Source organism: Apteryx rowi, unplaced genomic scaffold (genome assembly GCF_003343035.1).
Source record: "Apteryx rowi isolate R43461 unplaced genomic scaffold, aptRow1 scaffold_43, whole genome shotgun sequence".
Taxonomy (NCBI): domain Eukaryota; kingdom Metazoa; phylum Chordata; class Aves; order Apterygiformes; family Apterygidae; genus Apteryx; species Apteryx rowi.
In genome coordinates, this window is record NW_020450683.1 from 1387713 (window position 1) to 1459551 (window position 71839).

Consider the following 71839-nt stretch of genomic DNA (forward strand, 5'->3'; position numbering starts at 1 on the left):
GCTTGTATCTTTGTTATGCATGACCAGAAGCAGGCATGAAACTCAACAGTTCAGATTCAGTCATGAATCAAGATTCACAGATTAAACTAACAGAATATGACCCAGTCTCCTGTTCTTCAGCTAGTGGCACTAATAATGAAACACTATAATACAGCAAAGACCAGCGCTGTTTTAGTTCTGTGAACTGGTGAGAGAGAATACAATAGAGAGATGCAGGACCATGCAAGTCCTAGTTAATCTCTACAACCCCATAGTTAGACATGAATATCCACTGTAAAAATAAATGGTATAAACAGAAATCATTAGCAAAATTTTTTTTAGCATTTTCATGCTGTTTTCCATCCTAATTTTCAACTGTGGCAAAACATAAAAAGGACTGATATTTTTTATGATTTTTTAAATGAATTGTCCCATTTCCCCCACTAGATCTATTGCATTCTGTTCTTTTATTTTTTTCTATCATTTAGCCTGTCTCTGTGGGGGTATCAAGTGCTCTGTTAATATTTGACTTCCACATGAAGGAACAATATAGGTTATATCATAAAGGAGATTTCTGCAGACAGATTTTTAAATGTGAGCTTTTTGGCCAACAAATCTGTTCCAAATTATGACATAAATATTATCGCTGGTCCTCAGTGTGAAATCTAATGGAGCTTTCAGTCTTTCAGACACACGAAAATAAATACCCTGTGATATATCCATAAAGAATATAATCAGGTTCGTTTCCTGAGAGACACTAATGCTGAATCTGTTTCTGGCTTCCAGACAAGGTTTCTCTAAATGATGCTGTGTGTAGAAGGGAAGCAGACGGTAGTTACTGTGTCAGATGCTCAAGTTTCCACTAAAATGCAGTATAACCTTTTCCCGTAGGGGTAACTTTCTCTTTGCCACCATAATTCATTGCAGGGGAAGGAAAAAACTCAGCTGACAGTCCATCGTATACAACGTTGCAAGCCCTTTTAGCAGGGGTTGGTTATACCCATTTTACGGGTGGGAAATGAAGATATAGAGAAAGGCTGAAGGTCTTGCAATCAGTTCCTCCAGAAATAAAGCACAGATTTGCCTTTGCTACTGCAGCTAATGAATCAAATTTGGTTTTAGTGACAAATCAAGGAAGAAAAGTTAGAATGTTCCCCTAGGAACAGTTGGATCCAATAGAAATTTTGAAGTGTATTTTCCTGTTTCATAGAAGCTCTGTGATTTTGCCCTAAGTAACATTTTTAATCTCTTTTTATAAGACTGCAATATATTTAAGGGAAATGAAGAGGAAAAAAAAGATATAAGATGGGAGCTTTGGGATTTGTCTGCCTAGTCACAGCCACTGCACACGCATGAGGGTCTGCAGGATGGGCCTTCGTTATCTCTGTGAGTGACATTCAAGCACACTTGCTCTGAGTGACATCTTGACTCGGCATAGTTTAGTTTAAAGCTGAATTATACCAGGACTAAAACCCTCCTCTATTTTCAAAAGTCTCCACACCGGAAGTTATTCAGGAATAGCTGAACTTCATGCAGGCTTTAATATAAAAAAATCTCTTAGGACACTGTTGCCAAATTAATTAAAAGAACAGGAAACCTGCCTAGTGATTCAGGCTTAAAAGATGTTCTAGAAACAGTGATTGTTCACAGTAGAGCTGGGTTGGATGTCCGGGCTGTTTAGTTCCTTTATTCAGTGGTATCTCATGCTTAGCAATTCTGCTGCAAAGATAATTCTCTTCCAAACCACCAAGGAGAAACTGGCCAGTATATCAGAAAACTCTCCTTCATAAGCTGCAGCTAACGTTGTAGTCACTATCACACCTGTTTTACAACTGTCATGATCTGCTCAGATACATATATTATTTATTGTCATAAGATCTTTCAATCATTTTTAAAATCCAGGAGTAAACTTTGCCTCGGCCACCTCCTGCTGCGGTGAGTTTCCCAGGTTGGCTAGAGCCCGTAGCAGCATCCCGCCCACGGCAAAGGACAGACACTTTCTAAGTAGGAGAGCCTCAAACCCTTCTCTTTGGTATCCAGGACTTGCTGACACTAATTACAAACTGAGATTTAGAGATGCTGAAACTAAACTGCGCAACCTCAAAGAGCAGGCAGCTCATCTCCTATCTTCCTACTTTATATCCCACCTGAAAAGACAAATAGAGCTGGATTTTGCTCAAGAACGGGTTAAGTAAAGCCTAGGTAAGGCCCAGCCTCAGGAACCTGGCCCAGACTTTCCTACTCAGTGAGGTTAACCAGAGCTCGGGATGTCCGGCCAACTCCCTCCCCGAGCACCAGCAAAACCAGCCCTCTGCAGAGCTGCGAAGAGGAAGGGAAGTTTCTGAAGACATGGGAGAGGTCCTTTCCTGACTGGGCATCCTCCAGCCAAAACCTGACACTATGCTGTGGGCTAGGGCTGACCTAGTGCCACCTTTGGTTGCTGTGAGTCCATACAGAGCTCTCAGTATTGCTCTAAAGCAATGAAACAGGCAGAAGCAAACAGATCTCCGGGTTTTGCTGCCTTGAAAAAGCACTTGAGAAAACTTCCTTGCTTCCCTGGCAGATGCTGGTTATCTTTCTCACTTCTTCATCTTCTTTGCCATCCCTGCTCGGGCCGGGAGGTGCAGGGCAGCCCCCCATAGTCCCCCGTGCCGAGCTCTCCACTTACCTCGTGGCTGCGGAGGTGCCCCGTGAACTCCACAGCTCTGGAGGAGGAGCAGCAAAGAGAGCAGAAAGCCAGAGAAAATCCTGTCCATGGCTGCGGAGGAGCTGGAGGCTGAAAGCGGAGTGGCAAGCGGGAGCCTTGGCCCCCAGGTATTAACCTGCCCTTCCTCGGGGAGGCGCAGGGCCGGCCCCCGACACGTGCGAAGCGCCTGGGGGGCGCCGAAGGGAGAGGGGCAGGCAACGACGCCTGGGAGAAGATGTGGCACAAAGGTGAGGAGAGAGAGGGGGGAAGATTATCGACGGGGAGGGACGTCCAGCGCCGCCGGCCCCCCGGCCCCTCCACAACGGCCTCATTGCTCGGCGAAGGGGACGGGGAGCTATAAAGAGACCAGCGACGGCCTGGTATGTGGGGAATCTGGGGCCCTAACAGTGGGACCAGTGAAGCCAGCCCTGGGGAACTGGGGTTAACCTGTCAATCACCAGCCCCCATCTGCATATCCTGGGCTTTGCCGCCATAGGTAAACGGTCTGCGGTGCGTCAGGCTCGTGTCCTTCCTGCGGCGGCGAAAGCCGGGAAGGGGGAGGTGGCGGCAGGGGGCAGGAACAGAGTCGCACAAATCAATGTCTCGGTCCGCGCGTTTGCCAAGCGCGGGGCTGGAAATTGGCCGCTGGGACCGGGGGGCTTCGCTGCTTTTGCTTAATTTGCGGGCAAATACTCTGGCACAGGAGGAGGCGAGAGGAAGACGAGAGCAAGGCTTGGGGAGACACCAGCAAACGAGTAGGATACAGAGCGAATTTCTTCCTGAGGGAAACAGTTACTTCTCTGTGAGGCTGTGCCGCCGTTGCAGGAGTGCAGGGAAAGGGAAAGAAGAGAGAGAGAGAGAGAGAGAGAGAAAGAACTCAGTCACCTAAACCAGATAAATAGACAAAAAACGCAGGAAAAACAGACGGATTATAATTTAGATTTATTTTTTACAGCAGAGCGGTCAGACCTGCACACATGAGGGCGAGACAGCTCCTGCCACAAAAAGCCAATAATCTAAATCAACAAATAAGACTGATGGTGCTGCAAGTGAGCAGAAAGCCAATATCTTCTATGAAGAAGAGCAGCAGGGAGATTTTGGTGCTAGAGTAAGATGGACTTAATGATGGTTTCATCACAAAGCAGTGCATCTATTTTCTTTTTTTTCTTTAGCTACTCTAATGCTACACTATTGTTGGTTGATTAAAGCCCTCCCGCTGTGACTGATTAGTCTTTGCTCACCTTTCTAACTGCGCACCCTTGGAGCGCTCATCCATTTCGTCTGCATTGTGTTAGTGCAGTACCATGATAAACTACCTTTAATTCAAAGGCCAGTTCCTCTTTCCTTGTTCTGAGTCACTCTTTACTCCAAAAGGGCTTCAACAGAGACCGAGAGCTCCTGTAGAACAAGGCTCTTTGATCAGGGAGAAAAGGACCTGTCCTCAGTGAAGTTGCCGGACTATCTGTAACAATTTTAACATTAAACATGTTCATTAAGGTGTTAAAAGATGAATATGTTCTCGTGCAAAATCAGCATGGATTTGTCCCACTACTATCCTGTCTCTTCCCAGGTGTACACAAACACAACCACAGGCTTTCCCCCAWCTCCAGAGCTACTTGGAAATTTTTAACCAGAAGGAGCAAATGCTTCCACTGAGCTTGTTTTGCTCCCATTTCACCTCTTTCTGTCACTGAGGCTCAGACTCACCTTCCCTTTTCCAAACTTGGTGGCATCTTATTTCGTTTACTTCTTACTTCAGAGCCCCCTGGGATTAAAAGGGCTACCATGCAGGACGTGAAAATTGCAGAATCAGTGCAGAAAACACACACAGACATTTGTAGATGCRTATGCACACACAGAGAGCCCTATATAAAATCTCTMTATATRTGTGTGTGCCTGTGAATGYATGCATAAATATATATGCACATGAACATRCATGCATATAAACATGAMTGYGTATGTGTGCACATATATATACACATGTATATGTGGACATGTATGTAGACACATAACTCTCCTCCATGCATGCTTTTCATGAATGTGTTTGCATATGTGTGAATTTAAATGAGTGCAAATATGTATAAATACTATGCACAGGTATCTGTCTGCTTAAATGCACACAGGTACATAACGCCCTCCATGTATGTAGCACAGACACACACATACATTTACAATTATTAGGGAACAAAGTGAAATAAAAGTGTAAAATCCTGGAGATTTTACCTCCAGCTCTGTCTACGATGGGGTTTCTCCTGTTACTCTGCCATGCATACAAGGACCTATTGGTGCAGACAGTACTTGCTTGCCATGAATAGGGATCATTCAGAGCCCTCCATAAATGAAGTCTCTATGGCTGTTCTTGCTGAGGAAAATATAAAGTTTCTCTGTGTCATTTTGCTGCTAATTAGCAAAGAAAGATAAATACATTTCAGGTGAATATTTTCGCTAGCGGAGGTTGGGGCACACAAGCAACATTAAAGCTTTGAAAATAAGGCGAGAGGCAAAGGTGTGCTGGATACTATAGGTCTGCATTTATACCTCTGTAAAAGCAGTGTTTATTTTTAAAATATGAAACATAATTTTTCCCCAGGCCTCAGAAAATGAAAACACTGGATTCAATATTTCAAGAGGAAAATATGCATTTACAGCTCTTCCCAAGCCCACTCGCAACATAAACAGACAAACCATTAATGGCTCACGCTGGCCCCAGAGCAGCCCTGCCATTCTGCAGAGCCACTATTGTGGGCTTCCCGTGTCCCGGAGCAAGGAAGATCTGTCTCTCCCTCCAACACATCAACACATATGTCCCTTTACTAAAGAAGCGCTTGTTTTAAATACCAGACCCATTCCTTCCTCCCACTACTGGAAGTTCAGCAGAAGATCCTGGGCCCATCTTGTTCCCACCAAAGTCAAATGCTTCAGACAGATAGTAAATTCTTGTGCAAAGCCAGAGAGCTTTTCTCCCTAACTATGGTCCTGTTGTGTTATCTGAGCGCACATGGAGARAAAAGGCTAAGCAAGACAGCACCCAAACACTTTTTGTCATGGCAAAGAAAGTGGGAAGCAAGAGTGAAAGACAAATCTATATGGGTTTTCTAGCCTGGGTTTGCACCCTGGCCTGTGGCTCTCTGCTTCTKGTYCAGATTATGACTCTCTCTGGCCTGTTCTCAGCAGRAWGGTGGCAAAYATCAGTTTTTTGGAGAAATCTCCARTGGTTCTCAGCAGAAAGTGATGTCTGCTTGCACAAAGTTCCATTCCATAAAAGCACTCAGCGCTGATGGCTGCAGCCTCCCTGCTCCAACCTGCACTGGCAGTGGCAGAGAAGCTGGAGCTGCTGGTGGAGCAGGGCTGTCCTGGGGTCGCCGGTACGGGGCCGCGGTTGCTGGTGTCTGCCATCGGCCAGTGTGGAGGCGATGAGCGTGGCTGCAGTGAGCTTGGCTGCCCCGTCTGGATGTCGCAGCACGGATGAAACATTTAATGACACAGCAGCGTGCGGCTCACCATCAGAGTGCTTAAACTGCTGGGACACTTCAGCTGGAAAATCATAATATTAGAAGTGCTTTGCAGGGCTGGAAAGACTTTGTACTTCCGTAAGTACTGACACAACCTAACTGCGGCCAAGGTTTCTGCCTGAATTGAAATGAATGGCTGTTCAGAGGCAGTTGGGTTTGACAGAAGACTCCAGCCTGGATCGCCCTCCCCAGCATGACTGATCAGGGAAGTTGGCGTCACCCTCTGCGTCCCGGCAAGGTTTTCCTTCGGTGGCAGGTGCTGCGAAGCTCTGCGTGATGCGCCAGAGTGCTGCAAACGTATTCACGGTTTGTTTGCTGTGCTGAGTTCTCCTTCCGATCCCCTCTTGTTTTCCCARTCACCTTTTCTGATTCCTGAAACCGAGACTGGTAAAGCAGGAGACATCACACCTGCCTGCWGGATGCCTTCATTACTTGCATTCCCAAATTTGCCAGCCCTGGGATGTGCAGGAAAAAGTAAGGCCCAGTTTAAGAATAAGAAATATAAGGAAGCGAGCATAGACTAAAAAGGACTGGGAAAGGTGGTGGCTTTCTCATCTGACATTTTTCAACAACAAGCAAGTCTGATGGTGTAAACTATATAAATGCAGATTCATTCTCTATCACTGTATGCATAACATTTYGCAAGAATGTAGATTAGATGGAAAAAGCCAAAAAAAAATGACATTTTAGTTTGCTTCTATAATGCGGAAATGCTTTGTTTTTATTTGGCATTTTAGTCTTCCAATTTGTTTTGTTCAGGTTTTATTTTAAAACAGTATTTTAGTTTTATATTTACATATTTCCAATAAACATAGCACTATTACATTTAATATCTTAGTATAAATTTCACAGTGTAACAAACCAAAACGATAAAATCAAAATGAATCAGTCACTAAGTCGCTTCCACATAAATGAACCAGAACAATGGGCTGATCTGCTGTGGGAGAAAGGAAATCAGACTTCTGCTTCTCAGGACATTTCCAAACTTTCATTACAGTTTGAACAGAAGGTATTGGATTTTTCTTAAAAAGAAAAAAAAAAATCCAAAACAATTAATCAGTTTGTAGTCAGTTATTGCAAATAACACTTTGCAGTCAGGCTTCCCAGTGGGCAGGGGGCAGCTCACTGGTCATATGCAAGGTGCGTTGAAGAGGTGTGTGACTGTTGGCCCAACAACTCAACAACTCCACATCATCTCCTGAGCTGCAGGATTCGCCAYCCCTAATGATACGACCAGAAGCCTGGGGACCCCTGAGCCAACGCATGAAAAACCTCCCACCTCCAGCTATTGCAAGAGCAAGTATTTTCTGTCACTCATGCTCCCCACACAGACACATCTGTATAAATGATGTGGGCTTGGCTGAAATATTATTGTTGTTACCAGTGCATTTTTTTTTTTAACTCTTAAATATCAAATGGAAGATCCTCACAAACAAGATATTACTGCTAAACACTGTAGCTTTTGGATCCAAACTCCCTTAAAATTTCAGGCCCATCAGACCTAAACTGTCCACATTGCTGCATGTGTTTCTAGCCCTGGACTATAAATACTTCCTAGGAGGAATCTGGAGGTGCAGCTCGTTGGCCATGGAGACAGCAGAGAAAGGAGAGGACTTGGGAAGGGACAAGCAGCCAAATACTGAGTAGTTTATTGTTGATTTTTATTTCATTCTAAACAAACRTGGTAGTTGTAGTAAACATAGCTTTCTTGCCCTCCAGCCACCAGAAAACTCAGAGGTTTAGTAAAATAGTAATTTTTTTGCCTTTTTTCAGGCTTCCTCTGAGGTTCTCATGTAAGTGTTTCTGAGCTGGATTCACAGCCACCATTTTTCAAATATTCGGAGAAACTGTGATGGACGCTGCCATTTAGTCAAAGCTCCAATTCTCATGTTTTATCCCCGCGGCGTTTCTATTTCACTGCTTGTTACTAGGAGTGGAGGAGTCCCCCTCAGCCTGCGTCTTTATCAGAAAGGATATTTACTGCAACACCACTTTACTGCAGAAGTGATATTTACAGCAGTGGGATCAGTGTAAGGCAAAACAAATGATGTAAAGGGTGAAAGACTGTGGAGAAATGAATTGCTTTAAATACGACCCTTTCGACAACTTAAGATCAAAAGAACTACTGTTTATCCTTTAAGCTGCAAATGGCTGGCAAATATCCTTGTGCTCTTATGCTGTAAACAGTAAATGCTGTTTATGGCTAGTCAATGTTTATGTATTTTATAGGTCACATTTATTTTAGAGGGATCTTTTTTTATTTGCCACATTAACCTTGCCCACATCCCGTCCCGGGAGCTAAGAACGGAGTTGTCTCCTGGGCACTATTCCCGGCTCTCCTGCTGACCACCTGCAAAACTTTGGGTTACTCATAGTCTCCCTCCATGCCTTGACTTCTCCACCCACGCAGTGGCACCAGCAACGCTGGCCTGGCCCAGAAGTCTCTAAAGTTAGCTCTGTCCTAGTAAATTAAACAGTGTCGGAGAGGATCAGTCTTCAGCACAGCTGTGAGAAGACCCCACCAGCCCTCACAAAAACAAGGTTTACAGGGTGGCAGGATGGTTATATTTACACTTGCTTTAATGAACCAGCAATATAAGGTTTATCATTTGTAAAGATTAGGGTCACTGTGGGCATCTTTTTTTCTATAAGGTGAATAACATACCAGCTGGATCAAGGCAAACCTTACAAAAGGAGCAGGATAGGAAGATGTGGTAATAAAGAGCATAGAGTCATCCAAGAAGAGGAGCAGCCTTGTAAAATAACTTTCACTAGCAGAAGTGTTACAGAGATCCTATGGGCAGACACGTGGATGGGAGAGATCCTCAGCTAGAGTCCCTGGGGGTGGCYGGACAGATGGATGAGCGCACAGAGAGAAAGCAAAAGATTTTGGCTGGTACATAACCACACTTGTCAACTTTTGTCATTCTGGGCCCAGCACTAGGGACAGCAGTTGCAATGACTTCATTCTACTAATGTGAGTGAATTATCTTAGTTAATTGTCAGCAGGAAAGCTGAAGTAAAGCCTGTTGTTTTATGATGTTCAATTTATACAATAATAATGGTCATGTCCCAGACTCTATGGTCCGAATCCTGAAAAGTTTGTAGGYGCCATTCAAATCAGCAGGAATCAAGGCAGCAAGAATACTGAGAAGGGCAGCACAGTCCACCTTTGGTGAAGGATTATCTGCAGTGAAGGACTTCTGGAGAAACACCACACATCCATCACCCAGGATTCCCTCAGCTGCTCCAGTGAGCTAGCCAGCAAATGGGTTTACGTCAGCTTGAGGAGATGCCAGGGAATGCTGCCAAGTTGCTGTCTTTGTCCTCTTCAAGAGCTRTTTATACTCTCTTTTGGACATCAGAATGCCCTTGGGATAAAAGAGACCTTTCCGTCACAGTGGACACCATGACTTGATCTGCCTGGTTTTGAGCACTACCCTTTCTATTGCATTATATGCTATTTTTGCCAAGTTGCTAGGAGCTCGATCATGTTTCTGGACACCATTTCTAAGTCTGATAGAAGCTGGCACCAGAAAAATGCTTCCATTCCTCCCCAAACTTTACAAATGCACTATTTTCTGCTAGCTTTGGCACTGTTTACCCGCCAAGATGATTTGTAGAATCAGAACTTTCACTGAGTTTCTAAACAGATGATGTTGAAGACTGTCTTGCAAAATTGTGTGGCCTGGATTGCTGGAGCAACCCATGCTAGTTACCTTCACCAAYGAACATTTCCATCCTTTGAACTGTTTTATCTAACACTGGACAAGGAGGCAGTGAGTGATGCATGGGACCACTTCCAGCATGGAGCTTGGGTATGCAGCAYTGTCTCACTGGCATCAGGCCAAGGCTGAGGGTGGGAGCCTGGAGAAGGGCTAGCCTGTGTCAGTAAAATGGACTACTGCAATGGCAGTGAGCACAGCTCCATCTCCCCCCCACCATGAGGACAATCCGCAGGCAGCCTGTAGGGATTTGCTCAGACCTTTAGAGGCCTTTCTTGCAGTCTCAGGTACTGAGCCTAGTTTTGAGAGCAGCTCAAGGTCATGCTCACCCATTCTGCAGTTTCTTTCCCAACTCATGACTGGTTCCATGATATCGCATGAGCTGTTTCTTTTTCCTTTATCCCTCATTTTCCCTTTCTATGAAATGGGGAGACCAGTGAAGTATATGTGACTTTGCTATTGCAAGTGGATTCAGCCTTGGCTCAGGTGATTTATTTATTTTTTTTCATTTTCAGAGCAGATGGAGAGGCAAATCTCCAAACAAAGGCAAAGGCACCAGAAATGCTTAGAGAAGATCAATAAATTAAACAAAGCAGAGGCACTGAAAGCAATGAGAAAGACAAAAAATAGACTCTCAAAGTAAAGCCAAAAGCCATGTTTCCACTCATAACACAATCATATTTCCAGCCAARTTTCCCAATTTTCACTTTGTTAAAGGGGAAGTGGGACAGAAAAAAAAAGTATTTACTCCAGATCACACTGGGGAAAAACACAGTCTGTCAGGGAACCTAACTGAGTTTTGGGGCATCTCCACCTCCATGAGATGCTGCTGCTTCTAAACTGGTCATATCCCTCTGTTGAGCTTACGTAGCTCTGTGTCCTATTAATACTGAGTTCATCATCTCAATCCACTATCTGCATCAAAGAATTCCTGCTCATTTCTCCTTTGCATTGGAAACAAAAGTGAGTGTGGAACAACGTTAAACATCTCTGTGTGAATTGGTTCTCAAACCCTAGTGGAGCAATTCAAATCAGTAAATCAGTTTAGAGAAGGAAAAAAGTATAACAGTAGCACATTAAAAGGCTCCTTTTATCAGTCTCAAAACCAGCATTGATAGCGCCACCGTCTGACTTATTAGCAAGCTTGTGACAGCTCATGTTTGGTTTGTGTTGGCCAAATCATCTAACATTTCAGAAAACCAAAACCATTTCCCGTCTAGAACTCAGCCCCTGACCTGGCTGGAAACTCACAATAAATCTATACATTTTATCAGATTTCAGGGCTTTTTGAGCCAGGCTTTCATGAGGAACTATTCTGAGCCCTGGAGAGAAAATATAGAGCGATCGTCTGGCTTGCTAAGACCTGCAAAACATCAGGTTCATTTAGAAGATCAGGTGTGCACCCAAAGGCTTGAATCCTTGTAGACATTGCAACATAAACCCATCTCTGTGAGAGATGTGTTGAACTTATTTTAACAGCTTTAGCTGTATTATCAAAGTCAATTAAACCAAGAGGCTTAGGGAATGTTTAACCCTGCTACAGTAACTAAATAGCCAAGAGCATTATTAATGGGAATTTAATTAGAGGCAGAATTTGAACTATTTAAAGACACAGAAAATGATTTTAAACCCAATTTAGTTGGATTATACAGAGGAACTCTCTTCTTCTAGCTTAGAAACCAAGTGAATTGCCAGCATTTCCCTTAATGAGATCTTTGGCAGACCTGCTTACAGACTACCTGTCAATCCTGGCTGGAGGAAGGCAGTCTGGTGAAGATGTCCCAAGGCTGTGATGGTTGTCACACCCCATCTCAGCATCTACTGACTCCAGCAAGGAGTCTTAAGGGAGGGACTGTGCTTTCAAGTACTTCCCTAAACTAACAAGCAGAGCAGCTCCATGCAGGTTTGTCCCTCAGAGAGAATCAACCAGGCCCCAGCTCTCCACACGTGGCTTTGAGGACTACAACCAAGGGGAGCAAGTAGCAGATAAGAGATGAGAAGCAGCCAGTCTCAGCAATGATCCTGGGCTGTAGGACTATAACCAAGAGCGCTGGCAGGTGAGGGACAGAGGGTATTGTAACCTATTGATTATTCATATTTTCAAAGGTGAGATTTTCTCTTTTCACCTAAAAAAAGCRAGAGACTGGACTATACCTTGGGGCAAGAAGCCAGGATGAATATTATGGTCCTGGGAGGTTTCCTGGTTTTGGGTTGGTGTCTCACTCACTGGTTCTGCAATTACTGGATTTAGGACCAGAAAGAGATTCTTTTCTGCTTGCTTGTTCCCTTGTTTGGAGAATTGTTGAGGGTTTTGTTCTTTTTCAAGTGATTTTAAGTGTTTTAGAACACTAGGGAGYTTTTGATATATGGTTGGGACATGAAGATGATTTTTTTGGTACATTCTTTCTGACTTCCTGCCTGTTGAGTATCCTTGTCTCCAAAGCTGGGGAGATGAAGCACAGAGTGATCAGTTATAAGATGAGGAAACTAGCTCAAAAGCACCTAGTCAAAGTCAACACCTTCATCACCATATACCTAAATACATATCCAGTGAGAACTAAATACATATCCAGTGAGAAGAGCAGGAAACAGCACTGATGTTTCTTATTTTTCCTTTAGCAAGGTCTTTCCCTGAACTTTTGTCTGTATCTGAGCAGAACAAGGAGCCTAGGATGTGGCTCACTTGTGGATGACGCTGGATTAGTTACTGTTGAGCAAATTATACTTTCATACTGAATGATTTTAACGATCAGCAAACCCTCACACCCAAAAAAGGTGAATGGACGCCAAATTCCACCTCCCTCTCATTTATCATCAGCAACATTATTCACTAGAATCTACCCAGACTGACCTGTGCAATCAGACTCAGTTTTGAATGTGTCACAGAAAGCGTGCCTGGGGCAGAATCTTTATCGCCGGTGACAATGTGCAAGAGGAAGAAACAAGCCAGATTCTCAGATGAAACTGCAGGGTTGGCTGTTAGAAATAGCATGTTTTTCTTTGCAAACAGCATGCATGATCTGATGCCTGTGAGATATCATCAGCTGAAACCTCAAAACATCATTTTTACTAATTGCTTCAAGGGAAAAAAAACAAACTATTGCTTCCTTTTGACATACTTCAGACAGCAAGGACAGCACCATTCAGAAAACAGACAGCAGAGGATTGAAGCCATTAATTTTTTTTTTATTGAAACTCATCTTTCAAGTCACACACTAAAAGCAAAAAAAAAAAAAATGCAAACGCTCAGGTATAAAATAGCAGAGCAATACTGTGACAATTCCAGCATGCTGTATATTCTGGAGCACACACCATTAATCATTATCGTAAGCAGACAGGTTGAGAGCTGCACTGTAGTTCATTCGGGATCTTCAGCCTTTTGCCGATTCCCTTCCCTTAGGTCTTCATTAGATGTTGCTGGTTAACATAGCATATTTCAGAGTTAGGCTATCTCAGCAAAAAGGTTTTTGCTCGTTCTCCCCCCTCCCCATTCCACTTACTAAATGCCTGATGCTCCCCTCAGCTGCTGAGTTAAAGATATAAAACAGATGAGAACCCATGTCCTGCTGGGATAAAGTGAGCCTGACGAGAGATTCAGGCCAATGCCTGTACTTTCACATTAGCCAAATGTCAGAGGCCAGTGATGGGAACTTTTGTGTTGCCTGGTGTCAAGTTTATCAAAATAGCACTGCAGCTCAGTCATTGGTACCAGCTCAGGTCTGCTAGTGCAGAACGAGGCACCAGCTCCAGCAGTTCACCATCGCTCTTTAGAGGCTCCTACAAGTGAGTTGGATTGTAATAAGCATGATACTGCTATGAAGCAAGGGCTTCTCAGTGAGGCTGAGTATCGGACACAAGGGGTAAGAGGCACCAACAGCAATACATATGTCTTCTCTTCCCTGTGAGTGGAGCCTAGATTGCTACATAGGGAGGTGGAAAGTCCTTGGAAGGTGACTCTACGGCTTCCTCGTATGATGGCAGCGCACCCTAGAAAGAGAAGACCGTTAGACCTGCTCTGGGGATCACAAAAAGGGTTTCACATGGATTTGATCTTAGGCAGGTTTCTCTTCCCAATTCAAAGCAGGGGAAGAGAACTGCATAGGTTGTAAATGGTGGAGGGCAGAAATCCAGAAGAGTTAGAGGCAAACAGCACTTTATAACCACTTTACTACTAGCCCCACCCTCTCCTCCCAAAGCATTGCTGCAACAAATGGACTAAGGCTCTTTAACGTCCAGACTTTAAGCCTTGTTGCCTAAGCAAAGAGGCTAAGCTCTGTAGGAAGTCACTCCTGAGAGCCATCATGCATGCACAGCAGGAGCACACACTGCTGGCAAGACAATGCTCATCGTATTTGCCAAGTTTCAACAAGACAAATGCCTCCACTTAGCGTTCCATATTCTTCCTCTTTACTTCTCGTCTGTCTTTACTGTATCTCTTTTTTTTGGACAGTCTTCAAAACCCTTGCATTGTCTCCGAGCAGCTGGGTGTTACTATTAAAGAGATCATCAGTAGTCTAGGTAAGGACATTGATATTCATGGGTTAGCAAACCGTTAAGATGAAGGGCAATGCACCAAGCCTCTCAGACATTGATCCAGCAAAAGGTGAAGATAAACTTAATTTTAAGCGTGGGTAGCACTATTAGGCACAGAAACCAAAGTTCAATTGAAATTGAAAGCACATCTCTGGATCAGAGAATAAGAGTGATATACCCTCATTTATCTGATTTGCCTGAAGTCCAAGTTTCAGGTTTCATTTCCTTTGAAAGGTTTTATACAGAAATAAAGTTAGAGAAATATGATTGGAACCTGACTATTAGAGCTTGTTGATGCAAATTTGAAGGGTTGAATTATCTCTCAGACTGCCAAAGAGACAAGAGTAAGGACCATCATGCATCTCCCTAGTGCAAAACATGCCTTTTCATGATGGAAACCTAGAGTCTTTACTCACCTTCTCAGCTGTTTGCGAGTCGACTTTCACCTCCCCTCTCTTGCTGGCTTTAATGTACTTAAAGCAACTCAGGACACATTTGAACATATAGGCCTGAAAAAGAAAGAGAAGTCTGCCATTGCATTGCAAATCAACAAGAGCATTTCCCCTTTTGCCATCAGCCTGCCACTGCTCTACTATCACACTAGAGGTGAAAGCCTTACAGAAGTCTGGGTACCACATGTCATGGCCTCAGACCAGTCTGGACCCTTCACTAGAAAGGTGACAACTCCACCTGTCCGGAGCAGTGTGATGGTGCAAGGAGTCAATAGGACTATTAATAATATTAAATACAAAGCACATGCTTAAGACCTCTGAGAGCTCAATGTCATCAGGAAGGAAAGGGAAGCATGTTTCACTTTCACGTTATTTTTCTGAGCAGGTCACAAAGTCCATGTGTCTCAGAAAAACACCTGGGGCTTAACATCCACCTCCCAGAGACACCAAGGCCTGCTGGTCAACAGGGACTGACCTGAAAGGTCATCTCATTCAAGAAAGTTTTATATTTTCATTAGTTATACTAAAGAAAAAGAAAAACAAAGAAAAAAAAAAGTCAACCCTTCCTTGCACCTCAGAGTTACAAGATGAAATAGAGAGCTTTTTTGAGAAAAATGGATCGATTGACAGATTGTGGCACAAGAAAATAAGCAAGGTCTGTGAAACATACCATATTAAATAAATATTTTCCCTACTATGTGCAGTGAGGCGAAGTCATGTGCCTCTTATTTTTATTGGCGTAAGACTACACTTTAAAAATGGTTAGCATTTTCAAAAAAACACAGGGAGCTATATGCCCCTAAAACAAGCCATCTAGCTTAGGACTTCCTAGAACAATGAGGATTGTTCGTCTTGACACAAAGCCAAGACAAAGAACAAGAACAAGGAATGAGGTGTTTTTGTTGAAGGAATCCATCTCACATAGACTTCCAAACACAAGGAAGAAAATCCAAACTTGGACAACCTTTAGGGAATATTGTAAAAGCCTTCCCCTTCCAAAAGCCTCTTCACACAGAGAGCAAACATGCAAGACACTGAAGCCATCATTTAAACTGAACCCAAAACTACTCATCTTCTGAAGAAACCCTGGTAAATAAATAATAATAATAAAAAAAACCCTCCTCCCCTTTCTTAAACAACTTTGATTCCAGAACAGTTTGCTTCAGTGCCAATCCAGTATCTACACTGAAATCAATGAAGGAGTTGGCTTGAATTAAGACTTTTGCAAGCAATAGCAGGTTCAGCTAGAATACATTAGTATGCACAGCTTATACAAAGGAAACCAATGACATTGGATCATGCCAACACTGGGTGACTTAAAACAGCCAGAGCTGCAGTGTAGGATACCCTTCTCCACACCAGACCAAAGGGGAAAAATTTCACTGGCATCCATAATGTCTATTATATGTTGGCAGAAAGTCTGTCCTAGAGATCAGGAGAGAACAAGCATTTGTGCCAACTACTTCAGAAACACATTACATTAGAAACCTGCTCTGACTTCATTTCCCGGAGATGTTTTATTTCTCTTGGTTTCTGCATTCTTATCCACCATGGCAGTGGAGGGGATGTTCATTTATTTATGATACTAAGGTGAGATAAAGATTACCTGTGGGTAGGTACATTGGTGAGGGAGACCTCTCTAATGGTGCTATGTAAGCATTGCATATGTAAGACTCCCTTGGCCTTTTGAACACTTTCCATCTCTAAGGTATGTAGACTTTGACAACTGAAAACATCACCACTGGGGCTCTAGAAGTGAGGCTAAAGACAACCACTGCACTGGTAAGGAACTATGAAGTTGCATGGAGTCCTCCACCTTGCAGTAGGATATGTTCCCTGCATAAGGAGGTTTATATGAGAGAAGAGAGGGAGAGGAGTGATTCAGTCCACTGAGCATTGTTGAAGAAATATTTCCTGCTCAAAGGGTAAGCAAGTCCTTGCAGGTCCCACAGGAAGTCACGGGCAGAGGCATGTAGGAAAGCAGGTGCCCAGACTTCTCCATCTGACAGACCGCCTTCTAGTCAGCTGAATTACACTGTAGAGTGGGATGCATACAACTATTTGGGGGCAGAAGCTGCAAGCTGGAAGGCAAACAGATGGCACCAGATATACAGAAACAACATATCAATGGAAGGGTAATAAAAGCTTGTGATGGGCCRTTAAGCAAGGCAATTTATGGAAAAAGATCCTGGGCTAGTCCAACATGTTTAGATGCCATCCCTGGTGAGGGGGAGACGGTGAATTGAAACTGATGGGCCCTAAATGGGCCAAATGGCCTTTTAAGCTCTAAAATGTTTCATGTTGCCATGTTCTTCATCAAAACTTAATCACTTGGAACCAAGTCTCATAAAAATGGCTTTGTTACACATAGAAAAGGAGTGAAGGGATTGTCACTGAGTTCAAAGGATGGAGTTCTTCATGACTTGTTGGGAGGGGGGGAGGAGGGGAGTTATGAGGACTTTAGTAGACTAAGGAATACTTGTGCCTGTCCACTTGACTTTTTAGATTATTCTCCCCCCATCCAGTCTCCCCACAAACTCCAACACAAACAGCCACAGTAAGTTAAATAGTCTTGTAGCTTATCCTGTGTAAAATTCCAACTAAGCACCGTTTGCTAGGTCAGTGAGATTTCTGCTGAAGAGCCAGAGTGCTGTGCCAGCTGGGTTTCAGGGTTATCTCCAGAGCTTATTGCCTGCAGTTTATGCAAATATTAAAAGATATGCTGAAGTAATGTCTGCAGTGCAATCAAATAAGCCATTATGCTCCACACCGGCTTGTCCGGCCACTTGGGAAGAGTCTGAATAAAAAAATGCTTTCCAGCTAATAAGTAGCATTTTTCACTGTGACAGAGTCTACTCAAGTACCTGGAGAGGTCTAGTTTTCCTAGCTGGTCTGAAACCCCTCAGTGAAAAACCTGTTCTCCAATCCATTGAAGCAGGAAGAATAGAAGCCCTTTCACAGTGAAGTTTCCTAAGAGGTAAGCAGGATTTAACAGCTCACAGGTTTTAATTAAGTTTCAGGATATCAGTGTGCACAACTCCATTCACATCAGTGCAGGTACAGCAATTTACCCAAGTGGAAGATCTAACCTGCTGCTTAATGATCTAATTTATTATGCCATTGTATGCCAAAACAGTTTCCTGTATTTATTGCCAAACTTCTTATCCTTCTAGAAGTGAATGAGTAGGAATAGACTATGAATATGAGAGAGGGTTTGCTTTTATATATCTCACACCTGCAGAAACATATAAACAGGAACTTGAATATCAAACCTGCCTCAGACACTGCACTGAGACATAGCTGCTATTAAGCACAAGGGAAGACCAGCAAGGCTTTCCAAGGCCCTGGCAGGTTAGAGAGAGAACCACCAATCCTTCCTGTCCCCCAGGTATGTAAGCTGTATTTCAACCTTCATGACTCACCAGACCCTGCAGGCATTTACCTTGAGGAAGAGGACAGCAATGAATGCAATGGTGAAGGTGACCATTATTTTGGCATATTCCTCTGTTGGTAACTTCTCAAGGGTTGGCAAGAAGCCCTGTGAAAAGAGGAGAGGGTCTCAGTCATAAACACTTATTCCCTCTACCAGTGTCACACAGAGCTGTGGATATCACAGCAAGTTTCTTAGCCTGGCTCTCCGGAAGGTGGGAGAGGCCACCTTTCTTTTTCCTTCTCAGAAAAGTCAGATCTCCAGTTGCTCAGGGATATTTTTACTGTTTACAMTTCTTTGGGAAAGATTTTCAGAAGAATATTCAAATGAGAATTGAAGAAGTATGACTATTTAGTAAAGATGAAACGCTGATGTGTTTTCTATGTACGCAGGGAGGCTGTATCCAAATCACTCTGCTCTGCAATTTGCATCCTTAAGATTCTTACAAGAAAAACAGGGTGTACTTTTAAGAAACACTTGCATAAGCAAACTGTCAGTCGAGAACACCGTGTTGTTGGGAACATATGGCAAAACCCTCTTTTGTCACCAAACAGAGCAATTCTGGATATACTGTGGAGAAAGCTTGTTTTGTCATAACAACCATTGAAAGACACTTCCGAGTGGTTAACAACATGACACAAATCATCTAGCCTTGCTCACCCCGTTGTCTGAAGCCTTGAGGCTGAGATAGGTTGGGACCTCCATGTACGAACTACAGAGAGTGAGGATACTCAGACAGAAGTCCAGCAGCTGCAGAGCCAAGAAAGGGATCTTCGAGAGTCCCTGCTGCACAGGGGAGAAGAGCAGAGAACAAGGTTTTGCTTAGGGTTACAGGATTGTATCACATCTGTAGAGTTTCCCTATTTACAAAGGGACTGTRTTGTATTCTCATTTACAGCCTAACCTATTTAATTCACTTATGSTAGCCAAAACACCAAGCAAACCGTCTTGTTGAGCTGATTTATATCAGCTCCTCCAAAGGACTCTCTGGGCAGTGCGGTGGCATTCATAGCTTATCTCCAACCCTTCCCAGCAGTGGCACACCCAGAACAACCTCCCCAAAGCCCTGAGAAACAACACAAAATCAACAGGAAGATTCCAAGAYGTGGGAAACTAACTTATGTCGCAGCTGTCACTATTTCTCCTTGGGCATCCTATAATCCACCAAGGATTGTATCCTGTCTTCAGCAATAGACAATGTAGGAACTACATAGCCATGAAGAATTGTGACCCCAAATAATAAACCTTAATTCCTAATTATGCATCAATCTCCATCTCATATTGCCCTCCCTCAGAGACCACCACCCCAGAACTAAGCTGTTACCTACCGTGTGGCTAACGGATGACACAGAAATGATTGCTGGAACTTGTATGTAGGAGCTGAACATTGTTAGGAGACTGAGGAGAAAGTCCATGACTTGTAGAGCGAGGAATGGAATCAGGAGACGTTCTCTCTTCTGAGAAAGAGGAAAAACAGTGCCAGTCATTTCTATTCTAAGCAAGATAATGTGAGTAGGTATCAGTACTTGAAAGGACATGTATTAAGGTACTTCAAGAACAAATCCTTTCCTGAAATTTCTGCACCTAATTCCATGTACAGTGACAATTGCTTCAGAAAGTGAAGGGCATCAAAATTCATTCCCCCCCCCCCCCATGGAGTTTCTCTAAGTGACATTGACACTTGATCACAGCAGAGCCGTCATTCAGCTACCCCAGAAGTTCTGCTGCAAGTAAAGCTGGGTTCCCAGACCAACTCATGGTCATTTTTTATGGTTTACCTCCAGAATCTGATTTGGCAAAAAGCAGGGAAATGAGGCAATGCGACAACATTTCCAAATCAGAACACTCACATTCCTTAACACAAAAAAATAGTTATGACTGAAATATCACCCAGATTTGGTAATTCTGGCAGTTAGCAGCTTTGCAAATGATCTAACAAGCCTGAGACTTCAAACCAGCCACTTTTTCCCTTTTAAAAAGAACTGAGATATTTATCTGCCATTATGATCAGTATTTTCAGTAAGCGTTCTTCTGGTGCCCTCCTCTACTACCTCCTAGCTCAGAGGGGCCCCAGCAAGCAGCTCAATGTTGTTTGTGGAGAACATACCTTCACCACACCAAGAAGGAGGTTGAAGCTGATGACAAAGAGCATGATGATCAACAGGAAACTGGTGATGACATCAGCTAAAAGTAATAGAAATAATTACCACACTACTGAAAGTTAGAGCCTAATATCTTAATTCAGGCACACCTCTAGGGGAGATTTAAAGTGCGATATTCTGATACAGAAAGAACTGTATAGGCGGGAGTGGGAAAGCCATGCAGCTAGAGGATGGGAAATTGCTCTTTTCTCTTTTTATCACCACTTTTTCATCTCTCTTTGAAGTTTGTTTCTTTAGGAGCAGATCACTAGGCTGCACAAGCTGTCAGCTCAGGCAGGTGGGAGCCAAAAACCTTTATTGCCTGGACCAAAATTCTAAATATCCTGAGCTACAGCACGAAGGTAAAATGAAATAGAAGAAAGGAAGAATGATTTTAGGTAATGATTAATAAGTCTGGATTGGAAATTATTTTGGAGACTCAAATACAGATAAGCTAACCAACAGTAAGAGCTGGGGAGAGATCTGCAAGATTCTCAGACAGCATGCGCAAGTTTTAACCACCTACCAGTAGTATGGACCACAGAGTTTCAGGGTGAAACATCTCATCTCCAGTCTCTGTAGATGTAGGATGTGACTTACTAAAAATAAATGTATGTGTGAGGAGAACAGCACGAGACACTTCTTAGGCTGCTAGATAGTTTTTGTCAACTGTTTTGGATTCTGGAAGATGATTTTTTCTATGTGCGTAGCTGCCTACTGACCAGTTCTCAGGAAGCAATTTTCTCTCTTCATATTGCAGCCTGCCCTGACAAGGTCCACTGAAGCCTTCTTTTCACTGTACAGTATACACACTTGGGCTTTATAGTGGTCTAGCTAGTGTGAGGTTTTTCATAATGTTATTTTGCTTCTTGTGGGGGGGAAGGAGATCTCTCCAAAGGCAGAACACTGCGAGGTTCTTCATCCGCCTCCACACAATGTACAGTCTTTCACAGTGTCTCCTCCAACTCACTCTCACCCTTTCATTCTTAGTGCTTTATTTGGGTTTAAATAGCAGCAGCCTGTTTGGGGTCTCTAATTTCCAAATGCCAGAATAAAGGGTTTAAGTTCAGTAGAAAAGATTTACCGGTTTTATCTTTTCTTAACTTCTTTAAAGCAACTGATCCTTCCCAGGACTACAAAATTCTTTTAACCTCAGGAAGATCCGATTATCGGCTAGCATCCTCTCCCCCGCTCCATAGCCCTATTATTCCTTTATTAAATAAATCCAGTGCCTAACTATATTTTTTCTATTACCTCTTTCAGCTCTTCCACTTGCTTTCATAAAGAAATCTAGAAATCGTGCCTTAGCAAGCCTGTTGGATTCATAAAAGATTCCAGCTGCACTGAAAGCCCTCACTGCTCCCCTTTGCCCCTTCTCCTCCACTCCTCCCATGAAGATGCCAATCCGTCTTCCTCAGCTTTGCCTTTTTGCCTAACCTTGGTACCACGTAATACCTTGGGTAGGGGGAGAAGGGGGGTGTTTCAGAGTTAGAGCACACACACCAGAGAGTCCTTAATTCACTCACTAGCTTTTCTGTCATTAGAGAAAATCATTGACAAAGGTGTTCAGGCAGAGAAACCTGTCCCTCTGTTACTCAAGCAGATGATGCCAACACTGCCGTTCACAACAACAAACGGCTTGAGCAAGAGCAGTCTCAGCTGTGCCTTAATTTGGCCAGTTACACTATTTGAGGGAGCAAGCACGAACAGTTGTCCCAAGTCTGAGGAAGAGCTATAGGGGAGAAGGGCAGAGCTACACCCAGGGCTGCCTACGGCATATGGCAGGACATCAGTGACCATTAGATGCAGCAGCTGCAACATATGCAAACTGGCAAGCACTATATCCAGTTTCCACTAAGCAATGTGGGTATGGACAGACACCAGCAAAAGAAAGGACTCTAAAACATGACCAAAAGCAATAAAGAGAAGTATAGATACTGAGAAGCTCTGGAGCCTTTCCAGGGTTGTAAAGGACCTGCCTGCCTGATGGCCGGGCTGAGCCACAGTGGGCAGCAAGGGCAGGCGGCAGCAGCAGCAAGGTGGGGAATTTTGCACCACTCCTTGCTGTGCACGTCTTTACTCTGCTAGCAGAGGATGCATCCCCTTTCATTTAAGGCATTCATAAATGAGACAGTGGCATGTATTTTAACTTCACTTCCTTTCTTGTCAAAACCTAGCAATGCACTTGAGTCCCCTCTAAAGATGAGGTTTGTTGATGAGGAACCTTTGTTCTAAAGGCGAGCGCTGACGAGCGCTTCCTTCCCTGGGTCTGAGCAACGTCTTCCCTTCTGGGACTGGAGGCAGGGGGGACCTCTGAGGAGGCTGCAGCCCCCGGAGAAGCAGAAATAGCACAACTCAAACCAGAGAAGCAGCAGCACTGCACAAACTGCTACGCATGGAGGTGTCAGACAGGAAAGATCCAAGGGAGTGATATGAAATGCCCAACAAACACTTAACCTGTATCAGGAAAAGGCGTTGTTAAAGCACAAAACCAGGAAATGCCTTTTGCTTATAGTTTGATAAAAAACAAATTCAGGATTTGTTTACCCCAAAGTAACAAAAACTGAAATACAGAAAAGGAGGAAGAAATCGTGGGAAACTGCACAGAAAGAGAAAACCAAAATCCACAAGCCCCAAATCAGAAGGGAGAGGAGAAAGAGAAAAAGATGTTATGGCAGAAGAGACTGCTCACAGCTTTGAAGCTCTTGACAGTCAAAGGAAAAACCTAAGCAACAAGGCAGAAAACCCAACCGACCTCTCAAAAATGGGAAAGTAGAGACAAGGCTGTAATTTGGTGCACAGAGAACCAAAGGGTCTTGAACCCTGAGGTTAGCATGAGGACAGCATAAACTTGAAATGAGGAAAAAAAAGAAGAAAAAAAAAAGCTTAAAGACAGACTCAGCCTTTGTAGAGACAGCCATAAAAAGAGACCCTTTCCTAACAGTCCTAGTCTCATTAAAACCAAAACTACATCAAGTCATTTCACCTGCTTCTACTCCCAGAACCAAAAATCAGAAGATTGCCCCAGAGAGGATTTATCTCTTGAGCACTGTGTTTTCTTAGATTTAAGACAGCTGTGTTTTTTCTGCCTCTTTCCAACTGGTTTCATGCATCAGATCTCTCGGCAGGCTCGCTAATTAATTGGGCAACTGGCCGTTGCTTCTGCAGGCTAATTGCCCACAGAGCCGAGGTGAATTTCCCAAACAGAACCTAGATCAAAAAAAAAAAAAAACAAAAAAAAAACCCAAACAAACAAAAAGTCCCCAAACCTACAGACAAAGGGATAGAAAGAAAAGGCAAAACAAGGAGAGAAAAAAAAAGTAACCTTCTACACACTGTCCGCATCCTATTTGTTCACAGCACAAATATTCGCCCTTTCTTCTGGCAGTGGATCTCTCTGTCCCGGGGAGGTTTTAATACCAATAGACTTGATGTTATTTTAACAAAATGACTTCTCCCTTCTTAAGAACACATCCCCCCCTCCAAGCACACTTTTTTTTTTTTTTTTTTTTTTTAACCATATGGGTTAAAGCAATGACCCCCTTAGAGAGCGGTAGCTGCTGGCTCTTACCCCGGTTGTGCAAACCCTCCTTGAGAGGGGAATAACAGTGCGTGTCACAAAGAGACTGACTGCCACCCAAAACGCTTTGCAAGTGGCAAGAGATCTTCCCAAACCAGTAGCAGAGTAACAGGATCCCTGGCATGTGAGGCACTTAAAACCACAGCAGACAAATCCCTAGAAAGTGGATTAGCATGACTAATAGGCTCTTTCCATGCCTGTGGTTCAAAGATGTAAGAGAGTAATTCTCTGGTGTTGTTCTCTTTAGTATTTCCCTTCATGCCTACTGGGCCTTTGTGGAATGAACTCTTTTGTCCTAAAACCCCCTCAGAAAAGGACCAAGTTTAGGACTCCTGTACCAGACTTGAGCACCTGTATAATCTCTGACAGGGGTATCACTTGACAGCTTTCTCCTCTGCTCCTACATCTAGGTGCCTATCTCAGGAATATGCTGTCTTCTTCTACTACACCTTATAAAATAGCAGAGTATTCAGAGAAAAACAGGGCTTGTCCTTGTAGAAGATGCACTGGCTCTTTGATGGCTATTACTACAAAACAAGAGGCAACCATCACAAGCTGCAGTGAGATTCCAAATAGAAGGAAAAAAGAAAATCTTACAGTGAGCGATGCAGCCCTAAACAGGCTTCAGAGGGGTTGTGGAATCCCCGTTCTTGGAGATCTGCAAATCTGAACTGGACAAAGCCCTGAGAAAAGTCATCTGACTTTGAGGTCAGCCCTGCTTTGAGCAGGAGGTTGGACTGGAGACTCTGAATTTTGCTCCGGTTTTATGATTAGGCAGTCAGGCAGGAAAGAAACGTCTCTCCTCACAGAGCCTGCTTTGCTCACATATTCCTAGAACACCTGACCTACAGGAATACTTCAATTCCACGGCCACCTCCATGCTGGCGGCAGTACTTTATTGCTGGCAGAGAACATGGAGAGTTCGCACACTCTGAGATGCATCTTCTTCCAGAAGCTTATAGAAATCAATAACAACAACAAACACAGACTTTTTCTTACTCAAACTCTTATAGACTAGCCAAGTCTTCCAGTGATCCCTGGGAATTTCATGAGCAGGAATATATATATATGCTATGAAGTTAGTGTCATTTTCCTTGGAAACGGTGATATAACCAGCATCGGGGCATACAACAGAGCCTCTGCAAAGCTACACTGGACTTAAAACAGGGAGGGGAGAATCTGTGCATTGTGCCAAATGTATATTTTTAATTAACTTCACATTAGGGTTTGTGTCCTGAACGTAGCCCAAAGGGACTGTGAATGATTCCCAATATCTCCCTGAATGCAGAAAAACTTTTCTATTTTATGGCCCAATAAACTGGTTTGGGAAATACAATCAGGGCTTATAAAACTGTGGTTTTATGGTCACATTCACTGATTGTCAAGGATGGATGTTTCTGATTTGGTGTTGCTGATAAGCTGCAGAGAATTGTTTCTGGACAGTTACTTTCAAAGGATGGGCAGGACTGGCAAAAATAAGAAGCCTCACAGTCCCTTTAGGCTTTTCTGCTTTTGATCAGAGAAAGAGGGAGTATTTTCTGCCTGGAATATGGCATGTGCTGTACACCCAGGTCTTCAGGAATAACCTTGGTATTTCTATTGACTGACCAGACAGAAATTGAAACAGTGCACTTTGTCCACAATGAGAGATTTTAATATGATCATTGAGAGAGCTCTGATTCTTTATAATGAAATTGTGTATGTATTTTTTCCTACTGTATCATTTATTGCTGAAATAAAAAGCATCGTCCCATAAACCTTGCCTTGTTTGTATTCTTGGGCCATAACTACCACATTTGCATTATATATTCCGAGTGACATACTTTAGTCTGGCAAGAGCTGCAAATAGAACAGCAGATGCTGAGGGCATCTACAAAACCTCTCCCCAAATTGTTCTCCAGTTCTTCCATCTGGATTTTAGAGTCAAACTGAACTTTTCATACAGCTTAGCTATATTGCTTCCCTGCTAGTTTTTGGAAATAGAAAGGTTTCACTGTGTTTATTCCAAGTATAGTTGGAACCAGAACCAACCAGAAAACCCCAGCAATCGCCTGAGCAGTCCTTTGAAATGCTTGGGAAGAGAAGCCAAGTGGAAGTGCTGGGGATTTCATCATAAAAATATTCCTTTTTGTGTAGGAGGGAGTAAGAGAGGGGGGAGGGGGAAGACCTGTCATTTTGATTGTGTGGGAAGGGGGGTTGTTAAGAACCAGGGCCAATTTCACTCAGAATGGTTCTATTCTTAAAGAAAGCTCTCCAGATTTGCAAAATGCTCATTTTGCTTACAAAATATATAGTGCTGTTTTATGAAAACTAGCTGAAAGTTCTATCTCAATGCTTTGTTGTTTTTTCTCTTCAAAAAATATTTAGATACTTGAAAAAAGTGAGAGTATTGAATATTTTTTCCAAAATAAAGCATGAAAAAAACAATTATCATTTTTATGTAGCTGTGTCTGTGATAAAGTATTTTGATCTGAAAGTATCTTGTTCAGTTTTCAGCAGTTCAGACCACTCTGTTCATCAGGATGCACACGCATATTCTAACATTGGGAAAAAATATTTCCAACTGTGCCCATGTCCAAGGTGCACCAAACAAAGCAAACAGGGGAGGGAGGGAGAGGGAAAGGAAAGAGACCTTAAGGTCATGCTTGCATCATATTCTTCAGTTTTTAATCTGTAAAATTAAAAATAGAAATCTATTTTACAAAAGTGGAAAGCAAGATTCTCTGACCTGTGCTGTGATGATACCATCAAGGAAAGCAGGGCTTTGGAGCCAGTTTGGTGTATTGTGTGTTGACCTAAAAAAGCCCTGTGAAAACTCTGCAGCCAGCATTTTCCAAAGCAGTCACCAGGCAAGTCTATACTAGGTGTTGAACTGAGCCACAGCTGCAAAGGAGCCTGCATTCACCATGGCTCATTGAAACAGCCTCCAAACCCACCCAGATTAGACCACTTCTGAAATAGTGACCTGGGTGAAAGATGTGAACCATAACAGCAAACCCTCACTCAGTGCCCTCTTAGCAAAACTCACCCAAATTTCCATTTCTCATTCACCATTGATGCTTAATCCCTTTTGAAACAGCCGTAATGAATCACAGTGGTGCCTCCTAAAACCCAGCTGGGCTCATTTGAAAAATGTGAACACAGCTGTTAGAAATAGCTTCATCCAGACAGCAAATACCTCTGCTTTAGTGCTTTTCACTGTGTCTGACTGCTATCCTGGGGACAGTGAGTCTGGGATGTGCAGGAGCCTGCTGTACTTAGCTTCCTTTTCCTCTGCACAGGGGGGTCCTTCTGCACATGCTAGGAGCAGCAAGGAAGGACACACTGGACAAGATGGGAACAACAGGTAAGTCCTTGCTGCTCTAGGTTGTATTTCTCTTTGGGGACTCCTTGCAGTCACAAACCTCCATGAGGAGAGACAACTCCCAGGGTGTGGGAGTCCAGTTTCTGGCTTTCTGAGCACAGCAGAGAAAGCTTATCTTAACTTGCAATTTCACACTGAAGAGTGACTAAGAAAATGAAAAAGTACCCTGTATTTGTTGCTTTCAAAAAGTTTCATGCAAAATTAGCCTGGCTAAGTAATGTTTGGTGTTTTTGGAATTTTATTTTCTTTTAAATGGCTGCCCACAGGAGAAACCTGCCAGGTCTTTGAAAGATAAGCTTGATCTTTCCTAACTAGGAATTCAAGCAACAGTAATAAATGTGATGCATATGACTGTGGGATATGAAACAGCTTGGCTGCCTTTTCCAGACTACCCGATGCTCTGCAAAAAGCACCAAGAGGTGGGCATGGCTGGGGGTGGAGCTCGAAGGGATGAGGGGGGAAGCAGAGGTGGGCTGGTGCAGCTCTCTGAAGTGCCTTTCGCTGTGAGGTAGGAGACTCCTGCAAGGTGTGATGGATGATGTGAAGGGTAAAGGGCACGGCTCAATGGCACAGAGGGCAATGGACTGGTGGCAACATCAGGTAGCCCACCCACCCGTGGGATGTAGCGCAGATCTGTGACTTTGCACCGCTCCATGACTCAGAGTTCACTGTCCAGACTAGGTCTATGAAGGAGCTCAGTATTTTCCTACAAAATATCTAACATGAGAAGAGGGTCAACAGTGTGTGTAAGTCTTAAGTGAGCTACACAGGGGGAAAAGAAAGAGAAGGGGAAAACAGGATTGTCAGGTTAATGCAAAGAATATTGCAGAGAGCATGGGAGGGCTGGAGGAGTAGTTGAGCACTGGAGAGTTCAGGCTGAGGGCCTGACCCGCACAGCTCTGAAATAAAGAAATACAGCTCCACTGGGCCCTGCATCAGTTTCCAAGAAACAAACACAGCCATAGGGTTATTTCTGTAATGACCTAAACCAAAATCCAAATTTCTAGAGCCGGAACTTTTTTTCTCCAGGTCTGAGCTACAGACCTGTCTACTCTGAATATGTTTCCAGTGTTCTATGAAAGAAAAAAGGAAGAGAGACTAGTGCGGGACAGTGGGCTCCCTTTCAATCCCACGGGTCTCCGCTGCTTTCCAGCAACCCAGTGGCCTACCAATTCTGTAGTAATCCTTGTCCAGGTCTTTGCAGTAGCCTTTCCCGCTAGCCACCTCCAGGGAGTGCTCGATCAGGAGCAAAACACTCATAACCTAGGAGAAGAAAAGCAAAAGACACAATTCAGTGGGCTGCAGGACAACTTCCTATCAACAAATTTGTTTCCAGAGAGCTTGCAATGATCATAGTCCCAAGTGCATGATGGTTCTCCAAGTGAGACAGAGTCATTAAAGGTTTAAAATAACCCATCCTTTACACAAACACTGAGGCAAATGTTATGAATTTATTAGTGGTATGGGTTTAGCTGTCATCTTTTCTGCCAACTCCTGAAGGAGGATGGAGGAATTACAAAGTTAACGAGTTTTGTTTCAACATTTTTTATACAGAAAGTTCTGGTTTTACGTTTTGGAATTATATTTTGCTTCAGAATTGAGCTAAATGTAATGATAATATTTTTAAAAGGTAAAAAGTAACACAAAAAGAGTAAAGATCACTCTCTGCAAGTCTAGCTATGCTACTTTGTTGGCAAAAGTGTCATTTTCTTTCTTGTATTTACTTGAGAAAAATCTCCAAGTGTGTTAGGGAGAGGTCCCCTGGGCACCCTGGGCCTGCAGAAGACCTCCTTAAGGCTGGAGGCCTCACAATGTACCACTTCAGATCACAGGTCCAGGGAATTTCCATGCAAGTAAAACCAGGAAATGAGTAGCCACGATGCCAGATAGCCCTGCCACATCCCCCCCCAAGGGCAATTCCTCCCTGCCAGCCTGTTGACTACAGACAGCACGTGCCGAGGAGATCAAATGCGTTGCAGGTCAGGACACAGGAAGTCCAAAACCAGAATGGAGCATCAATCACTGTCCACCTAGAGTCRTCAGAGCAAGTACAGCCCCTCAAAAGTAAAGGACTACTCAGATGCCATGTGATGGTCCTTCATCACCTTACTGCTACTTTCAGCACTATATGTAAGAAGGCAATTTCTAAGTCCAGCATGCTGCCCATAGTGTTCATTGCTTTCTTCCTCATTCTCCTTTCTCTGCTGTCCTTCCTCATGGCTGGTATATCTTGCCTTCTTCTGCATTTTTAGACTGTAGCAAGCTGGAGCACAGCACGGTGTGCCAGATCTATACCCACAACTGCACTTTCCAAAAGCAGCATAGACTATATTATTTTATTTTAAAAATGGGCTAGATGGAACTTAACAGCATGAGGAACTGGGGAAGAAGACTGCCACTACATTCCTTGAAGAAGCAGGAAATGTGGACTTGTCACCCCGTAGCTGTATCTCTTACTTTCTAGATGAGCTCTCTGACCACTCTGCTGCTGTGCAAAGAGCTGCCTGCTTCTCTGCCTAAGCTTTAGTCCTGTCCAGGAGGTGGGGAGGAGCAGAGGAACACCTCTCACCTCAGTGCTAAGGAGTTTGAGTCTCCAGGGCCACAGCTTGAGAGCAGAAAGCAGGAATCAAACTGGAGGTAGGGAGATGTAGGGACTGTAATGCCCTTTGCATTTTTCCTGTGAGATATGGGAACCGAGCCTGTAGGACAGGAAATCCAGGGATGTGCAGAAACTCTAGAAACCTGTGCAGACATGAACCTCCATCTTCATCACACCACTAGCAGGTTTGTATCTGCCACCAAGACCAGCGCAAGCTCTGGTACTGTCTGCATAAACCAACTTTTTCACAATATCAATAGCAGCCTTTTGTTTCAACAGTTGCTTAAAGAAGTGACGCAAGCAAGGAGGAACCGGAACTGTTGTGGTCGGTGTTCGTGTTTGCAAATTTTGTGTATAGGAAACGGCACAACAGCAGCAAGCACAAGGGAGATGAGACAAACATAACTATTAACCAAGCAGAAGAAATAATATATTTTGTCTTTTGCCCAGCACAGCGGTTGCAGGTGCCRTACAAGATCTAGACAGAGTTCAGGCTGGTGTAAGGTATAGTCAGAAATGCTTCCTGCCCTAGGGTTGATGTTGCAAAATGGAAAAAACAGAATGAAGAGGCAGGGGAAGAAAGGATTATCATTGCTACTTCAAAAACGGGGAACTGAGGCTGGTAGAGTAGTGGTCATGATGGCCTGTAACAGAGTCAGGAACTGAACTCAAACCCTCCCGCTGTCTCTGCGTTAGCTGGGGAAGACCTAGGAGCAATCTTCAAAATCTGGCTCGTCCACTTTCTGTGCCACAGGCTGCAAGTGCAGTTTCCAGAAGAGCTGGAGCACATCCCCCAGCCTCCCTGGGAGTCCTGTACTAGAGCATATTTCTAGAGTTAGTGCTCCAACAAGCAGCCCTCTTGCTGCAGCGAGGACTGTGTCCCAGCTAAAGYGTTAGCCTTCTCTCTGAAGTGCAATTAAAACAATGAGTTTGAGGCAGAAGAAAGAACAAGTCTCACATGTTTTCTCCTGGCCTGTCCAATGTCAGACTGTTCAATAGCTCCATGAGGCACTCCGTATGTCTCCCCCCCCCCGCCCCCATTCTGTAAATGAAGTCTGCAATTTGTTTGTGAGGCAGATAGAAAAAGAAGAAATACCTAGGTCTCGTTACATGGGGACACAAGAAAGTTAACATGAGTTCAGTTTAATGTAACAGCATTTAAACTCCCATGGAAGCAATGAACCTTGTCAAGACTGGAGGATGAAATTACAGTGATCTGAAGTTTCTTTACACCTGATGGTCTCCCCAGGGGTGTAAAAGACCTCTTAACTAATTGCACATGGAGATCACACACTGACTTCATCTGCTTTAACTTGCCAGAGAGGTTTCATATACRTGTTCCTGAAGAGATTTCCCTTCCCTTATTGCTATTGTTGGTCAACCCTCTCATATTTCAGCATGGGAAATATAGGGAGAAATGGCTTTTTCAGGTTGCTGTTAAATGGGAGCCCGAGTGAAACAGATGATCTAATCCCAAAACAATCAATCAGTTTCATTCCTGAACAAGTGAGTGAAAGGAGGGCATCAAGTCCCAAATGCTCCCATCCCCAGATAGGTTTAGAGCCAGAGCAGATCCAGGGTCAGAACTTCGGAATGAAGAAGTCCATCAAATGTCCATCAAATAGGAGAGCAAAAGAGGTCCTGTCTTCCTTGCACTCTCCCTGGCAACTGTTGAAATAAACCACTCAACCTTACAAACTGCAGTGAAATAAGTGCATATCAGATGGAGAACCCAAGCCCAAGTTGGAAGATTAAGGAGATGACTTTTTAAGTGATAGGCACTTTAAACCTTCCATTTAAAAGGGTTTTTGTGTAGAAAGAATGAGGCACTGAGCTGCAATGAGATAAAATAGACAGTGCTCTCTGGGCTTCACCTCGGCCTTCTAGTACAAGAGCACCAGGAGTCCTCTCCCTCACCTGACTCTGCATTTGACTCCCTGCTGCCCAGCATGTGACAATGTCATTCACCCCTGCAGAGAACAGACATGCAAAGTGATCAGATGACCACAGCTGGCTGCTCGCTTCAAGCTGAGAAGAAAGCAGAGGAAGACTGATGTGGGATCTTCCCAGCACTCCTCACCTCATAAGGCCAGATATTCTCGCTTGAGATTTACCCTTCAGCTCTGGAAGAAACCAAAAGGTTCCCATTTCAGGCAGACTGGAGTGCTCAGAGAAGCATCCGGTTCCCTAAGTGCTGTGGCATTAAACAAGAGAGACAAGCTTAAAACAGGAAATTCTACCTCCTGACACTCAGTTCACAGCTCTCTCGGCATGAAGCAATCTCTCAGCCCCCCTGCAGGCCTGGCCCTTCCTATTTTGTCTCCTATACCAGCTCTGTCTTATCTGTTGTCTATTTAGTCCCTTTCCCTCATTTTCTCAAGGTATTGGGGTCACRTCTCACCTTGTTGCTGCTCTTTTAAAAGGAGTGCTTCAAACTTGGTGGTTAAAATCAGACCCACTGCTGTGGGAACGTAAGATCTGTAGCACCAGGAAATGAAGTGATTTAGCCAGGGTAGCTGTGTAGCACTGAGGCAGAGCCAGAGTCGTTAACCCAAGGCAGCTAAATTCAGCAAGAAAGGGGGTGTCTTTCAAGGCAGAAACTTAATAGCATGACTCATGTGGCCTCAGTTCCCTGGGGAATAATTTGGCTGCAGCTGCAGTAGGGTTAAATTGCTGATAGAGGTTGAGTCATGTGCCTTTTTTCTGAAGTCAGTGCAGGTTGACTAGTCTGCGAATAATTTATTTTTATGTGCATGGCCTTGGTGCGATGTCTGCTCCTTTTTTTTCACACCCACCATTTCCGGAGAGAGGAGCTTGAAGCCATAATGGACTGGGGTCAATGGGGACAGAGACATGCTGGTCCAACAGTGCAGTGGAGTGCTGCAAAGGTTTTTAACCATGGTGTGTGCAGGCAGGTGACACCCAGCAGTCTGAAGGCAAATAGCAAYACGTATGAATGCCACACTTTCAGTGCTGCTTTTCTTACTCCAATTGATAAGTGGCTATTGCGGCAGGATAGGGTGAAGTGAGAAGAGAGTATTTTTATCTTCCATTTGGCTTCCTTTTAGAACATTTCATTTTTCCTTCTTGCTGCCTCCTTTTGTCCCTCTTGTTCGTGCTCGCCGCACTGACAGATATGCCGTCTGGAGCTCTCTCCGGGAGGACAAGGAAGCAGCACAGGGTTTGCTGAAYATCTTGGCTCAGCCTTGTGCAAGCGCAACGAATCGCAGCTCCAAACAACATGAATCGTGGCCACAGCTGAGGACTGAACCTGAGGAATGTCCCACAGAGATGAGACTCTGCTCCTTGAGTTAAAGAACTACTGAAGCACAGAAGGGACGGTGGAGGGTTTCCAGAAGGGGAGACAATGGGTGGAGACTGTTAGTGGTTGTTTCTCTGAAGGATTTTGTGGCGCTCATCTCATGCCATGAGAGCAGCTTCCCACAGCTGGGCTGCCAACTGGGCAAATGGACTTGGCCACCATGGGAAGAGCTCAGCTGTGACAGAGGTTAGTCCAAGCTGCAAGGATGTTACCTTCCAAGACCTCCTTTGGCTCTAATCAAGGACTAGTAGCAAGTGAATCACAACTTTTCTGCCCATGCTGTGTGCAAAGAAGCAACTCACAGGCCTTGTTCTTGAAGCTAATGCCAAATAACTTGAGCTCTCTTCATGCCTGGGAGGAGAGGACAAACAGAAGGACAAACTCCTCCACGCTTTCTTTACAAGTTATCTGCAAGTCTCTGCCAAGCCTCACAACACCCAGTCAGGCTTCGCTAATCACAGGACTCTGTCTCTCCCTTGTTCCCCTCCCTCTCCTTCCCATTTGCTTGAGCATGCCCAAGATTTATTTCAACAGTCTATGGAGAGATCAGCACGAGACAAATCTAATTTATAGGAGGACAAGACATTGCTACAAAGCCTGAGAGCTTGTGTTTGATAGCATTACTATCACCTAGCATCACTATGATTCATCACTAGGGCCCACAGCAATAATTTATACTGATACAAACCAACAGTATTGATGTAGCAAATCATTCAAGCTGCTGCCAAGTTATAAATTCTTTTCCCTTTCCTCCCCTCTTCCCTGCTGTAGCAACATGATCAAAAGGGTAGAGAAGAGGTAGGGGGGAAAAGTTTACTATACTTTTGTTTTATCTCCTAAAGCAGTGAGACAAGAAAATACTCTTCAAAATTAAACTGCTTTCCATGGGGTTTTGTATAAAAGACACCCACTGTGATGATACAGTAGGTACAGACAGACTGTGGGACCCCCAGGAAATCGCAGAGTTACAGGCTCCGGTACTGCAGTGATGGTCACTGTCAGTAGCTGGCAGCAGCAGGATGGAAGGGCATATCTGGAGCAGGAGAGGGGAGAGAAAGAAAGGGATTGTAGTGGGGCTTTTTTTGTTGTTGTTTTTTAATAACTACAGAGAAAATACTAATGGAAACATAATGACCTCAGTGTGGATTTGCTGGAGATTAGGAGCTGATCACATCTGCTCATGCAGCCTGCTGTGGGTTGTTCTGGCTTTGGTGAGGGCTCAGACTATCCCTGCCCATTCCCTATATCCTTTACTGGGCCAGCCCAGGGCTTCAGGAGCATCTCTGGCTCCTTAATCTAAACCCAAACTACATGTTAATTCTTAAGACTCTGCTATGCCATGTGCTTTGCACACCATGCTTGTGCATGTCTTATGATAATCACTCTTCTGGCTTTGCAAAGTTGCACCACAAATTGTCAGAGGCTGACCCCAAACCTTCCTGACCGCTAGCCACATCCAGCAGGACATGGTGATGACTGATTGAACTATGCAAACAAAGCAAGAACTGCTGTTTAGAAACATGGGTCTGCTTCCAAACCAGGCAGTTCAGGCACTGGGGATGACTACCAATGTAGACTGAGGGAGGGCAGAGCAAGGACCCAGCTGTGGCTCTATGGTATCTACCCTAAAAGCAGGTTAAAGCTTGGTGAGTCAAAGCACTTCTGGATCACATTGCTAGTGATCAGTCTGGCTGCAGGTAGGACTGAAACTGTGCCCCTGAGGAGCAGAGAGGGTAAAAAAAAGCTGGTGGCCTTGGTCACAGCATGAAAGTTTGGTCCTCCTTAAAATATCRGGCAGGGTTAGTATGGCTAAATCCATTCCTGTGAACGTGCTTAAGGCACACGCTGTCAGTGATGGGCAACTCTGTTTTAAAAATGGGCTTAGAGTCACATTTAGCTGCACAGCATAGACTCATCCTCCATTAAAGAAGATCAATTCATAGTTCCAGCRCTAGACCCCTGATTGCYCACACTGCTTARTAGTTGTCTTGTTCCCTAACTCTAGTTTTAACCACTCCAACTATTTTTCTTCAAGTCCAGTCTGCTCTAGAGGGGGCTGACCCCAAGCAAGGCAGCATSCCTGGTTTCAGGGCCAAGGATCAGTCTTTTGCCTTCTTTTATTTAGCAACAAGGAGAATCTAAGTGTTTTTGCATGCRTTTCTATTCTTTTATTTTTACAGGCTAAGCAATAAACTGCAACTAAATATATTACCCATAACTTCTGGTTTGAACTTCTGGTTTGAACCTCCACTGCGAAGAGTCAGGAAAGAGATAACACTCGCAGCAATATGAAAGACCTGGTATGGAACAGTCTCTGTTCATAGAAAGCCCTGTTATGCAGAATTTTTCAACTTGGAAAAGAGATTATTGAAGAGGAAATATAAGCAGAACAGAGCTTGAGATTATTAAACACGATAGCTGTAAACATGGTAAYTTACATGTAACCTCAAATGTAGGAAGTCTCTGACATACTGCCTGCCTGAAGGTGGGAGGATGTGTAGGGCAAAGATCTTGGCTATGTGTCCTGCTTCTAATATCTTCTTCTTGAAGCAACCACTGCTGACCACTGCTGGAAATGGGTTAGGAGGCTGCTGGACTTTTGGGCTGGCTCGGTACTTCTGTGTACTTATGACTTCTGCTTTTGCCATCTTGCAAAGAAAAGCAGTTTCTCTTGCCCATCCTGAGTGGACCTTGCAACTCTTCTGCAAATGCTTTCCCATGAGCACTCTGAAGGCTCACTCCAAGGCTCTCTACCTTTATTTTTTTTTGTTCAAGGTTCACCTGGTATCTTCAACAGACCTACAAAACTTTTTTGAAAGATGTTTAAATAACACATCTTTCACTTGATGTCACTTAAATACCAGAGCGAATTTTTCTCATTAGCAACCAGCACCTAGAGGTTGTGTCTCATTCTCTTCCATCACACAGTGGTGTAAATCAGGAATGCCTGCTGTTGTTAGTGGCATCATAGTGAAACCATTACGAGAAAAAATTGCCTCAATTCAGAGTGTTTGCTGACTTCTGAGAGAGACAAAGGAAGCTTCTCTTCGATTCACTCTCCTAGTTAAGAAGAAATAGCTTCCTCTCTCTCCATGCCTCTGTTTCTCCATTGATAACAGACAGCTCCTGTCCCATGGGGTGCTTGGAGCTCTCTGAAGAAAATGTTTTGTAGTTACCAGGTTCCCTGTTGTGCATTTCCCACCTTTGTGTAGTTCTTTAATTTTGCTAGTTCTTCCTCTGATCTTGGCTACACTTCCTACAAGGTCCCCTTTTAAACAGTTCATGGAGATCYCTCCATGATGGCTATATGTTTAATTGGTTGTCAGAAACTGCTAGTGCGGGGCTGCAAGCTCTCAGTTTTCATATGTTTCAACTTCTCTTTCTTGGGGTCATGAGATTGCACAAGAAATTCAGCAATTTCTTCTTCTTTAAAACAGTGAGAATATAACCTTTGATCTCGCAGTGAGAAGCTGAGAAGCCTGCTCAGGGTGTAATCTAGACACTCAAAAAGCAGGAGAAAGAGGAGATAAAGTTGTGTGATTCTTTCAACCAATCTCATGATGTTTTTGAGGTCTTGACATTATTAAAATTTGGCATTGGAAATGCCACTACAGCATGTAGCTTTCAAGTAACGCCAGGGGAAAGGCATTTGCAGTCATGTTACGTGGAGATGTGCGGGAGACCCAGCTTCCTCTCCTGCTCTGAAATGGCATAAGGCCAGCTCCTGCCCCCAACCACGGAGCTGCAGAGACGTTGCGCTGCACCCAAATGCAGCCATCTGCCCCAACCGCTGTGCTCGCAGCCTCCAGCAACCCRCAGTGCTGCTGCCTGTGACGTGTTTATAAAATCTTATCATTCACTGAATGCTTTTYGATCCATTTATCTTAGCCAAAGAAGCAAGTGAACCAATGTCCATGTTTCTTTCATTTCATGAGTCAAATCCACCAYCGGTGTATGTGGGAATGGCACGGTGGAAGTCAGCATGGTTACACCAACTCAAACATGACAGACCCCAATTTTGGGTTGACAGCTGACACGACCTGACAGCTTTTGACGTGCTGCAGAGCCTGGGGGCAGTGGGGAGGGAGGAGGAGGAGGAGGAGGAGGCTACAGCGCAGTCAGGATTCGAGCAGGCGGTGAGGGCACGCGTAGTTTGCTCCTGTTGCCCCAGGAAAGCTGGCTGGCGCGGTGGGGGGAGCATGGTTTGACCTTCCTTCGCCTGGCACTGCTGCCGTGGATGCAGTGCCCAGCAGGTACCTGCTAGTCACAGCTGTCCCCTCCCTACGCTTCTCCTGCCCAAGGAGCGGTAGAGAGTCCCCATTACCTGCCACCAGCCTTTAAGCTCCCAACTCATGACTGTGTGCAATGGGTGCTACAGAAGGGATTATTTTAAGTGCCTCTGCTGTGCAAGAAGTCACATCCTCAGTATGACTTAAAGCCACCTGAAAGCACCTCTGTGCAACCAAATGTGGGAAGAAGAAATATCACTCCAGGCTCCGTGTCCTTCGCTTGCTGCCATCTGCAACAGCCCCCGAGAGCAGTTTTGCCAGCTGCCTGGCAGCTGTASAAAGCCACGTATCAAAACAAAAACCAAAACAGTGCATATAGTGTCCAACTGGCTGTAGAGAGATTAATGTGGCAGCTTTGCCCACCCACCCTTTACCTTCCTGGGGCCCAAATTCCTCCATCCAGAGTCTCATAATTTCAGCACTCCCACAGTGTCCGTTGCCAGTYGCTGCCCAGTTTCTAACCAACGGGCTGAACGCCTGGCCAAGCCACACAGCCCTGCACTGGTAAGAGCTCCTGCATTAAGCTGCAGGGGGAAAAACAGGAAGCAGAGCGAATTTCCATGAGCTCCAAATAGTAGAGCCAGGGAAAAAATAGTTAAAAAGCCTCCTAGGACAATAAATTTCTTCCTGCCCCCCCCACCTTTTCTCTCACCCATCCCTCTTAAATCATTGGTCTTTCTTTTTTGGGAACACAGAAAGGTCAACYGTCAGGAAACCTTTTGATCTGCAATGATAACACCTTCTGCAAAGCTTACACCTCTGCCTCTCTCTTCTTTTCTCCCTCTCCCTCTCCCCCTTTCCGTTGTGCAACTTACCATGTGGAAGATTCCTAGAGCGACTGTTGCTGTCTTGATGTTGAAGCAGCAACATTTTGGGGGCTCAGTGGTCGTTTGGGCAGTCATTTTTGGATTCCCGTGCACAGCTATGAGTTAATGCGGTTGAATTTGCAACAACCACTCTACTGAAAAGCAAACCGAGCAGTGCAGTTCAACTTCCTTCCTGGTCTGCAAATGTGTTAAGTCATCTACAAAGTCACATGAGGTCTTTGATTTCTCAATATTAAAGAAAGCAAAATTGTGTTGCTTTTTTAAGAGATCTTTAACTGCTTGCRCTTCTCAAATCACAAATGTAAGCACAAGTGCTGCTTCATGCAGGTGGTATCCAGTGAGCGAGGTGCACAGGGAGAGAAGGGCTATGACGCAGGATGCAGCTTTGTCCTATAAAATCATCAGAAATCAAAGCAGGGGACTAAGAATTTCACCTTAAACTTGACCCACTGTTTTTGCAGTGAGGCATCCAAATTCTTCAATTTGAAGCAGCTYGTTCCTTGCCAGCTAGCTCACTATTGCTCCTTGGCGCAGATGCATGAGAAACACTGGTCTGTGGGCCCAGAAGCAGAGCAGGACTCTGAGGGTCAGGGACCTTGGCTGACGGGACATCTGCAGATCTGCTCCCTGTTTGTGGGACAGCTGATGTGTTTTATATTAGTCAGCCCCTGGATAAGAAAAGAAAAGTGACGAACAGAAACCAAGGTTCACTGCAAAGTGACTTAGCCACAGCGAAGCATGTCAGACTGTCTACCCCATCTGAACTCATCAAACTGTGATCTTGGCTACCTATTTATTACCAATCTCATTAAATCTCATATTCTTTCTTCCCTTTTCCCCACCCTCTGGGACAGAAAAGCTGTGGTTTAGATCTGAGGAGCAGACTGATTTGAGTTTCTGGCTTCCCAGGAAAGGGCTCTTGGGCAAAGGGAGGGTGGCAGTTCTCCAGCAGCTCTGAGTGTAAATGCAGGTAAATGTAACGAGAGAGTTGGGCATGCTCTAAACAAGCTCTCAGGGAGCTTGGGTGCAAGGATGCCTTGTTTCAGCAACCCAAACACGCTCACTTGGTTTATTGTTTCATTCTCCTGGGAGCCTTTGCCTCACAATTGTAGCGTCAGGGCCTTACACAGCTTAGACRGAGAGTTTTCTTGATTGCTCTTACGAACTTAAATGCACAAATTCCACCTCAAAGCCATGAAATGAAGATTCTGTAGGCCACCTAATCTGTTGAAAGTACTGCACCTCCAAGTATGTTACGGGAGGTATACTGGAAACCTTCAGGCTGTATAAATGGGTGTTCCCAAATGGTATGGATGTTCCACAGAGCCATGTTTTTAGAGAAAGACAGTGGCTTTGGATAGTGTTGATGTGAAATATGAGGAGCTGAATGTCCCTGGAGACACTGCATCTGAGGCAGAGTATAAATTTATAACTTAAACCAGCTGGTCCATAAAAGCTTGCCTATCCCTTTGTGTCCAGCTTCCCCCTCCAGACCCCGGGACCTCTGCAGCACAAAAGATATTTCAGGGCAGGACAGGGTCAGTGCAGTTGGGCCCTGTTGCACATTCCCATGGTTTTCTTTGGACTCTCACCAAATTCAGCAGTTTATTACTGAAGTCCCAGGTTTTGGAGTCATGTGGTTCTCTCTCTGTCTGTCTCTTTCTCTCTCTCTCTCTCTCTCTTTTTTTTCTTAGCACACTTCTGAGTTTCTCAACCTTGCAGTTGTGGGAAATTGTTTGCAAACATGAACTAAGTGCAGCTGAACGGAAGAAGGCAAGGGAAAGGTCTCTTTGTGCTGTTTGGTGATTACACTGCTTTTAAGTCAATCTCATAACAGGGTGGGGGCAGGAGATGGCCTCATGCTCTTAAAACTCTCGACGGCAGTACAGATCCTGCGCTGCGGTTGGCAGAGGGCTGAAAGCATCCTTGGGGTACCCCTGGTGACCGGCTCTGAGTCGGGGCCTCATGCTGCRTTGGAGCGACTTGGGCTCTCTGCCATCCTGCTGGTTCAAGAGAAACGCTCAAAGCTTCTGTCCCTCACCGCTCTCGCTTCCCCATGGGCAGTAGCACAGCCCTAACCTGGTGGGATCCCTGGTGTGTCAGGAGCTATCTCAGTGTGGGCTCCTAGGAGGGCTGCAGACAGCACGGGAAACCTGTAATAAAGGTAGGACAGAGCCTATTGCAATTACAGTCCCATATATGCTGTTCTCCTGGCTCCCCGGCAGGTGAGTTGCCCACATTGGGCCACAGCCATGCTTTTCTGAGTCAGGAGTGCGAGAAATCCGGCAGGGCCTTGTGAAAGGATCTTTCCTTGCAGGTGTGATTGCAGCCACAGGGTGTCTCTGCCAGGCTGAACGATCCTGGCAAGGGAGCTGCATCCCGTCRGAGACAATACCTAACACCCGGTTTATCTGGTTCACATCTCATCCCTGTTCGCTTCCATAAATATCCGTGGCGTATGCACTTTGGTTCCCATATATACTATAACAACAGCTGCCTTTCTTTTTCCACGCAGCTTTCCATCCGGCRGTCTCAGCAGGCTCTGCAAAGGTGGGCAGGCCACACTATCCCTTTTCTACAGGTGGGAGACTGAGGTACGCAGACATGCCTCTGTTTAAGGCCTCGCAGCTGGCCRGAGGAGAACTGGGAAGGTAATCCATGCCTACTGATTCCCAGGCTATTCAATTTAGGAGTAAAGACTTCATTGCAAGGAAAACATGAAATTTATAGACTCTGAAATTATAGTGTTGGCAAAAGATGGCAACACTGGGACAGGTTATGTTTCTGCAATCAATGCCAGACCTGCCTAGTTTCTGAACAGCTCCAGATTTCGAGGATACATTTTTTTATACAGAGAAAATTAAAAGTATGTTCGGTCTCACTCCTTCCTGGTATGAGTTTTTACAGATTCTCCCTCTTTTTCCATCAGGATGAAAAATCAAGTAACTTCTACAGAGCATAGCTGTAGGTATCCTGTTACAAGAGGCCTCCTGCAGCTTCCTTCCTTCAAATGCAAAGGTGAATTCACAGCAGCAGCCGAGAAGTCTCCTTCCAGTTAGACTTTCGTCATTTACAGAGRTAAAGATTTTATCATGCTTTATCACCGTTCTGAAGGGTTTGGGCTGAAGCACCCAGGATGGCATCTCCTGCTTGTTGAAAAGCCAGGTCTTTTTGTCAGTCCTTCTTTCAATATAAAGAGAAATATTTCCAAAGCTCTTTAACCGCTGAGGGGATTTCTCTGCCTTTGCTTCAAGTACAATTGCTGAGGTTTTGTTTCTTTGCTTGCTTTTTTTAACAAAACAAAACAAACCCCAGCCACCGCTGGAGACTTGTGATCTCTGCCCTGTTGGTGGGTGTTTAGTAACTTTGAGAAACTCAGTGCGCCACTGGTCTTGTCTGTTGTTTTGATTTCCCTCATTTTAGGTGGGATGAGGGTCTGTCCAAGGGTCAGGACCTTGCTGTCTGATCCCAGCTCTGCCCTGACCTTCCCACTGCCTAGGACAGGAGATATTTCCGCTGTTTCCCCCCTCAGCTGCTGTCTGCTTGGGTTAATGCTCCTCGCAGCAGGACGGTGCCTCGCTGGCTGCCTCTGCCTTGGAGCTCTCACCCTGATAAGAGCCTCTGTGAGACCTTGCGAAATTCACAGCTCTGTGCAAACTTTGTCTTTCCAAGGTCACTGCTGCAGCTGAAGGCAACCCCAAATGGCCACCATCCCTCCAGGGCTCCAGAGACGTTCAACACTGAGGCAGTAGAGAGCACRATGCCACTAACCTAAGTCTTGTCCAAAAGGTTACAGCAAGAAAGCCCCCTACTAGTGATAAAGTTTATACCGGCAAAATGAACTCTTTAAACAGCACAACTTCTGCCTCCCTAATCAACATAACCTGGAACAGCAAAATATCTCTTCTGCAGGTATAAACTGCATTTCTGGAGATGGGGAGAGGCAGGTTTACTGGGATAGTCTGTCTGCCAGGAGCATTTCTTTTTTTTTTTTTTTTTTTTCCCCCTTTCCAGATACAATGGGGTAATGTTATGAATTCATACTTGTAGACAAACGTACATACATACATATATGTTTTATTCCAAGAAGTATCATGAATACAGACTTTACTCTGGTGTTTCAAAGCTCTAACTTTCCAGCCTCCCATGAAACCATCAGATAAAGAGATGAAGGAATGAGAGATAAATGGTGAACAGTTGCTATATGTTTCAATGGACCTCACACTAGGTTTTGTCTGAATCCTACCACTTTTGAGTTAATTTTACAATACATCGCTTGTGACCAATAACTGGTAATTTTCTGGTGTCACTTTTGGTTGTCTCCGTTCTGGCGTGTGCCCTTCTGGCTGAAAATGAAGTTGCTTTAGCAGGTTTCACCTAACCCCAAACTCACAGGTCGACACCTCTAGAAATCACTGGTTGCTCACTGACCCCCATGTGGCTGAGGGGTAGAAACAAGAAAAGGCTTGCCTTGGGTCCCTTGGCACATCATGGTAAAGGACTGGAATAGCCTCTAGCTATTGGACAAAAACCATACTCCAGTTGCAAAGATTTACTGGTGGATCCATAGCAGATCACGAAATTGAAATCTTTTCACACTCCGGGCTCAGCTGGAGACAAGGACCAAAGTCAGGGCTAGCGCTGGAGCGATCACGGCTCTGGGGCCAGCTAGAGCCAAGTCAAACCGCAATAATGTTTGGAGCACCTCTGGGGGAATAGGGCTAAAAATAATATTTGGGTTTAAAAATTGATCTGTTTAAACTTCTTTCATTTACAAATCAGTTGCAAATACAGGCTTTGCTTTACCTCCTCCACCTGAAATATATTTTCTTTGGGGGTTGCCTCCCCTCAGAGGCAGTTTGCGGGCCTAGCTGAATGAAGGTGCAGGAGGATCAAGTATTTCCTGCTAATATGAAAAGCTGGTTCATAATTTGAACCTGACTTTCCTTGAAAAGTGTACTTTCCCTTTGCAATCCCCCTGTCCTTTTAGAGGCAGACAGAGGCTTGCTTGTGTATTTGAGCATACCATACCCAAACTTAGCTCACAACGTGTAAAAACAAATAGCAAGTGTGGCCCAGGCTGGGCGATTGGCTTCAAATAGTCCTGCACTGCCTGAATGCCACTGCGTATTTGGCCTATAACGYTATCCTGAGTGGCCCCTTTCAGTGGTCTGCATACCAGGCCCTTCAGACACCAGACTGTTGCTGAAAGATCAGCGTTGCAGGAAGTTGGTCTACTCTAAGGAACACTGCCCTAGTTTTTTCCTGGAGTTATGGATCTATATTTTATATGCTTTTCAGAGCCTTGCCCCTGACTCCTTCCTGGAAGCAATTCCAGGTGGCATGTCTCCTTTGAGGGGTCTCAGGTCTTCAGCATCCCCCTCCGCAGCCCTAAGCTAAGGGCTTTATGCTTGACCGACAACCTGCTGCAGTCAAGAAACCTCTCCCATCAAGCCATCTTCTTCACAGAAGGCACGCTGCAGCACGAGGAACGGCTGAGCCCAGTGAGCCACGTGCCTGTCCATTTACCCTTGCAGCAGCCTAGAGCAGCTCCTCTGGGTTCGGCTGTGTTGCTTCTCRTTCAAAGCGGAATCAAACCAGAATGTAGGACAGCCACCGTGAATAAATCAGAGCTGCCAGATTGCCTAGATTACTCAGAAGAGTATTAATAAAGCCTTACATTCCCTGTCTAAATTTTTATGCCTAATTCGTAGATAGTTTCAGGCGTGCATTGCTCTATATAAGGATAATGGCTAAAGAAGCGAGAACCCTGGAAGCAAGAGGTCAGGCTAGAAAGACAAAGCTTTTAGTCTAAAAAGCCTCTGCTGGCTTTACAGATGAGGAAACAAAGTACAAGGCAATTAAGAGGCTTTTCCCAGAGAAACAGCCAGCCTACAATAGAGCTGATTGGACATAAGCTTCCCGAACACAAACCTCTAACACACTCCTTGTAACTGTCTCCTAATTTCCATGCCACCCTAATCCTCTTTAGTTCCTGGGACTGCCCCAGCGAGTGGGAAATGTTTCTTCTGTCCTTCCTAATTGGCTTGCTCCAAAGCATTGCTTAATGTATTTGCACTTTAGGAGAAGTCAAACAACAATGTGAGAGCCTTAGCAAGAGAAGCACTACGTGCCAGCAGAGCAATAAATCTCACGCAGAGGCTGGCATTAGGTCTGCTGCCACAAATTCCTTTTGCAAACCAGTTGGGCTCAGGCATCATTTGCTGCCAGGAAAGAAAAGGAGGGATTGGTTAAGTGGCTGGCAAATGGCTTCTGCTTTTACAGCTTCCTCAAAGAACGAAATGCATTTCTCTTTCAGATCTATTTGCAAAAGGAGGCTTGCGAAAATGCAGCTAGCAAAGGATACAAAAGAAACTAGAAGAACTGCAGCTGCTGAACGTACACTTCCTCCCTGCCTGATCACAGAYGAAAGCACTGCGGGGGCCGGGAGAGCAGTTAGGGCCTTCTCCAGAAGTCAAGGGTGACTAAAATTTGCACGTGTTTGTGAGCTGTCAACTACAATCAGAGCTCTGGGTCACCCAGTCCTAGCTTGGATTAAATTGACAAAGAGCGAAGGGTGCTCGCAGGGAAAAGTACTCTCCGAACAGCGAGTATTGCCAGCTCGTCCTCTATTGACATCTCTCCCCACATCCGCCCTCGTCCGCTCAGCCGTGTAGCACTGCAGAGTGGGGTGTTTCCTGCTCTCTAGGGTCAACTATTTGGGTTCCTCTGTTCCCTGTAGTGCCTCCTGTCTCATAGCAGTGGTTTAGTGGCAAAAAGGTGAAATCTTATGTTCAGAAATCATCAAAAAGAAACATGTGAATTTTATCAACACAGCTGAAAAAATTGCTTTCAGGCATGCTTTGATCAAAAGTGAAAAGCAATGCCTCAGAGGATGGTAACTCCATCCTATTTGTTCTTCCTACACCTTGCTGAGCAGACTGTAAGTTACTGTCAGAGATATTTGGGGAACTGGTATTCGTCTAACTGAGCACAGTGGAGACCTGGCCCATGGCTGGGCTTATTGCAGTAGCAACAGCTGGATTTCATCATACTCCCAGCCTCGTTCCCCAGAGGTCTGCGAGCCGTGCCGACCTGCTGCCGTCCCCTCTTCTTCGGGGTTCAGAGCAGCGACACTCGCTTCAGCCAAACTTCCCCTCGGGTTTCCAACCCGTGCCTGCTTCGTGAAAACCTTCGCTGAGCCCAGCAACAAAGATTTTAAATCTGACAAGTTTTTAGCCCTGATGCTACTATTCAGCGGAAGATATTTGCAAGTGCCAGATATTATTAGTTTCAGAGTAAGAACAGTGGGAACCCCTCACCATAGTCCTGTGTAGCCAGAAGCTCTCTGAAGGCTCAGAAGAAAAAAAAAAGATCATTTCACTTATTCTGAGTGACAAAAGCAATCTATCCATTAATGTGACTTTCCTCCATCACTTCATTATGCTTTATGTCCATGCTGATGTGTGTTTTGCCGTTTGTTACTTTTTTATTGCTATTATGTGACATGCTTTATTCATTGCAAAAGGATTTATATCTGTCCTGTTACCTGCTTTATCCTTTCATTATATTTTRTATCAGTTTTGCTATGCTTGATGTCCATACAGCCTCCCTTTAGGTATACCTTGCTATATTTTATACATTGCTTTACATGCCTTCTGCTTTACTCGGATATAAAAAATAATAATCCTGGAGTATATTTAAGTGCTCACGGAGGTAAAAGACTATTGTTTTGATTCAGCTGGATAGAGGAAACTGCTGTGTTAGCTTTTACTCCCAAAGCTACCTGAGAACACAACYATCCTTAGATTTTAAATAAGGCAGCAGTTTCATCTTAATAGTTATCCAGCAAGGATAAATTAATGAATCATTATTTCTATTTAATTGTTACTTATACAAATTATTAATGGAGAGATCCCTCCCACCTTGACATAGCCAGATGAAATTAAATATGAGATTCAGCTCCAGATTAAGGCGCCTAAATTTAGTTTCTCCATGTGTGCCAGGTGTCTAAATTCCCAGTACAGTGGGTGAAGATCTGGCCCGATGGTAGAAGCTGGAGGCTCTTTGGCTCAGCTCAGAACAGATACCCTCAGCTGACCAGCTGGATCACACTCTGAGCTCTAAGGGCTRTATATTGGCCACAWCTCCATTGCTTCTCCTAAGAGCTTMCACAGACAGCACACGTAGAGATATCCTCATGRAAGCYGCCAAACGTTGCTCCTTACTCTGGAGCTAAATCCCACCTCAGGTGTCCAGTCTGTGTTAAACAAGATGATTCCCTCTCCTGAATGTAGGAGCCTAGATGAGCAACTTGGACTGAATACCTCACTGTTAGATAGCTGATGTTGACAGAGAGAAGTCTCTTCTGAAAARGCTGCTGGAGCTTTCATCGTCGATGACCCAGAATGACTCCAAAACTGGAACAAAAAGGAAGGCTCCAGGCTCCAACAGTTATCGTATTGGCACATGTATGTGCGAATGTCCACCAGACACCAAGTCCCAGAGCACTGCAGGCACTGGTACATACTTGACCTCTCCCAGCACACTGGCCACTCTGGGATCAGATCAGGCCATGAGAGAGGCACGCTCCACAAGAGCAGTTCACATCCAGAGCCAAATTCACCTCATTTGAGGGCAAAGGAGAGTCTTGTTCCACAGTTCAGTCCTGGACCCTTCCCGCTGCAAACCGCAGGAGGTTTGCCCAGTTAGTGGGCTGCTGCTTGCCACAACAGGAAAACAACACATTTCTGGAACTTAGTCACCATATTAAAATCTAATCTATTTTGCATTTTCCATCCCTAGGTTTGCTCAGAACCTGTTCTTGTTGCTCACCGTAAGCATCATCAATTACCTCCCATTAACGATATTTTTGTCCCTAGGCCTGATTTGCTCAGGAAACGAACAAACAAGCAAACAATGGATTACTTAGCTGCAAAAGGGAACAAGTCTGCCTGCTGTTACATTTGCAAACCCCAAAAGATTTATTAGGAGACACCAAAAAAGGTGAGTGTTTTCTGCACAAAGCTTGGCAGAACACACTGTATGAGTAACTGAGTGACCTTTCAAATATTTACACATACATAGGAGCCTGCATGGAGGCTGCTTTTGCTCCTTCACCCACTCTCAAGCTTTCCACCCAAAAATGATGAATTCAGTTGCAGCAGATAGAGAAATGTGGAATATGTTTTTTTAACAAACCAGCCACGGCCAAGAACAATAGCCGAGAAACAGAGGAAAACACAGACAATTTGCACAGAAGAGTGAAGGCTCCTGAGCACCGTGAACATCAGCTGAAGTCTAAACTGAGTCCAGGCACACAGAGAGCTTTTAGGTGTCAGTCACCCCGACGCGGGGGTTGTGAGGAGGAAGGGAAAACGTGGACCATAAGGCTCCCGTTGGCCTGGTTGGAAAGAAGCATTCAGTGTGTTAGACACAGGCAACTTAGTAAAATTTACCTGCTCGTGCTTCCAGTTCGAAGGACTCTTGCATACATTAGAATATGCCCCACTGAAAGTCAGCAGAAAGTCTGTCAAGGGAAACTCTGCTGGCTGGCAGGAAAGGACATTGCTAAGGGTGTCGGCAGGAGAGAAGGAATGAGCCTGGGTTGGGAGCAGTCAACGCTGGCTGGGACTCTGGTGCTGTGCTACCACTGTCCATGGCATAGGCGGCCTGTCCCTGAAATCGCCCTGCAAAAAGCAGGATGGGGAGGAAGGGCACCTGGTGGTTACCGACGCACTRCAAACCCCAGCTCTGTTTGGCTTTGTCACCACTTCAAGGGATTTCCCGATTTTGATCCCTCAGATCACTTTCTTGGATAAACATGTTGATTAAAATTAAATTGCCTCTCAACTGAGTAACCTCACAGGAAATAATTGCGGCATTCTTGGCGTTTGGTATTGTTTCTACTATTTAGCCGTAAGACGGAGTCCCTGCTTGGCAGGAAAGCAGAGTAAACCATTCCTTCCCCACGAGCATRAATGGAGGTGAGAAGCACCTGGTTTTCTCTGAGACCAGCCTCAGGCTACCCTGCGTCCTCGCTCCTGAGATAAAAGGGAACAACGTGAGGATGCAGCCGCACCAAGGTGGCTCATGGAGGACGGTGGATGCCACCGGATGGTGGGAGCAGACTCCCCGGGGCGCCAGGCTGCACTCAGAGCACTGTGCACAGCAAAATGTAGGATTTCCTTTCGCTGCCTCAGACAGCAGCAGAAAAATCCGCTCAGAGGCCACAGCATGCTCAAAACAAAATACAACATCAGTTATTTGACCCAGTCAGTGCTTTGTCTCTCTTTTGGACGTGCACGCGCATGTAGATGTAAACCGAGAATCAGACAAGAAAAGCACTCTTCTAGCTGATGGCAAGCAGGGGAGAAAGGGATGCGTCATGTCGAGCTGCTCAGATGCCCTGTGACAGAGGAGCCGCCTAATCCTGTTTGGTGCCAGTTACGGATCTGCAGGCCTGAAAGCCTGAGCCTTTCCCGTGTCCCAGGGCACCGGACATACGGGAGGGCACAGGCTGCTGGTGTCGGGGTGGACCCCTTTAATACCAAAGGCAGGGAGGCCCTACATACCCTGAAGACCCAGGTACCTAAATGCAATCTCAGGGGAGAGTGACCACACCACCGGTTCAGCGGAACAAGTCTCGTTCCACTTCGGCTATTATTATTAATTCATTTCAAAGCACTTCAGACTGCTACAGAGGGAAAGCAGTTGTCCTAATTATAATGCTAATTACACTGTGCTAGTTATGCTGCAACGCTAGGAGATTTAGCAGCACTACAACTAAGAGTGTGTGTAYGTGGCTCAGTTAGGTTACCCTGTGCAAAGCGCTTTAAGAGATGGAGAGATATCAGTGAGGAGGAGTGTGGTGGGAGGATTTAGTTACAAGGCATGGAGCTGGGCAGAGACAGGGGAGATCCCGCYGATCACTGTGTTAGCACTATCAGCGCTCTCATCTCCCAGGAAATAGAAATAAAAGCAATGGGGTGGCTATTGTGCAGTTCCCAGAAGCAACACCTTCCTGTTTTTCTCAGAATGGGCCAAGCGAAGGCATTTCTCGGAGGGCAAGATGCCCCTGCTCTGCCTCACCTGGCCTCGGGCATTCCTGGCTTGGGATCCCGCTATTCCCAGACCGTAATGAGCCTTGCAGACTGCCCTCAGAGGGGTCTCCAGCAGCACATCAYGAGCCACCTTGTTGGGGTACCCAGGAAAGTGCAGCTTCTGGATGATTTCTCGAGCAAAACATGTTTCAGCTAGGTAAATTTTTCTTTAGCCTGGAAAATCTGCTCAAAGCCCGGAGAGACAGTGGCATGTGTTGGACAGGACAGGGCTGGGAGCCAGCATGCCTGGCTTCATATCTCTGCTGTGGCCCTGGCCGCAGAGGTGTCCTTGAGCAAGGTAATGCTTTCCTCCATCCCCTTCTGCCTCCTCTTCGGAGAACATAAGCTCCAGAGCAGTTGTGTCTCCAGTGCAGCAGTGGCCTCTTGATGTCACCGTAATACAACTGATCAGTCAGTTGGCTCAAATGGCTTTGGATCAGGCCATTTCAAGGCACTAGAGAAAAATTTTTCCAGTGTTCTTCACCCATTCCTGAAAGGAAGCATCAATCTTACAGGGTTGCAAATGGTCTTTTCTTGTGACTATCCTCAGTACCATTGATCTTAAAATATTGCTGCAGCTTGTGTGCATAGATTTCAAAACATTCATCTTTTCTGCCAAAATGAAAACAATCCATTTTCCCCATATATGGCCAATTTAACTGTCTCTGTAGAGACAGACCCTCTTGTGCAGGTGCTTTATCTGTAGCTTTAGCATAGGAAAAGGACTTTGTGTCATGGCTAGAGAAAATTGAAGTCTAAACTAAACTTTTGAACCCCAAAACTTTGGTGAGGATCACCTGAAAACTTCAACAAATGTATTACAATTTTGTGGAGTTTTTCCAAAAACCTTCCACCGCATTTTGTTTTGCCATTTTCAGAATGAAACATTTCACGTTCTCAGGTTAAAACAACATTTGTCCTCGAAACATGTTTCAGTGTTATTATATGAAAAAAAAAATGTTGCAATCAGAACAAAATGTTTCACTTGATCAGATTTTGACATTCTCATTTTTCAGGACACCACATTTTTTGAATACTTTCTTTTCAGTTGATTTTTTTTTCTTTTTCCTTCCAAATTTCAGAACAGCCTAAGGACCAAAAATGTGTTTATTCACAGATGTACTGTAATTAGCTAGAGCTTCTCTGTGTCTCTTAAGAATCCAATCAATGATTACTCGAGTGAAATACAGAGGCCTTGCTGGAATTTAAGTAGGGTAGAGTCCTTAAGCTGATTTTCTGCATAGAGATTAATTTCATCCTGGTTAGAAACAAACGGAACAGATCCTGCTGTCCCTGTCCCCTTGTGTCTGTCCTTATTAAGGGTCTAAGCTTAAAATTCTTAGTCAGACCAGGCTCCCACTGAGTTAATGAAGTCTTTGAATGGGATTTTGAATTGGTTTTGCATAGAGTGGTTCCAGCTCTGTTTTGCACAGAGAGCTCATCTTTGTTCTCCTCGTTATATGAAGGCAGATGATCCTCACCTTGAATTACACCCATCAGTCGTCTTGTAACACTTGCATCAAAGTCCCACTACAAAATCCTTCAAGGAAACTCAGTTTTAGTGCAATGGCTGAAATTGCCACCTACCCCGGCATGGAGAATGCTGACTCTGCTAACTGGGTTCCACATCATTAGAAAGAAAATGTCGATCCTGGGACTCATTTCAGGGAGCAAAGTGCTTTTCTGCCTGCAAAACTATTAATTCAGATGATATTATCTGACCCAGCAGTTGAGTAATTTTCAATGTAGTTTATTCATAAAAGTAAAATTACTCCAACATGCAAGTCTTTCAGGAGAGCCAATAATTCTGTGGGACTGCTTGTGAGCATTCAGCTACCATGTCAGCAGCTTTATTCATAACACTTAGATGTGTTCACCTAAAATAGGAATGTGATGATAGAAGAAAATAGAATTTGGTGGTGAGTCTTGAGACAGTTCCCAATCAGACAAACTCCATCTGAAGCCAGGCAAAGTGGACATGTCAGCTTAGATTCTCATCTAAGCTAGACAAGAGATGCAAGAATAAAAATACAAGTGATACTTTAGTGAAACAAACCACATGTTTATAAAAAAAAAAGAAACCATAATTATCACAAGGAACTTTGTCACCCTAAGTGAAATGAATAATAATTTTTAAACTTTGATTAAAAAAAATCTTAAAATGTACAAAGGAAATTTCTGTAAAAGTTTCTCAATATAACTGTTGAACTATAGAGTTGATTGGGTATTTTTGAAGATTTCAATAAAGAAAAAGGAGAAAAATAGCTGAAAATATTTAGCAATTACTGCATCATTCTTCTCAAGCAGTACAGACTAGGAACAGAACAAAATACACAGCAACCACTTTCCTCTCTTTTCTGCACTCCAAGAAAAATGATCTAAGCAGAGTTTTATATAGCCCAGTAGGAGAAAAGAGCAGAGATTCCATTAAATTCTCTGACGACTTCATCTATTTTTTATGGATACAGTTTGGATGGCCTAGTGATAGCTCTCAATAGGAAGCTTCTATGACACACACACACAGATACAACTTTTACATATTAATTTGCTGTTCCCACAGATTTTAAAGTACTATGTGGGTTGCAGCTACATATGTTTGATAGTAGCGATAGAGGAACCCTATCAGCTGGGAGTTTCTTTTGATCCTGGTAACTATCCAGAGTATTTCATTTACTTCCAAGCTGTCTTTTATGTCATTGAAATACAGCCCAGGAGCCTCAGAAGAATAATGTTCTGGTAATATGGGCTGTTTTAGGTTCCCTTTGGGCCTGAGGAGAGGTCTGGATCTAACCAACACTTATCATCAGAATCCAACCCTTATGGCTGAGCCCTTCCCTGCTGGATATGTAGAGTGCTATGAAAAGAAAAGTTTAGAAAACTTTTCTTTAAATTTTGGATAAAAATATATTATGGAGGAAAAGCTGCTTTCCTCTAAACTGGCTGTGTCATGTCTAAATGGGGTCTTTCCTCCCATGGTTTGGACTATTGGACTTCAGATCAGAGAAAACTCCCTGAAATGATTCTCCTGCTGCCATCTATGTGTCTGACTTAATATATGTTGGAATAATGAGTCAGGAGCCCTGGTCAAAGGATTTTCTTGTCTACATGGATCAACCCTCTGAGATATGAGCCCACCACACTGTTTTCTCCATTGACATTAGTTATTTAGCGCAATACTCTGGATGCTTATTCAGCCTACGAGCACAGCGAACATCTGCTAAATGCACATATCATCCTTACAAGTGTGTTACTGTCTGTGAATTAGGGAGTGGACTGTCTGGTCCAGTGGTTGGGGCCACGGAGCCAAATTCCACTCCCATTTTTCCCACTGTGAATCAGCAGCGACTCCACCAGCTTCAGCAAGGCCGGTAGGTGTAATGTGCAGTTTTCCTCAAAGGAAATCCTTATTTACACCTGGATGAGTCAGAGGAGCATCTGCTCGCCGAGCTCCACTTCTTGCCAAGTCAAAGAGTCGGTGTGCGAGTGCGGGGAATCCCTGACCTCTTCGCACTCAAGGAGCCCACCCATCTACGAACTGCTCTCCAAAACCCCAAAAGAGGACACTCCTGGAAAGCCCCACTGACACCTCAGAATGAGGATTATAAAACCACAGGATATATATTCAGTGAGAAGCTTTGGCCTCATCCAGGGCAGTGGTTTCCCACCATCACAGGCCTCTGAGCAACAGCTCCTAGCAAGGAAGACGCTGTAGCCTTAGCTCTCCTTGCTGCTTTACCTTGCTCACTGCAGACAGCCATGAGTTAGGGCTCCAACGCTGATCTGAAGGGTGCATCTTAGGGATCAGATTCGGCTTACTTTTTATTGATGGAGATGCAGGGTATCTCTGTTGAATTCAGTATTGTGAATGTGGAGCAACCCCACTTAATTTGATGATGTAAATCCTCTACTAAGGGTGGTTATACTCTAGTTTTCTGCCAGAATAATGGCAAACTCAATATGAATGAAAGGAAAAATCATCTATATTCCTGGCCAACTTTTCTCTCCCAGCTCCTTCCCAGAACAATTTTATATCTATAATGTTCTTTCACAGCTGTGGGGAATAACAGAGAAACCTATTCTAAGGTAACAATGATATTGGCTGCACACTGCTATATTTTAAAATGAAGAAATTAAAGACTGGCATTCATTCTAGAATAATATAAAGAAATGACCTGAACTTTCTCCAAAACTAAATTAGCCTGCTAAAAAGTTTGGAAATAAATGTAACTCATTTGCCCATGAAAATAAAAATGAAAGAGCATTTATTTCTAGTCAGACTTCTTGGTTGCAGGTAGAATTCTAAAAAGCAAAGTCAAAATAAAACAACAAAGAATAATTTACATGGCAAATCCCTGATATTTTTCGGAATTGCTGTTGCTCCCATCTCCTCACTCCATAGATGTACTGGGGAAAAGGTGCAGTGAAAGCATGTTTACTGTGTAGCTAAGTTTTGATGCTCYAGAAGATCTGTCATTAGATGGAATTAATTATACCTACAGGCTGGTCTTTGCCTTTTCCAACTAGCTCTCAAAAAAATCAGGCATTTATTCCTAACAATCATTGAACCTTCGTGTAGAGACACAGAAGAGACAGAGATGCTTCTAGGAGGCAATTTGTCCCAGCAGTAGCGGGGTGATTTCTTACCAGTCGTAGAGTAGATGTCCTAGATTAGATTTCACATCAGATGAAAAAAGACCGATTCTTAGCAAAAGAAAAGTTTCCTTAGTTTCTTTAGTTATTCATTTCCCCTTTATGTTGCGTCTTTATTATTATGTTCCAACTATATCTAGGAACAGAAATATCGAAGGCAAGATTAAATGCTTTAGGGAGAGTTCCTAAATAGGTTCCCCACCCAGGGGGTATTGGCTCAAGTTGCACTATATAGCTGGGTATTTGGAATGCTTTTCCAAAAGAAAATACTGCCTTTTCTAGTTTGCCTGTTGCCACTTATTAGCRCTGATGTGTAACCTTGAAAAGATTCAGCCATTGTAACTGACAGCCTGCAAATGAGATTCAGGCCTTTTGATTGTGCAAAGCTGGAAATCTCATCACAACAGCTAGTTTGGACTTGAATTCTCAGACGACACGTTGTGCAGGAGAACTAAACAAAAGCAGACGCGATAAGCCAGGTTCTTTGTTTAGGAAGCTGGGATGTGGGTGTTTTTTTTTATTATTATTCTGACAACATTTTTTTTTGAGTGAAGAAATGAGACTTCGAGGTGCGTGGTTCAATTCTGGAGTGTAACCCATTCCGTTGTTGGCTGGTAGAAAATGCAGGCAAGCTAAATACTAATTTCTCTCAATAGTCACAAGAAAATTATTAGATCTGTTAAAATAAATGCAATAAAGAAGGAACAGACAGGGCGTAGGCTCAGTACCTACTGTTCTTAGAAGCAAGTAAGTATTCTAACAGAGCAAAATCTCTATTAATTTCTGTCACAGGCTGATTTGACAGGAAGAGGACCATAACAGTTGTCAGTGACCTTATCTTGGGAGAACAACTTTCAGAGTACACCCCTCAAATATGCCCTTTCGTCTCCTAAAACTTTCCCAATTTCCATACTAATTTATTACCTATGCGGTCCTGCATCCCATAAGATACACTTAGTGAGACCTCATTCTGCTGGTTACGATTACATTCATATCACTTTGACCTTGACAGCAGCATTAAGACCACCTAATGCATCATTTTCAGAATTCACAAATATACAAAAAATGCTTGGTTCATCACAGCCTCCCTTCACTAATGTCTCGTAAGGACACTTGATGCTAAAATAGCATTTTATCTCCTCTCTGCACACTCTAAATTTACTAGTTAGTACAAGACAAGGTTAATTGCTTTCATTACTCCACCATATTCATTTTCTTATGTTAAAGTAAGCATTGTATACTTATTTCTATTATACATATACTTTCACATCAGTTAAAGAATTTAGCAAATGGTTTTGTTAGGTCAGTTAAGACTTTCCTTGTTTCAGATAGTCTTCTTAAAAGACTTAATCTAAACAAATACGTTACTATAGACAGTGCCATGATTGCATGAKCTACACTGGGATTTAGGGAGTTTCTTTATAGTGATATTGAGCAGTGGGAGATGGATAAGGCAGTCTGAGACAGGMAAAGCACAGGCTCTTTTCTGTATGTTTTACAGTGTGGCAGAAACCTGGCTGCTTTCAAGGCACCGGATTTTTGCTGGTGATAATTTAGCTCTCCAACTCCAGCTGTGCCAGACACACCTCATTTTCATAAGCATTTACATCAGGGTACAGAGAAGTTTGGAAAGACTGACTACAGAATTCATATGGCCGGATAAAAAGTGTCTGGCATCAAATCGTCGTTGCATTCACAGCAGACATAACCATATAGATCCAGCACAGCTTCACATTGCTGAGTGTATGAAGCCATCCTGCTGTCACTGATGGAGTTACATCACATTTACACCACTGCTACTASAGGCAGAGTCTGCCTCACAAAATCCAGGCCACGGAGGAGAGGTGCAGAGCTCTAACTCAAAGGTTTCTCTAGCTGTGAAGTTAACAAGACAGCCCGCAGCAYGGCCGATCGTTCCTCACCTTCTGTTCCCTGTCATCTCTCAATCTGTCTTCATCTCTCCCTCTCTTTTACTCATTTTCACAACTCCAACAAGCAAACAGTGAGAACCTCTGTCATTTATGCRTGACGGTGCCAATTTCTAGCTCAGAAGTTGAAACAGCAACGCAACTGGACGTGGTGCAGTTCATACCAAACACGCGGGACATGGTGAACCCAGCAGCACGAGCCAAAGCAAATGCTCCCTCCGAACCACGCAGGTGAAGCAGCCTGCTGAGCTACCTGGCAGCATGGAGCAGGGCTCTGCTGAGACAGGAGGGGACTTTTTGGCCGGTAATTCACATTCTCAACAACTTGTAACATTTCTGTGGGCTTCCAGAGAGCTCTGGTATCCCTTCCCCAATCTCGTATCATAGCATATTGCCTTTCACAAGGCTACTGCAGAGTTTGAATGTCCCATTCAATAAATGTTTCCAAGCTAATTGCACTAGACTAAAGCCTCAAGTGGATTTAGGAATTACAAACTGCAGGAATGCTGCATTCAGTCATGTGCCAGCGGCCTGCAATAGTAAGTACTGCAAAGAAACTCCCTGCACCAAGCTGCTTACTATATCAGTAATGGATCCAAAATGTCCAGCAAACAATGAAGAAGTGCCCTGAACAGTAGGTGTTGTTTCTGACTTGGCACATTTATTCCCTTGGAGGGACTCTCTGCGTTCCCAGGATGAGGAGAATGAGGGTTTTAGTATAGATGAACAGCAGGGTATTTGAGGTGCTGATTTCCATTAACTCTAAACACACCTCCTGCTTGGAGGTAGCGCCAAGAGACTGACCGTTTTATGTTTATGTCAGGCCATGAAGACTAGCCGTTGTCTGTATTAGAAAGCTGCCATCTGTGAGTGAGCAGAGATGTTCTTCTTTTAAGATCTAGGAAATTTAGAACTTAACTTTCCAGAAAAAGTCATCTCATACTCTTGATTTCTCATTTTCTCTACTCTTCCCCCACCGACCATTCTCAAAAATCAGTTTAGWGCAGTAAGGCTCTCAGCCATGCTGCTGACCTGCTCGCGACTGTCCTGGTAACCTGTCGTGTAGTTCTTCACAGCCTCCCTCCACCCCTTGTGCATTTGCAGAAGACTGACACGATCTCCACAAGTCATTGGGGAGAAAAGCAGAGAATGGCTTAGCTTTTCGCAGCCATGACACATGGAGTGAAACCATACTGGCCTCCCAGTACCTTCCCAAGATCGTTCTCAGAGGCAATGCAATGGTGAGCTTGGTACCCGTGAGGGCCCATGTCCTGCAATCTATTAACCACTGTCTTCCACTCAGGGATAAGTCAAATATGAAAAATTACTTTAAATATGGATACACTGATCTCCTTSTGGTATTTTGGCAGAAAAATTATTTTAAAAGTCTAAACTATAACATGAAAAAAATGATTAGCATGTAATTTTTTACCTTGACAGGAGCAGATTTTCAAGGCCATTACACCTTCTGTGAAGATCGTGTTTTCAAAATATTCAGCAAACATTGGGATTTTCTTCCAATTTTGGGTAGAGATCCTCAGGAMCTGTGGTCTCAGCACAGAGTACCATTGGCAATTGAAAACTTAGACAAAAGCAGAAGGAATTCATATAAGTTTATCAGATTTACCTAAATCATTTTTTTCATGTGTAAATGAAGTAAGGGATTGGGGCAGGTCATGCACATTTCTGTCTAGGCCAAAATTATACATATATGACCAAGAATTTGATCAAATGTAGTACAAAGCTGTTCGAAGTCTGACCTGGATGTCCCCAGAGAACTGGTCAGGATTTGTGTATTTATTTGCCCCAAGTGGAATATTTAGRAGAAAACAGAGGAAAATCCATGGAAATATATTGTTTGCAGAAAGAAAGAAGCCCTGATATTTTTGGCCAAGATCTAAATACTGGGCTTTGAAAATGCCAGCACTGCTCTGTTGCATACTTCATGTTTTCATTGTCTTTACTGGGCTTGTGCTTGGACTACACTTCCCGCAATGCCTCGCAATCTTTTTTCCTAAAAGATAGGAGGCCATACATCTTGGAAGCTGCATCTAGATGATTCAAGGAGAATGCAAATTCAGCTGAAGAATCCAGGTTGGCTTTGGTTTTTTTTTTTTTGGATGAAAAAAATCAAGGCTTTCCCAGGAAAGCAGAGGATCTCCAAGAAAAAAAAAATATATATATATATATATTCAATTGGAAACCTACTTTCCCTTGAAAAACAGTTGTGATGGATCATTCGCAACAAGCTCTAGCTGARAGCCAGGTAATGCAAAAGGTAATGTTTCTTGAACTTCTCATGACATTTTCCACCCTGTTTCTCCCAGAATGCTCCTCCTTTTCTCCTATTCTTCAATCAACTAATTCCCACTGTTGGTTTTGATATTAATAAATGTGCACAATTATTGTGGTAAAACTGCCTGAAACTTAAATGTTGTTAACATCTGAACACATAACCRATGGGTCAAAGCAGAGGCTGTCTCTAGGCCTTGGGAATACTGTCTGCATTTGAGCATCCCAGTAACGACAGACTGGCTTTTGGTGTTCAACTGTTAAGTTCAGCGATCAGTTTGTTTTTCTCTGTAAATGCAAGTATCTTATAACAATCTCTGTGAATGCAGTGTGTCTGTCACACTCAGCCTACAGTCCTCCTCTTTGACTGTAACTGTGAAAARCAAGATCTGTTTCATACCAGGCGGAATGCTGGTGCACACATTTGTGGAATGCCATAAATCCCACCGCACACCTTTTCAAAAAACATCTATTTTTTTTCGAGATGCTCCCATGGGCTCGGTAACATAGACCCCGGTGTTGTGTTGGGGAGTGTTCTGAGAATTCACAGCAGACTCCCTGGCGAATTCTTCCTCCTCAAAAAATGATTCCAATTCCCTTACCCCATCCGCTTAAATAAAGACACCCTTATATGGCATGTTTGTGTGCTGACTTTCAAGGCTTTTCATTCATTTTTTTTCCTTGCCTGCAAGAGGAATGACTGGATGTTTCTTCTCCAGCAGGGGAAGGGGAGAAAAAAATTTTGAGGATGGGAGCAATTCAGAAAATTCTGCTGGTTAGAGGTTGTGATTTATTCCGACTTTGCCCCATAGAGAAGATCACCCTTAACCAGAAGCACACTGGGGACTTTTGCCCTGCACCTAATGGTCTTCCTCAAAGCCTGATTGATGTCTTAGGTCCCTGGATGGGTGAGGGGAGTCTGGTTCCTCTACATCTCCATTTCCACTTTTAGGCCTCTTTGCAGGGGTCTTTCCCAGGCACAAAACTTCCATGAAGTGATGAAGGGAGCTGGGCAATGGGTGCTGAATAGGGTTTTTTTCTTCGCTCCAAATTTCTGTTCAAAAGCATCCCAGACTCTGTTACTGCTAGTGCCAGTGGTCAGGAAACCTTCAATTCCGGCTAACAGGCATTTTCCCAAAGAAGTCTTCCCTGGGAAATGCCAGCTCCTCTTTTCTCCCATCCTGATTTCCCCATGTATAATAGCTAATCTCTGCATGTTAGCACCAGACATCCTTTGGCCTATRGTTATGCATTTAGAGACCAGAGAATTTTTGTGTGTTTCTCTCCTTTGCTGTGTAACTTCTAAAGCCTCTACTATATTCCTATTCAAGATGTTCTTTGAAAGTGTTATCCTAAATACATATAAATGTGTGTGTGTATTCCTACCACAGCTCACAGCAACCATGGCAACTTCCCTAYTGGAAAAAATAATACCCATTAAACATGTTCTAAATAACTGTGGCAAGAAGGGGGATTGGTCCAGACTCCCATTTCCCCCCTCAGGGACTAGATTTCATACCCCACTGAAACTCACACTGGAAAATGTGTTTGGTGGTTTTGGCAGGATCCCAGGCAGCTGTTTGTGCATCCCACCATGCCATCATGCTGGTTTATCTATGATGGTAAGAGGTCCAGCATGTGGGAGCTGCGAGGGGTGACGGCAGGTCAGAATGGGTGCACGCCGCACGAGTCTGTCGCACTCACGCCTGTCCCTGCCTTTGAATCACCCCGTTGCAGGAACGCATCTTCGGTGGCTTTTCCGCCCACAGAATGGAACAGAATGGGACTCTTCTGCAAAAATTCCTCGCTTGTACCATCAGAACTAGTAAAAACCTCCTAATTCCCAAATGAGATCAGCTCTAAAGCTCTCATTTATAAAATAACCAAAGACCTTATTTTTTCACCAAGTCAAATGACAAGTGCTTTAAAAAAAAATCAATTAAATGAAAGGTTAAAACTAGTCACACATTTTAGGTTATTATCACATCCAAAATGACTCATTACACTTAGATTTTGTCAGAATGAAGCATACTGTTCAACCCCAAACAAAAGATTTTATATCAATTCCCAGCTATTTTACATTTTAATTTGTTTGGAAATTGATAAAGAATTTTTTTAAGGGACAAAACAGGTTTTCACAAAAAAAATTGTTACCCAGCTTCTCCTAGGAATGGAGAACTCTGATTGTTTTCATTGCAAACTGTGAGCATTGAGCAGTTTTTAAAATCTGGTTCTTAAATTCAAGGGTCTTGAATTCTTTTTTCACAAAAAATCCTTTATTCTCCTGCTTCCTTTTATGCTGCTCAGCAGAATCCAGGTGAGTCACAACCTGAGGGTCTGACTTCGACATTATTTTCAATTCACTATCTTGATTTATGGCAGCATAAAAGAGAGCAGAATTTCATCTTATAACTCCACTTTTGTTTTTGTGTGAAAGGAACTGAAAGAAGAAGCATTAAAGGCTAGTGTTTTTAAATAAGTCACTTCATATATATTCATACAATTTGCACTTTGAAAAGCTGCTGTGCCTGGATATAGATTTCATGACTATTCAGTAGGTTCTAATCACTTAAACATTCACATCCTTTCATGAGGATGTGTATTTGTTTAAAAGCAAATGAACCAGTATTAAAAATATCCAAAGAAGCTATCACTCTCCAGATTAGGGACTCTATGCCATCAACAGGGGCAGCGCGTAGCACAAGAGAGCTTTCGTCTGCTCCCAAACCCAAACTGCAATTGCTCTAAAAATAGCAACTCAATAATGCTGCCTCTGTCCAGGCCTTCACGCTGTGATTATTCCTGTAGTGGCTGACTAGAGAGTGCACAAAACCTATTATTGAATAAAGGTCTGGTGGGTTGAATTCAAAAATATTCCCGTCTACAAGTCCTACGCTCCCAAATCTGCCGATTGCTAGAAGTAAAACAGGAATAAACGTCTCTGTAAGCTGTGAAATGAATCCTGAATAGACAAAAGCCTAAGATCTTGATTTGCAGCCGGCTGAAATGAGTGCATTTCTGGCGGCCCGATCTACTCCATGCTGAAAATGGCTGGAAGCAGAGCATGTGCTGCGTCTGCCCCGTCTCAAATCTATACAGCTCTCAATGTCAGCCATGAATCCCTCTGAAGCAGAGCCCCAGACACACTATCGTGCCAGCCACATTTTGGTATGGGATCCTGTGCTCATGAGGGGGGGRGCTCCAGTGGTGTGAAGGCAGTGACTGCAGGCTAGCTGGCCATGTGGAAACCCACCCTCCAGAAGCAGCACAGACACAGCCAATGATGGTGCCAGTGGTCCCAGTCATAGTGCTGATCTGAGATCCTTGAAGATTGTCATGAACATACACAGTCTCTGCAGTGTTTGGGTTCAGGTATCAAACTGGTCCACACTTGGTCCTGCAGGCTCCAAGGGCTGTGCCTACTATGGGTTGATTGAGTTGTTCACAGATAGCTCTCTAGTGGCACAGCCTACACGTCATGTCTTAGGGAATCAAATTTGGCCTCCAATTGTTGCTCCAGAAAGGCCAGGTCTCCCAGAGGTCCTGAACTGTAACTGTCAGTTCCATCAGATGTCTTTAATGATCTAGAGCATTGGAATTGGTAGCAGATAGCTCTTTGTCAGCAACTGAACCAAGTCCTGGACCTTCACCAATTATAGAAAGACCTTAGATTTGTAGGTTATGTGTAGACACCTAAACTTTGTTGTCTTAATCTGGAGCTGAATTTCAAGATGTCTGTGAGTTASATGTAAAGGTCTGAGCTGATCACTGTTGTGATGTGGAACAGATACCTCCTGGCAACTGATCCCACCTATAACAAAGCAGAGTTTTGGAAGAGATGAGTCACCTTTCAGGTGCTATCTGTTCTTCAGCATCCAAAGGATGGATTCCCTCCCAATCTTCTTGGGTGACTACCAACCATTCACTACCTCTGAATCAGACACTGCTGGAGATTAGAGCCATCTCTCATCTTATGTCTGCAAAGCACCTAGAAAAATGGCCTCTCTTTGAATACCAAATTGCAAACTGCAGAACACCATGCTTGGAAACAAGCTTCTTCTCCAGACAAATGCCTCTTAATGACACACACCTTCTTGAGTACAGGTTATTAAATGTAGTAGGGAACATTAAAATATGAAACAGGTGGACACTGATAATACCAGTGTGGCCATCAGCTGTATATGGAGGCTTTCTCTGCCTGGGTTCTACCTTCAAAGTTTCTTAGCCAGAAGCTGGGCTGAAGCAGCACGTTTCAAATATGTAACACAAAGCAACCAAACTTTTGGCCTGGTAAGAAGAAGGTTTCAATGTAAGAGAACATCTCTCTCATCATGTGTCACAGTTCTATATTCCTTAAACATCATTCTGTATGTATCAATATTTATTTTGTGATGTTTTTCTGTGGTTGAGGAGGGTGGAAGGAAGAGAGTAGAAATGCATCAAACACAACAAATAATGTTTGAGCTAGCAAGGGGCTAGCCAAGTCTTGACTGCATGATAGAGGCTTGGGATTCCTTTGCATATTTATAAGTTCAGAAGCTCAAGCAGTTGAGATGGGGACAAAAAACAGATGTCCAGCTCCCTTTTCTAAGAAAGGCACCTATGATGTCTTTGGCAAATGTCTCACAGAAGAAAAACAAAAAAACAGAAACTATGAAGGCAGATAGTCTACTTTTGTAACTCCTTGATAAAGTTGTGTTCTGCTGTTTTACTTCATCAGAGAGACGATCTGTAGAGCTTTCAAACTGTAGGGGATGAAATGTGTTCTATCCATGCATGAGAAGGTCAACAACAAGGCTGTAAAAACATGCACACATGAGACAGGTTTAGATCTGTAAAACTAACCAGGCTGGACCTGTGAATTAACATGTCTTTGTGTGGGATATAATGACATTGGACAAAATGTGGCACAACTGATGACAGTACACTTGGGAGGGTTATGAAATAAAAGACGAAAGAATGTTAAGAAAGAATGAGAAGATACACAGATTAATTCTCTGAAGGCAGAATACCAAATATGTTGTAAGATGCTAGCATTGGGAAGGCTCCAGAATGAAATTAATACACTAAAAGCAAGTGAGTATAGAGAACAGGGACAGCGAATGGCAGGGAGATTGCTTCAGAGGTGCCAAGAAATTACTCACATGCAAATCYATTAAAGGTTTTCTGAAGAAATTCATGGTTTCTGTACAAATTTAAACCTGAGATGAGACAGATTAAAAATATCTCTGAGCTTCATGAGCCCTTTGGTTAGCCTGAGGCTACATTTGGAAGAGGAGGAAGGTGGGCTTTGACTAGAAACCATGGGCTTGGATGGAGTTTGGTTTACTTTCCAGACCTGCCTGAATCAAATGCTCACTGCAAAATTTGGTGGGATGCCCTAAACAAGGGCATRTAAAGAACTGGAGACAACTGAAAGTTCACTCACAAACCACCATCAGCTCTCTATCTGAGAGGTCTCTAATGGGATCTCAGGTTCCTCTTACACCTGTGTAAACTCAGAGAACCAAAGTTATTTCTGATTTATAGTGTCAGAGGGAGGAGTTCTGGGCTGAGAGTCATCTCCCACAACACTGATCGCTCAAATGTTAGTCCTATAAGCCTGAGCTCATTGCTTGAGCTCATGGCTGAAAGTTCCTTTTGGGGCCAAGAGAAAGAAACAGGAACCTTCAGGGGCCAGTTCATCCAACACACCTTAAGTGCCTGTTTCAGGATAAGAGAAATAATGCATTGTGGCATAGATTTATCGCTATTAATAGAGAGAGTATGACTAGTGCAGACTTATATATCTTCTAAACATGTAAGCCAGGGAGATATTTCACCTCTTTCCCACTAATATCTCTGAGGACTAAGGAAGGGGAAGCTTTACTCCATCTCTCTTGGCATTTTCCCTTCATCATATGATAATAGACACCTTCTCTCTGATACTTCATTCAGATGATATCAAGGTCAGTAGAAACATTAAGGAGTTGTACAAGTCCATGAGTCTAGTTATCATCATTTTAGCCTTAGGGAAAGCTTAGCTCAGGACTGGTTAGGTGACATACTAACAGACCAAAAGAAATCTGAACTGTGCCTGATCCACAGTGCTATCTGTTTTCAGATCTCCCACACCGTGTTGTTGTAGGTCCTTAGTGACAGAAGTTTCCCATGCACAGAAGAGAAGGGACTCTAAAGAGGAAAACTGTGATAATTTTTTAAAGGAAAGAAATCTGTGAGAGAGATCTTGCCAAAACAGCTGGTCAAGAGATGAGACTGTTGAGACTTTAGGATTTAAAAAGACCAGATGGTTAAATCTCCAAAGTCCAAGTGAAGTGTCAAAGGAACTAAGGGAGCTGCTAGAATTAGAAATACAGTATATCAAAAATTTCCTTGAAAATGGAAAATTAACAGTGGACAGAAGTGATGTGTATACTACACCTGCCAAAGAAAAATGCTATAGGGAACAGCAGAGCAAAACTACAGGCCTGTAAAGTTTGACATTGCCAAAGGGAAAGATTCTAGGGAACAAGAATGAAGGACTGATGAGAGGAAAAAAAAAAGAAAAAAAAAAGTAAATTTTGATTTAATTAAAGGGAACAGGCCTGGGTTCACAAAAGGGAGAACATGTATAGCAAGCCAGGTGAAGCATTTTTGGCAGAGGGATCCATGGAGATAGTTTAATGAAGTTTTAGGAGAGCAATGCAGTAAAAGCAAACTTGCAAGGTCACCAAGTTATTGGAGCTGGGTGTGAGAAACAGGACTGATGAAGAACAGTTGTCTGGTATAGTGCTTTGGAGGAATCTGGGAACCTGAAGGGAACATTTAGGCACTTGTCATTTGGATTCATCTTKTTTTTCATGGGTTTTTAGTACTTTTTGAAGCTACTTATGAAAGAGGTTCAAGATGTGGGACAATTAGGCAATGCTCTCAATTGGGCAACATGCTGGATAAATGTTTATCCTGATAACATGCAGATGTAAAGTCCTACCAGATCAGAAGTATGAGGTGATATGAACAATATGATCTTTGTACTCATTTTGTACTGAACTAGCTGGCATTGCCTGAGCTTCATCAGGTTCTCAGTCTTGGAAAGAACACAGAAAAGGTGGACATACATTTGTAATGTTACTCCATCTATGGACAGAGGCAAAGACATAATGAAGACAGTTTTCATAAGATTTCTGCATCTCTTATTTTCCCTGTCACCTATACCTGGCTTTTGATCAGTAATCCCAACATCTGTGTTATCTCCATCCCTTTCTCCAATATCTTTGGTACTGCTGTCAACAACTACGTCCAGCCTTTCTCCTTTATTGCATTTTCTGATTCTGGTTACAAGCAGCCCCCATTCGCTCATATGGAGATTTAAGATCTGCAGATGTTGTTTTCAAGAGCTCCTTCCTCAAAAGTGTCCAGGATGTTCTCTCCTTCCAGTGTCTGGAATCTTAAATTTAGATGATGTCTTCTGGAGAGCTGCTAAGCTGATTTTCTCCTGTTCTTCCTAGCGCTCGTTTGCTTCACCTGTGCCTCACTGGAATCTGAAACTGAGTTACAGCAATTGAGATGGTGGTTCCTGAAACAGGAGTGCTCCAGCAAGGGAAATTCTCYGTCTCCTCTTTCCATGGTCTATGCTGCAGGAGGGATTTATTTCTGAATGAAGATCCAGTCCCCACTCCTCACATGGGAAAACACTTCAAAGAGGATCTACTCATGAGTATGTGGTCTGGTTGTATGTGTAAATAGGAGCCTTTGTACTCATAGGTTTGGTTTTACTAGGCGAGAGCACAGGTGATAAGGAAGGTTTAGCCATGCTGACTTCTGAAGAGCTGAGCCAACTTCTGAAGAGCTGGTCAAGCCTCTTCCATTGATCTTGAGCTCAGCTGACACCCTCCTCACAGTCCCTCATAACCAAACTTAGCATGTTTGCCACACGCAGCTCTGGTTCCACATCTAGACATTTGACATGTGAGATCCCAGGATGGGGGAAAGGCTGTGGTCACATTCAGAGCAACCTGCATGGGAAACCTCCCCATTGCTGTGGCCCCCCCCCCCCCATCCCTGCTTATGTGACTTGGCGTGCTTGCCATGGGCGTGCAACACTCATGCTGGGAAAAACTCTTGAGAGATGCACTAGAGACAGAGCATCAACACACCTGATTGGTGCTACAGTATGCAGGTTGACAGGCAGAGTTAGACATTTCACCCAACAATGTCTGATTTGCTTACTTAAATTATGTTTTACAGGTGTGTGAGGTGAAAGCCCTGGCTGCAGACTCTCCTAATGTATTTTGAATGACTGATGGGACTTCAAGTGATGAGGATTTGAAATCAGTTCTTGGCCTTTCCATGTATTCTCGCAGCTTTTATTACTACTGCATCTCTAGCTGAAAATTCATCTTGCATCCCCAGAACACAACAAAGGTTTAAAAAAATGAGCATTAACTCTGTGTGTGCATAGATATATAACTGACTGAACAACAAATATTTGCCAGGAGTCTGTTTGTTGGCTAAACATGGTCAGGAATGAGACAGATTGTCCTCAACTGACTCGAGGGTTTGTTTTTGCCTTGCTTTTTACTTCTGATCTCACTCACTCTGGCTTAYAGCAAGATTTATTCCACTGATGTCAACACCACTGCTCAAAACAAGACTTTGTGCAAGCAAAAAGTTAGGCTCACACAGCATTATTCAGATTTTATTTGTGCTGGAGCCATCCCACTGACTTTCACAGCCCCATTTACAGCAGTCCTTTACAGGAGGTTCATGTACTTTCTGGCAAGAAAGTGTCTGTTATTATTACATGCTCTACCATCTTCTATGAAGCAAAGCAGAGAGTTTCTATAATAAAATCTGTTTCAGTAATTCATGCAACGGGGACTCAGAAATGTTTTAAATATGATGTATTCTAAATGTATTTTTCAGTCAACATTTCTTCTGTGCTGTTCATGAGCCCACAAAGAACCATGGTCACAAAGGGATCTTTCTGTACTTCAGAAAGACTTCAGGGTTTGTTAGGTCCTTTGGAATAAATTATGGGTGGCGTGTAACACCTAGTATTTTTTGCCCTCAAAACCAGTAGGATTTATATATATATACGTATATATGTATGTATGTATGTATACACACACACACACATATACACACACACACAAATATATATATATATATGCATATATGGAATTATGTTCCCTTACAGGATACAGCCTTATTATAATAGAGATAGAAATAGTCTGAAAAGATCTGCCCACTTTAAATTATTTTCTTCTTTTCCTTTCTCTCCTGAACATTAAATATAAAAAGGATAATATGGAATCAGTGAACATGCTACAGATAGCTAGATACTAAGGTAAATAAGTAGAGCAAAATAGAAAGAGAGATAAAAAGGTAAATAGTTATTACAGAAAAAGCCTTAAGTATTAGACAAGAACTAAAGAATGATCCTCAAATGAAAGACATGATCAAGTTGTAAATCAGATATAGCTTTAATATATCAACTTTTTGATTAAGTGTGCCAAATTGATTGATTCTGGTGCCAGACACAGCAACGTCCTATTACTGGAGTGGAGACTAGTGGATACTATAATGATAGAGTAATCATATCATCTTTACTGGCTCCAGGCTGATACATGGACTGAACTGGAACTCCAAGTCTGGTGTTCCAGGATCTGGCTTTGGTCTCCAGCCCATCGCTCCCCATATCAGATGCTTTTATTCTCCACCTTTGAAAGGGATGACAAGCACGGACTCGAGTTGGCTCACATCTGTAAAGAAAAAGGATAGGATGTCTGCTATTTGTAACATCTGCAGAGCTCCTAGGCAAGGTCCTTAAGGTAGGCTCCTGATGTGTCTGACTAAACCCATGCAATGGGCAACCCCAGTGTCATCTGTGAGCACATGGCTCCTTGCAGTCAGCATACTCTTAAATCACCTAGGATACCCCTCCATTAAATAACTCTGCATCTGTTCTCAGACTAAAGGCTAGCGAACTGCCGCTCTCTACCAGGCTGGACTGATCACTTCTCGTGGGGTTTGCATTGCACAGCACAGGAAGAACAACATCAGGCATTTCACTAAACACCTTGGTCAGTAAATGTGTTTATCAGTGCTGTGTTAGCTCAGCGGTTTCAGCTTGCTTAAAATAAATTAACATGGATTAACTGCTATAAAGCAAAAGGGACTTGAGTTTGTTTTCCAGCTCTGTGAGCCTTAAGAAGTGCCTTTGCTCATTTTCATTTCCCTGCAAACTGTGCCTTACTGCCAGCTATTTATTTATTTATTTATTTAGTGCCAGTTCAAAGAGATGGGGGCATGTTCCTACATTTCAGAGAATTCCCAAAGACACTAAAGCCTTCAACTCAGATGCTCCTGGCCATGCACAAAACTTGGTCTGCTAGGTCCACGGACAGCATGTCTCTGAAGACCATTCAATACCTGCAAGACATACAACTAATATGGCACCCATCTAAGCTCTAATACTTGACCTGCAGAGAGAAAAGTTTGCTGAATGACACACTTGACCTGGCAAAACTACAACAGCTGCATTCTCTGCGGAAGACACTAGAAATGATAGACAGCTTTGAAAGTGCTTTTTAACCCATTTTGCAACCAGATATATCTGAGRGACTTCTTTCTCCCTTTACCATGTCATGTCCCTGTAAGCTAAAGCATAGCCAACTTATTTTACATATCCTGAATATTGCTAATGAAGACTATTACCCTAGCCTTTTTCTGAATTTTTTTTAGGTTTAGAATTTTTGCTTTCAGACTATATACATATCAGAGAACAAATAAATTATATCCTCCCACTTTACCCTGAATTCAGAGATGTTCTTATGGAGCGCTAATAGCTGTGTTTTTTCGCCTTTAAAATGTCTGGCCATTTAGTACAGTGAAACAAGAAATCAAAGACTGTAATCAAAATTAAATCAATTATTCCTGAGATTATGGGATGGTTGTCCTAAAAGTAACATCTAAATCAGTGCAATAATGTACTCTTTTTTCTCAGCTTTGTCTTCTTGCATTAGTGTTTAACTTTTTGGCTTAGAAATATCTATGTTTTAACACTCCTTATACAGTAGACATGAAGTGACACTAAGTCTCACATCTAGGCTCGTTATATTAGGGAGAAAGACTGTGCGTAAACTGGAAATATATGGCAATGACAGAAGTTGTACATCATCTGCAGTCAAGAAAATGTAGTAGATGAGAACAATACAAGACAAAGTTCCTGGGATCATTCATTTGTCAGGGACTTTCTGGGTTATGCAATAAAAGTGACTCAAATTAGCTGTACTGAATATAGGGTTGGTAGATTTGAAAATATATTGGCATGAATCTCCTTCCAGAGAGGCCCTTCCATCAATAATAAATGACTAAATGACTGGATGAGACTAGAAGCCTGATGTCAAAAATCTAACATTAAGGAAAAGCATCTACCCAGAGTATCCAAACCGGGGCACAAGATGCTACTCCACTGCTGTGCAACAGGCCTCCTCTTGTCTTACAGGACCTTAGTCTCAATAACACTGAGTTGCTTTAACAAAGCTAAAGCGAAGGGGCTCTGTGTGCCTGAGCATCAGCTTGCACAGTGCTGAAGCCTTTTGAGATCAAATGGAAAATTTCCACTGAGTTCACTGAAAGGATCTTGTTGAGGCTCCTTATCTGCCTCAAGGCAAACTCTGCCCACTGGGCTTAAACTTTCTTCAGAAGAGAGCACAGCTGAGTTTGCACTGAGACGATGAAGGAGCAATGACACAGCCACTTCCACCAGCTCATCTACAGAGGCAGTGATCTCCAGAAGAGAGACTTTCACCAACATCTATCATAGCAGGAGCATCTTAAACAGCTGCAGCTGTTCCTATACCTGTTGTCTGACCACAGATGTAGTCTTCCAGGGTTAAGCAACTCCCTGCTCCAATTAGGTCATTAAGCATGCCATGTTTGTTCCTGGCTACGCTTTGCAATCAAAAGATATTTTATGCCATACCGTGCAAACCCAAAGCAACTAGAAAATGAACCCTAAAGTCTCCCAGACCTGTAAGCATTGTAATGACCTGGGATTCCTGTCCCTTTTCCTCAGAGTGAGCACAGCTTGGAAGTCATCCTTTTGCAAGCACCTGAGAGATAGGGCTGTGTTTTCCTGTAAGACTTTACCCTCAAATACCAAAGGTTTGATGCATCATGGCCATAAGTACAGACTGTTTGCTGGCTCAGACTTGGGGAGCAGCTGCCACTCTATATCAACAGCCTCTCTGGGTGCATGCAAAGGAAAACAACAGGCCTGCTCCCCGCAGTCTGCTTGCACATTCACAGGCATTTGGAGCAGAATGAATGAATCCTCAGAGAGGGGCCATTTGTTTTTTCCTTCATGGGACTGCTGCCTCTAACACTAAAGGCTGTGGGGATCCCAGTGGGTCACATTTGAGTTCACTGAGGGATTTGTGGGAAGAGAAAAATGTCCTAGAAATGCTAACTCTGGTCCATGAACACATATCTCTTGGGGATATGGTCTCCTTACGTGCAAGAGGAAGATGTTTTTGAAAACTAACCCGCAGTCACACAAAGGGGAATTTGTATCAGTCACTGTGTATGCTTGGAAGGGGCATTTGGACATCTTGTTGCCATAATAAACCTGTTTACAGAAAGAATTTACACCTTCTCACACCTGCCTGCCTGTGAGAGGAACACATTCTTGTTGGTTTGTCCACAGCTCCATGTGTTATATAATGTCACAGGGAGTCTTCCAACCCTGATTTTCTTTGAATCTGTGATGCTATGAGCCCTAAGGCCTCACAGAATTGTCTAGCATTGCAGAGGGAAAGGCCATGATCACGTTGTCGGCACACACCAAAGCCCCCTTTATATCAGGGACAGCTCAAGCACATCCATATTGCTGCCCAAGATGGATTCATAAGATCCATGGAGAAGGTATACAAGAACTGACCATTTAGTGCTTAACCTAATATGAGCACCAGAGGCCATCAAATCAAGGTAGCAGAAGGCAAGTTCAAATCAAAGAAAAGGAGATGTTTCTTCACATGGAAGAACATTGTTACACGGAATTGAGTTGTGAAACTCCTGTCCTGGGGTGCCATGAGTTTATAGGGGAAGAATGGGCAAGTTCAGGGAAGAGAAATCCACAGAAGGTTACTAAATGCGTAGAAACTACATTTCACTAAGAAAGTCTCTCAGCTGAAAATGGCTGGACATTGGAAAATATCACATTTATCCTGCTTTTCCATAGGAAGCCAGTTTTGGCCACGGTCAGAGACATGGCTGAATAGATATACTTGTTCTTCGACTGGGGTGGGCTGATTTGTGGCTGGGGTGGGGGGCAAAGAACCTTATGAGTGTGTGAGCATATAAACTGTATATCAGCTCAAACAGAAGGTCAATTTGTATCCTCATCCACAGACATGCACACGAGGATGAAGCCTTTCACTAGGG

The 71839-nt window shown here is 43.7% G+C and overlaps 2 protein-coding genes across 3 annotated transcripts in view; both read right to left on the reverse strand.

Moving 5' to 3' along the window:
* Nucleotides 1-2735, reverse strand: part of MATN1 (matrilin 1) — a 22233-nt gene extending 19498 nt beyond the window's left edge. Inside the window, exon 1 of the mRNA XM_026076351.1 lies at nt 2648-2735. Within this exon, the coding sequence (XP_025932136.1) occupies nt 2648-2735 (88 nt within the window). The remainder of the gene's footprint in view (nt 1-2647) is intronic.
* Nucleotides 2736-13067: 10332 nt separating this feature from the next.
* On the reverse strand, nt 13068-38600 carry LAPTM5 (lysosomal protein transmembrane 5). 2 transcript variants are annotated; one of them, XM_026076375.1, is made up of 8 exons: nt 38428-38600; nt 28572-28665; nt 20425-20501; nt 19646-19774; nt 18969-19103; nt 18330-18425; nt 14852-14944; nt 13068-13889 (listed from the first exon to the last, which is right to left on the reverse strand). In XM_026076375.1, the coding sequence occupies exons 1-8, from the start codon at nt 38512-38514 to the stop codon at nt 13815-13817; spliced, it is 786 nt and encodes a 261-aa protein (XP_025932160.1). In that variant the 5' UTR covers nt 38515-38600; the 3' UTR covers nt 13068-13814. The 2 variants fall into 2 exon arrangements, with proteins under 2 accessions (XP_025932160.1, XP_025932161.1); XM_026076376.1 differs by having other exon boundaries at nt 18978-19103; nt 38428-38599.
* Nucleotides 38601-71839: the final 33239 nt, after the last annotated feature.

Excerpts from the sequence above, each read along its gene's own strand:
- LAPTM5 (XM_026076375.1), bottom strand. The coding sequence starts at position 38,514 with ATGACTGCCCAAACGACCACTGAGCCCCCAAAATGTTGCTGCTTCAAC. Across the intron at positions 18,426-18,968 it reads CAGACAACGGGGTGAGCAAG|GGCTTCTTGCCAACCCTTGA; the intron begins GCTAGATGATTT and ends CTCTTTTCACAG. Across the intron at positions 13,890-14,851 it reads ACTCGCAAACAGCTGAGAAG|GGTGCGCTGCCATCATACGA; the intron begins GTGAGTAAAGAC and ends TTCTCTTTCTAG.